Source organism: Brachycentrus maculatus, unplaced genomic scaffold (genome assembly GCF_059751285.1).
Source record: "Brachycentrus maculatus isolate JH-2025_06_01 unplaced genomic scaffold, ASM5975128v1 h1tg000104l, whole genome shotgun sequence".
Classification (NCBI taxonomy): Eukaryota; Metazoa; Arthropoda; class Insecta; order Trichoptera; family Brachycentridae; genus Brachycentrus; species Brachycentrus maculatus.
In genome coordinates, this window is record NW_028280858.1 from 2,930,705 (window position 1) to 3,002,793 (window position 72,089).

The 72,089-nt window shown below is 30.2% G+C and overlaps 2 protein-coding genes across 2 annotated transcripts; both read left to right on the forward strand.

The window, feature by feature from the left end:
• Positions 1-12,901: 12,901 nt before the first annotated feature.
• On the forward strand, positions 12,902-18,552 carry LOC148310247 (UDP-glucosyltransferase 2-like). Its single transcript, XM_088258893.1, has 6 exons — positions 12,902-12,927; positions 14,763-15,226; positions 15,428-15,561; positions 15,637-15,859; positions 16,941-17,154; positions 18,270-18,552. Exons 1-6 carry the CDS (start codon positions 12,902-12,904, stop codon positions 18,550-18,552), a joined length of 1,344 nt encoding a protein of 447 aa, XP_088115019.1.
• Positions 18,553-25,586: 7,034 nt separating this feature from the next.
• Positions 25,587-51,732, forward strand: LOC148310248 (uncharacterized). Its single transcript, XM_088258894.1, has 9 exons — positions 25,587-26,306; positions 27,781-28,003; positions 30,038-30,257; positions 30,817-31,095; positions 37,725-37,867; positions 46,466-47,244; positions 48,640-48,862; positions 49,841-50,060; positions 51,441-51,732. Exons 1-9 carry the CDS (start codon positions 25,587-25,589, stop codon positions 51,730-51,732), a joined length of 3,099 nt encoding a protein of 1,032 aa, XP_088115020.1.
• Positions 51,733-72,089: the final 20,357 nt, after the last annotated feature.

Sequence of the window (72,089 nt, forward strand, 5' to 3'; positions counted from 1 at the left end):
GTAGAAAAAAAATTAACAATACCTTTTCTTCAAAATGCAAAAACAACACTTTCTGCCCTGTAGCGGGTAAATATCAAGTTAAAAATATGCCTCTTTTGCTGGGATATAGTACATTTTCTGGGCATTCCGAAAACATGCACAACTGGAAATTGACGATTTTTTAATCATGACGTTCTTGAAAGGAGTGAGCGATATGTGATATCATGATAGGTCTTATTAGTTCCATCTTTTTTATTAGTTTTATGGTGCAATATAAAATGAATTCCAAGAAGTTTCCGGAGACTTCCGTACGAAGATGCATCTGATTGGTTTATGCATCCAGAAAACTTTAGTATTTCGTTTCTGCTTCTGTTCATTTCCATAATTGCATAATTGCACCATTTCCTAAGTAGATGGCAAGGGAGAAGTTTGTACGCTCAATGCATTTACATAATTGACAAAAAAACTTTTGCTGCCCAACACTGCTTCCCCTACCCAAAGCTAAATCGACGTTTAAATTTTATGTTTTAAGGGAGGCCCTTAATTTACATAACTCGGAAATAAATTTATAATCAATAAATCATTTAATTTAAATACTTATAAGAAAAGCACCGAACACAATTTCAGGCGCCGCGGCGTAGTTGGGTCGACGCTCGACTGCGAAATTGGCGTTGCGGATTCGATTCGGCAAAGTGTAAAATAAATACAAGAAACATTTATTTTTTATTGTTCTGGGTGTTTATGATGTATTTTTCATATTTAACCAATATATCTTTACTTTTCAACCTTCAGAAAAGTCTCTAAAAATATCTATAAAAAAATATTTAAAGAAATTAAACCACGTTGCTCGAGACAATGCACCAATCAGTATTAGGTGTTTCTTTTATTTATTTATTTTTATTTGTTACAGCTACAAACCTCATCTCTTTTAGGAAACCGAAAAGTCCATAGCAAACGTACTTGGTACGTGCAACGTTCTACATTCTTAGTGTATTATATAATGTAATTGTCTACTTCTAGAATGTTTTCACAGATACTTTAAGGCACATTTTATAAACTTTATAAAATAAAACAACTTTGTTTTGACCACTTTTTATTGTTACACTTTTTCATAAATTAAAAAAATTCATTAAAATAAATAAAAATTCTACCGTTTTCAACATACATGTAGAAATCAATTAAAATAGACCTTTTCTCTGAAAAAAAATAATTATCCGAATTATCGATTCTCCCAACGGGGTTAGGTCCCAATTGATTCGGATAATTGGAGTTCAATTGTGTACAAAAAAATATTCTTTGAATGTATCTCACCATCTTGAAACAGGTCTTGACCCGTGGCCGTCTGCTGCAGGGCGATGATGAGGAGGGCCGCTATCGCAGCGCGGGCGATCCTTTCCTTGGGGCACTTCAGCGAGCGCGCAAACATGGCACGACGCTCCATCGTTCCCGACACTCGCGCACGAATCGCCACAAATCAACCAAACAAACACATTACTGATTTCCGATTTACGCGACGCAGCACTTGTACGTTGGTTTAAAAATTCTAAAAAAAAAACAATTATTTTAAATTTAATATGTTTGATTTTTATAGCATTTATGTTACTCTGTGGTTAGTCTTTTTGACTTTTTTTTAACACAAATGTTTGTAAAGTTAGTCAATACATAACCACTCAGCGAGATTTTTGTCTACCAGCTTCTAGACATACCCGTCTCTTCGTCAGGACAATCACTATACCAGCATGCAAATAATACTACACGTCACTACCATATCACTATTCATACACTTAATTCTTCTTCTTCATCTCTAAACGCTTATCCGCACCCCAATGGTGCATAGAGCACTGCATATAAACATAATGTGTTATCTTGATCCTTAATAATCTTGATCGTTAACGATCGTTAGCACTATACACAACAACACAAAATATTGATCGCATGCGTTTTTTGGTTGACCCGGGGACTAAAATGCGCTAAGGATTGCTGAACAATATGCACTAACGGCTGAGGTCTTGGGACTTTAGTGCATGTCGTTACTAATCATCTAAGTGCATGTTAAACGTCAGCCTTTAGCCCATGTTGATCTGCAATCCTTTGTGCATGGTAGTCTCGATGTCGACCGAAAAACGTTTTCGAGTAATATTTTATAAAGTTGTAAGTGTGTGAAAAGTGCTATGGTATTTACATGTAGTATTGTTTGCATGCTGGAATAGTGATCCTCCCAACGAAGAGACGGGTACGCCTCGAAACTAGTAGACAAAAATTTCGGTGAATGGTTAAATACTAAAATTACCAACATTTTGAAAAAAAATATCCGCGTATACATGTATATTTTGAATTAATGGAATAGAATGGGTTACCGTTAATTTTTTTTAGATCCTTGATCAACAAGACAACTAATAATCTAACAATCCAATAAAAGAAGAAGACAAAGATATCTTGAAACATGTTAGCTCTTACTCGAATAACACCTTATCATTTGTATGGGTAATAATCCAAACAAATTGAGAAATATACCTGTGTGAAAAACAAAGATATTTGAAAAAAATCGATATGATTCGGACATTTCTAAATCTGGGCTGATTTTATTATAGAATTCAACACAGGATGCTACAATCATCGAGGAGGAAAGAAGCAATATCCGACCGGAAAACTGAGAATTTTTAATGCTACACACTGAAAAGTGTTCATTTCCGGGTACACAGGTCGGCTTCCTGTCATATTTCCGCTTAAGTATATTTTCTATTCTATTCCATTCATGAATACGTTTTTATTGAAGTCTCACAAAGAAAAATATTTCAATTAAGTAAATGAATCATTTGCATTTATATTCAAGGATATACATATATTTATAATCTTCCGCAGTTTACTATGAATTTACGAATTTTTATTAAATATAATTATTTCATAGTAGATTCTTCAAAATAAATCTATAATAAAAGTACTTAAGCAATATAGATATAAGAATTTAGAAAAAATGAGAGAAGAACTCAACTGGTTACATATAAAAAAGACTAATAGTTTATATGCTTAACTTTAAATGTTTAGTTTTAAATTTAAAAAAACATGAACATAGTACTAGAAATAAGGATAAATAAGACTGCCATTATGAAAAAACAGAGTCGCAAAATTGTATAATGTATGAGGCTTTGAAAATGTATGATGAGATGCCTGAACGCATGAAAATTGAAAAGACTATGAAAGAATATAAAAATAAATGTTTTGTTTATTGTAAGAATATAAAACTTTATAAACAGTTTGTATTGAATGCAATAAGTATAAGTATAACAGCTAACTAAAGAAATAAATAAAAGGCTATTTTTTATATGGCTTATTGACTGTATATTGAGGACAGTTATAAGTCCATTGGTTTATTTATCAATCCCTTGTGGCTATATTTTACCATTTCAATTTGATAAGTGTATACAGAAATCACTTAAGCCTGACAGTGCTAGGTCTTAAGCCCCGTGAATGCTCAGACTGCCATGTTGTCTTATAAAAAGATAATTCGTCTTTTTTATTTGGCAAAGCACTTAAAATTTAGTGATACATATGAAAAATCTTGAAAAATCTTAATTTCAATATGCTGTGTACCTATATGGGGGTAAAAACTAGCTGCAAGCAGCAAACGACCTAAGGAAATGGAAAGATACGGAAGAAGCCTATATCCGGCAGAAGAGGACAGAAGGCTCATGAAGAAGAAGAAGAGAAGAAATAAATTAATATATTTTTAACTTTACTTTCTTTTATTCTATCAGAAAGTTAATAGTACATTTAAGGTTTCTAACAGAATGCTAATTTTAAAATAATCAATTTTGGATAATTACACTGCCAAAATATAGAAAATAATGACTACAAAATCTATTTATCATCAGTGTATAATTAATTTTTTACAGGTAAGACGTGTTTAATTCCTTTCCCTTGCGAGATTATAATTTCTGATAATATAGAAATTACTTACTCTTGGGGGTGTGAAATAATCTTTGTTTCTTGTTTGGGGTTCGAAGTATATTCGCGTGACTCGAGTTAATTCAATAATTATCAAGGCCTTTCCACTCTATAACCTCAACTACTTTTAACTTGAGCTTAGTTCAGCCTATTTCATTTTAATAGCATCCACGTTAAATGCTTAAATACATTTAAAAATTCAAAGTATCACGTCATGTCAAGAAAACGGCGGGTGCTTTAATACGCGCCAAATCCGTTTTTAGGTTAATTTTAAATCATTCTGTTTTACGTTCCTTCTTTTAAAAAGAGGTTTAAAATAAAACATTTGTCAACGCAAAAAAGAAACAAAGATATCGCCATTTATGTGTCAAGACATTGTTTAAAGAAAATTAAACGTTTGTAAGAAGTACATAACTTGAAGTATAAGGATGTAGTATATTTTATCTTCTTATTTTCAAAACTCATAATTAACGTTAATCGAAAGTAGCATCTACTTTTTCAATATTTTTTTGCTGATACTTTTAAGCACATTATGTAAACTTTACTGAAAAATAAAACACAAACTTGTTCTGAACTTTCATTTTTGGCACTTTTATTATTATTATTCCAAATGGTTTCGATAAACACCTTGCTTTCTTCAAGGATGTACGTTTCCATCCATGATGAAGACAACCTCCTTGTAGAAAGTTCTTGGGGTTGGAATAAAAGTACCAAATATAAAAGTGATTTTTTATAGCATACTTTCAATCCTTCAAAACGTATAATTTAGGTTGTTTTGATCAGAGATAATTAAATTTCAGTTATCTGCTTACAATTAACGATAATTTTGTGTAGTCAATTAGTTAATGAAACAGTTTTTTTATATAAAATTTACTATGAAAATACCACTTTTTCTCAAAATATATTGTGACATGTGGTTGGATACATTCTGCGTCATTTTCTTACTGATGTAGAATGCATCAAAATACGTGCCACAAGAGATTTTAAGAAAAAATAGTACATACCAACTAAAACTTAAATTAAAAATGGATAGATATAACCACAATGTGACAATTAGATGGTTATCGATTTATGTATTGACACTGTATTTATACTAAATATGAAGTTTACCTCACTAGTGTAATTGTAACCAGATAAGGTCAGCTAAATCTGGTAATAGTTATTATCTGGGATCCGTTTTCCGTTGATGATCATTAAATAAAGTGTTTTTTAATTAAATAATTAAACATGCTTCCGTTGGCTACATCTTTAATAAAACACCTTGTATTCATGTAAAAACAATGAAAAAACACTGCATTATTTCATACAGCGCCCAGAGCGTCATTGATTACAAATAAAGTGAAATAATGTGATTGATTATTTTGATATTTATAATGTTACCAGTATGCGGCTTTATTCGTGGGAAAATATTCACAATCGAAAACACATGATAATTTTTGAAAATGTAGCAAAGAATTAAAATTGGGTGAATACGTTATACCAGTATTTTCACACGAAAATGAAATATTCAATGATAGTATCAAAAGCTACAAGTGTTCTTTTCGTAAAACTGATGTAACTTTTCCAATATTTCTTTTTATCACTTAAGTAAATCAAAGAGTCGTCCGTCAAAATGTGACCTATTAAATAACCTTTAAACACGCACAGAATGACTCAAGTTTACTCAATATAACATCATACAACAGTCCTCACTTTATCTCTCTGAAATCTTATAAGAGTTAAATGTAATTTGTGTATTATATTGAACTTTAATATTCACGCGAGAAACTTAAAAAAGTACGCAGAAATTATAATTTTATTACTCAGAATAACACCAATCAAATAAAATTCGAATATACTGTATAAAATTTACATTAAATATTTGCTAAATGCCAGCAAAATAAAATTTTTGAATAATTACATTAAAATAATATTTGAAATATTTGGAGGGGCAGTATTAATGTTTTTAAATGGTAAAAGTAGTAAAAGAGCATCAGTAAAACTGAATAGATTATTTCTAAATACTATACTTTTAGCAAGATCAATAATATAACCTTTCAAATTAAGTTTCAAATGATTAAAATAATTTAAAACTTTACACACATCAGTAAATTTGTTAGGTAAGCACTTTTTCACCATTTTTTTAGTGTCATTCAAAAACAGGCAAACTAAATTTGTAATTATATTCAATTTGATCAGAAAAATTGTTCTTGTTCTACGTGACAAACCGTGTAAAACTGTGTTAAAAGAAAACGATGAAAAAAAATGGACAGTTCTACACCTCCGAAAAAAAATATATTGATAAAGAGATTAACGTTGATATCATCGGATTTCAGTTTATGGTAAAAGCTTACTTTTTCACTTAAAAATACATATTTTTAAATTAAATAAAAATACTAAAACACGATTGTCGAAATGAAAATATATAGAAACTGCTCAAAATTTTTAAACTGTTGTAAATTTTATTTAAAACAAAAATTGATGAAATTATCCTTATTTTTAACCATGATATAAACTAGTCAATATTCTTATTTTGACATTTAAAGAACGTAGATTTTTTTAAAGTTTTTATCTACATAAGTATGACAGCCAGAAAAGACCTGGTTTCATCGTTATTGACATCGTCAAACGATGTCTGTATATATAAAACCCGATCGCTGGGAAAATCATTCAGTTAGAAAAGCTTTTTAATTTGTAACACTTAAAAACTTGAAATAATAATTTCTCGATTTTGTAAATGTACTGCTAAAGCTACATTGTTGTACTTATTTCCACATCATATATTTGTAATAAATATATGTGTTTATATTTACATACATATATATATATATATATATATATATATATATATATATATATATATATATATATATATATATATATATATATATATATATATATATATATATATATATATATATATATATATATATATATACATATTTTTATATATTTAAAATAAATCACCTTCTGAAAATTCACTTCTTATAACATACACTTTTCACCGACACTTAAATATAGATATTTATTTTATATTTTTGACACTTATTTCACAAGCACATGTGTTAAAAACACGTTATTATATATCTTTATATAAAAGAATACAATTTCACAACCCGAATCAACCGGTACAAGTTAATTATTTAAAATGACCACTTAACTTAAATTTTTTTAAATAAATAAAAATACGATTTTTGAAATCACTGTTTTTATTTTTATTTTTCAATTATTTTTGTGATTGGTTTGAGATTTCGTTAACGTAGCGGCTTATCTGTGATACGCGTGGCCGTACGTAGGCGATCGTAGAGGCGCTCAGAGCCGGCGAGTCGTAGCGCATACGGGCGTCGCGACGCTTAAAGCAACACTGGACTAAGAGAAGATATCGGCGCTTATTCTCAGCCCGGGACACGACGAAATAACCCTACTACGGGAGCATGCTCCGTCTATACTCAACCCCTATGGCATTCAACTAAAGTTACTTTATTTCCATCTGGATTCTAGATAGTTTTGGTTAAAATAATGATTTTTAAAGAAATCCATCTACATTTTTTTATTCATGTATACTGTAAAGGTAAAATTTTATATAATCTTAACACTGTTCCACTTACTAGATAGCCGAAGAGAATGATTGTGGGAATAAAAGTGAAACAAAAAAATATAAGTGTTTTTTTTATTGGAAATTGGAAGCGTTAAACAAATATTAAATTCTGACAATAGTGTATAGTAAAGTTTATCGTAATTTCACATTTTTAACTTAATTTAAATCTTTGTATAATTAATTTACAATATTTCATACTAAAAAAGGTAATAACATTTTAAAAAGTCCCATAACGTTTATTAAATTATTAAGAAAATCTGTTTTTATGTATCCTCATAAAAAAATATGTTACGGAGTTATTATTCATATTTGTATTTTATTTAATACACGGGTTTGTAATCATTATCATTAATTTAATTTTTATAAAATACTAGTGCAAATATATCTGGCTGTCGTAGTTTTAACTAGCTGTTTATAACTGTAGTTATATCACATAATTTATTCGAACCAGTTATTCAGTGAAGCACTAAAATAAATATTCATTTTCTATTAAATCGATTAAAATAACACTAAAGGTATATAACGTAATGAATAATAACAAGGAATCATATGTAAACTGTCTTAATAAGTCGAAAGTTTACTTTTTTGAAATCATGTATTGTGCACGATTTTAATATTACCAAAAAGGTTAGCATAGACGGTTCAATATTTGAAATCTACAACCACCACCGAAACAGGGTGACCTATTTGTATCTCTTTCGTTCGCACAGCGATAGAGCCTTTTACTATACTTCTCTCTCTAGCTGGGTGTGATTATACCTCTCTCTGTCGGGCACTGTGACGCGTGCGCAGGTATAGCTTATCCCTGTTATGTGGGTATTCCAGTTTGTTGGGGACGCTGAAGGTATGTTGCCTTAAGATGAATACTGATTCAAAACTGTTTGTGAGTCATGGAATATCATCGCCACATCATCTTTGCAAAACTTATATGACTTTTTAATTTGATCTTTATAAGAGAAAACGAAACTTTGTGATTCATATTGAATATAATTTTTATTACACTTCACACTGCTACGTTCTGAGGAACCACTCTAAAAGCGATAAAAGAAATCATTTTAAAGCTTCCTTTACTTAATGATTGTTAAACTATCTGGCATGACAATAATATCACTACAAAATATTTTCATGTACATTATAATTTTCATCCCTACTCAAGTTCATAGTTCACCATATTATGTAGATCGACTTTTTTAACTAACTAACTAACTAACTAACTAACCATCACGCCGCTTTCCCGCAGGGGTAGGCAGAAAGAACGCCACACCACTCTGTCTTTGCAAACATTCTTCTCCTCTTCCACGTTCATGCATCTCCTCATACATACCCGCCGATTGTTACGACTCCTAACCTGACCACTTTCAAGTATTTGGGATACCTGACTTTTTTTATATATTTTTTTTATTTGTAAATAGCATTATTTATTTCTTCGGAAATATTTTGCAGATTTTCCTCTATGTGCAGCTGACAGAGAGTCCCTCAGGACTCTATAACTACTACGGGTGGATGGCGGGCTCATATTCCAACAAAAAAAGCAACATATGTAAAACAAAAAAAAAGATATACATTAAACAAGCCAATTAAAGTTAATCATACAAACATAAAGAATAGTACAAGATTGGTGTGGGAAAGGAAATGCTGGAGGAATAGTAGGCATTTTAGAAGATCAAAGAAGATCATTTAGAAGATCAACCCCGAAAGCTCAAATCTTAGTTTGATTTGAGCATTCGGGGTTGCATACTCGTACTCTTTTTCGTACTAGTAAATATTAAGTCTACTCTGTTAATATCAACGAATCCTTTGAAAATTTCCATAAGAAAAATCAATGTCACAAAAATTATATGTTCGTTTGCTCATATTATAAATTCTAAAGTTTTACACTGATTGCTTTAGATTTTTTTACCTGTCACAGGTATAATTTGTGATATTTTTTTTAACAGTAGAGTTTAACATCTCAATCAATTAAACCAAACAAAAACACACGCAATACTCTCAGTTACTCATAGCGGACAGCTTGCTTCTTGACAGCAGCTAAAATATTGGATACCCACAAGCAGTGTGAAATTACACATTTGAAATGTGTACTTTCTCTTGTCCATCTTTTTCCATTAAACCAGACTGAGCCACAGCGAAGCATAGCCAGGAACGGTTAATAATAATAAAAAAAATTAAATAATGTTTTAAAAGCAAAACAAATTTATGTTTATGTATCCACGATGATAATGATCTATAAATATATTATATTTTTAACCACTTATACTGAATAGACAACAGTCCTCTTTGTTTAAAGATACAAATCAAAATGGTCCACAAAACAAAGATAAGCAGAAAATATTAGGGTACATTTTAAATGTCTTCTTTCCGGAGAACTGCCTCGTTTTTCTTGAAATGAATGATACTTCAACCACCCTTTATCCAACTTTAATCTTCATTCTCTATTATGTACCTACCCTTGCAGGTAGAGGCATCAGTGTTTACATTCTAAAGGTTTTTCCATTCATCCGAATATAATACGATACCCACCCTTGCTAGAAGGCGTATTTTAGCGGATAAAGGTTCCATTGCCACCCTAACCTGTACTGTTATACCGAACAAAATTCTGTAACAGCAATAACTCCTTAAAAACTATATTATTTTAACAATTCAAAGGCGAAGTTTGTAACTAAATTCTATAACGCTCATATTGACGTAACCTTAACTTACCTTTATACCATAGACATTGAATCAAAACTAATGTCACCAAAAATACACAATATATTTACACATTGAGCAATTTATTTTTAGATTTGGCATTTAATTTGTAGAACTCAATCTTAATTTAACCATAAAATATTTTTTTTAAAAGCTGATTTTTAGAGTCTAATAATAATAATAATAACCATATCCGCTCCCTACGTGGAGCATATGGAGTCCATAAACTGTCTCCAGGCTTTTCTGTCGGCTGCCAGCTCCCTTGCATCCTCCCAACTCCTTTTTAGAGTCTACTAAATTTTATTTTATTACACTTTTAATTAATGTTTTGTTTACTTAACCTAACCTAAACTAACCTGTTCTGTAGCTTAACTCAACTTTACCTTAATTAAACCTACAACTTATTACCGTTATTTACAACTAATGGTGTATAGAGCACTGCGTCATGTTATTGTGTTAAATTCCTTGTAGCTAAACCTTTACTTACCCAAACACTAATTTTTAATGTTTTTTTTAAAGAATTATTTTTAAAAAAACGCCGTGGTCTTTCTTTTTTTCTTTTTCCACGTTCGTTCCTTAGGTGGAGCATATGTGCAACACGAGACGTCTCCAAGTCACTCTGTCACGCGCCATCTCCTTGGCTTCCTCCCAGGTCAGTCCGGCATCTCGAAGTTCCGCTGAGGAATTCCGGAATCCTCGGGGCTCGATGAAGAGACATTAGGGGTTAATGTTCTCAGGTGGCATTCTAAGAACATGTCCATACCATGTCCACCTTCTCCTCTTCAGGACTTCCAGTATGAGCGGCTGTTGGGTTTTTCTCCTAACATCCTCATTCCTGACGAAGTCATACTACTTTGCACCTAGTATGCCGTGGCCTTTAGAAATCTCTAAAAAGCCTACATTTTTAAAGCTTCTACATCTACATAAGATTATCGAGACCAAAATTCCGAATCTTGGGCTAGTTTTCCCTACCCACGATACAACGCGATGGCAGGTGACGCATGACGCACTTAGTTGTATCAACTTCTGTTTTCACGCAATGTTTTATTTGCCTTTTTACGTTGAGCTTTAGCCTCGCGTAAATACATACTTTAGACGTACTCGTACACAAACACTTTAGAAACGCAAAGCGATGCGGGCTGCTAACAGAAAATGAAAACAAATTAAAGGTTTAGCGTTTCATTTTTCCTGTCCTGTTGTTTCATTTATCGGATGAGGGTTAACGTACAATTTTAGTGCAAGATTCGAAAAACATTGGATGAATGTCGATAGACAACAAAAAGTATGTTTATTTGTATAAAATGACAATAATTCTACGATCTTTTATTTATTGATATATTGATATTTGATTTCAAGGATTTTTAATTCAAAATAAATAGTACAGAAATTAAATATTTGGCTGACTTAGAATGAGGAAAACCCTAGTTAGTCAGATATTGCATTATAAGAAATATTAATTGAAAATTTTAAAAGATAAATTTTAAATTTATGTTTTATTTAGTAAATATAAGTATTTCTATTTAAAAAGTGGTATTTACCAAGTAAAATTTCAATTTTAAGACAATAGATATTACCAAAAAGTCACTGCCGAACCAATTAATGAAAAAATGGTATATTCAACATATCCAATGTTAATTTTTTTTTTCATTGAATTATCATTTATAGTTAAAGCAATCATTTATCTTTGAAAACAACTGCAGTTTTCGAAACTAGTCATAGTAACGAAATAAAACTCAAAATAAAAATGTTTATATATATATATATATATATATATATATATATATATATATATATATATATATATATATAAATATATATATATAAATATATATATATATATATATATAAATATATATATATATATATATATATATATATATATATATATATATATATATATATATATATATATATATATATATATATATATTATATATATATATATATATATATATATATATATATATATATATATATATATATATATATATATATATATATATATATATTTATATATATATATATTTATATATATATATATATATATATATATATATATATATATATATATATATATATATATATATATATATATATATATATACATATGTATATATATACATATGTATATGAATGTTTTTAATTTGTTTTTCTTTTCTTTTCTTCTTTTTTGCATAATTCCACCACATCACTAAAAAGTTGTGTATACATATATCCTTTAATTAACAATAACTTTCACTTGTGAGTTCTCGGCACCATCTATAGTTGAGTAAGTTTTATTTTATTTAGCAGAAGTCCTGTTAAAAATTAAAAATTTTACCATAAATGATCTTACAACTTATCACCAAAAGCTTGAACCAAGATATTTTAATATTGATTTTTTAATACTGTTTACCTTAAGAGATTATCCAATCATTCAATGTTTTCCCTCTAAGCATACGAATCAAAACTTTCAGACAACTTTATAACTAACGTGGCAGTACTAGCGAGCCGGGAATTTCCAATACATTATTTCATTTTGTTCCGCTACGGGCTAACATAACACAGCCTGTAAGTTTAGGAACGTAATGTATATTGTTGGAGCAGTTGAGTGTGAAGACCGGCTATAAATATCAATATAGTTGAAGAGCTAAGTCCTTCGTCGAGTCGATAAGCGACTCAAAGTTATAAAGATGTTGTTAGTTTGGACATAAACACATAACCTCTTTTCTTATGCTATTTTCTCGAGCCGTTTTGATGTAAGCTGATTTGTCTAAGCGTGATTTGTGCGAAGCTGGCAATGAGTAGGGGAAGTGTGCATAATACCGAACACTTGGTTTTCTTTTTATCTTAAAAATTATTTTTAACAGCAGAGAGAATATGCGTTGAGTATTGAGTAAAGTAAGTTTAATCCGAACACATAATATTCTTTTTTACACTGTAAACGTTTTCAAAATTAGGGGGAGTATGCGTTATACCGAACACTTTGTTTTCTTTATAACATTATACGTATAAACTATTTAAAGAGCGGGTGAGTGTGTGTTATATAGAGAACACTTTTTTTTCTTTCATACATTAAAACGTTTTTAAGAAATACGAAGTGGGCATAATACACATCTTGTTTACTTTTTTACGTTAAAATTGTCTTAAAATATCTATGTCGATAAACTTATATTATCTTACGAATGATACATACAAACGAATTACTTCACTCGCTTTTTTTCAAAATTGAAACCTAGCATCCATATATATGAAGTGAGAAACGCCAACCTGTTACAAAAATCTCGCTACATCTTGAACCATCAGACCAATTGAAAATAAATTTCTTGTTTAAATTTTATGAAAATGATATTTCAGTACATGCTATTTAACTAAAATGTACTGTTTGGTAAATACTAGAAATGTGCTGAAACTACGCGGTTCTGCGGCATAATCTAGTTGAATGGTAAAAAAAACACACATTACTAGTTATTTTATATATTTTTATACATCGTTAGTTTCATAATGGCTTCTTATCAATTAAGAAATAGTAAAAAACAATAATGTTGGAAATCAATAATTTTAATTTATGTAGTTTCAGTTCATTTCAATTTTCAATTGACATGGGAAATGATAATAAATAAACATAAGTGCCAGGTTTAAGAATAAATTCAGTAATTTATTATGCTTATCTTTTAAATGGTCATAAGTAAAAATAAATAACATTTAGAACCTGAGTAAAAAAACGTTGAAATATTTCGCGATTTAAATATGTGTAGTGATATTGAAATTTCCATTATATTATTTTTGTCATTTTTATTTGTGTAAATCATATTTGTATTTTCATCAAAATAAAGATAAAAGATGTGTTTTTAAGTATCATATATATCATTAATAGCAATTTATGTTATCTTTAACAAAATGACATGAGTTTGAGCATGTAGCCCTAGATACATGTAATCGTATATTAGGTTACTAGTTGCAAAATTAGAATTCTGCAGTTTAGTATTTTTAAAGAGTAATTGAGTGATTCTTTTTTAAATTTTTACAGTTTTATATAATAAAATAACAACTACATACAGTGTATTTTTTTTTCCAAAAAAAGTGTTTAGTAACCGAAGTTTATCGTAATCAATATCTCAAACTGGGTCCGGCCAGTCGGTTACGACGAAACCTGGTAACTGGTCAAAAAAAAATATGCGGAAAAACTATAAAGTTGTTATTTTATTATATAAAATGCAGTTCCACCAAGAAATGTCAGAACAAAATTTAAATCTTGTGCTGTTTTACTGAAATTTGAGATTCTTTTCAAAGTTATTTGGAGGTATTTAATTTAATTTTTTGAAATATAATTTTTATTTTGGAATCCATAGTATAGTGTCAACATTATTTGAACTTCGATAAAAAAAATTATATTTTGATGGATAATCTTAAGTTTGCTTCTAGCACCCAAGTGTAGACGATGTTTAGTAATGGAAAATGTTGCATTAACGTTTCGCTGTCACTTTCAAATACACGTGCAAACTAATCAGTGCATAGAGAAAATGATAAAATGAGTAAAAGTTAATGATTGCTTAAGTGTCATCAAAATGTGTTTGAAAATATACGCTCTTAGTGTTTTATTTTTTGTATCACATAGTGATGGAGCCAGAATTCTTGGATTATTTAATGTTCCGTCACTCAGTCACCAAATAGTATATAGAGCACTCACAGAAGAATTGTTGGGAAAAGGTCATCTCCTTACCATCGTCACTACAGATCCCGTTAATTGTACCGAACCAGTATGCAGGAACCTCACTCAAATAGACGTGCATGACATTTCTTACAAAACGGTCTCGGAAAAGCTTAATTTCAATAGCTACAAACAGAAAAACGGCGGCCCGGCTGAAGATTTTATGTGTTTTGCCGACGTTATGATGGAAATTTCCAATAACCAACTTTCGGATCCTAAGATTCAGAACTTGATCCACGACTCTCAAAATGAATTCGATCTCTGCATTACAGAAAGTATCTTCTCAACCTTGATCGGGTTTAAGAATCGTTTTAAGTGTCCACTAATATTGATCAGTCCCATGATGGGTTTTTCGTCAAATTTTGAATCATCACACCCTCTGATTTACACAAATGTTTTATCCCCTCTTGACGTCTTAAATTTAAATATTTTTCAAAAACTTTGGCAGATTCACCAAGAATTAAAATATAGATACTGGTATTATCAACATTATTTGCCCAAATTGGATATGTTGACTGAAAAATACTTCGGTAAAAATATGCCGCCAGCTAAAGAAATGATTAATAATGCTGAGATGATATTTTTTAATTATCATCCAATTTTATCTGGGATACGCCCGATAGTACCTTGTATTATCCAAATGGGCAGTATACACATTAAAAAACCAAAACCCTTGTCAACGGTAAAATATTTAAATATAATTTTTGATTTGTTATTTATTTTTTTCATATTTGAAAAAATGTCAGTCTCGTTTTAGGGTCTAAAAAATACTTTGGATAACGCAAAAGAAGGTGTGATTTACTTCAGTTTAGGAAGTAACATCAAGTCCACACGTCTTTCTGCGGAAATTAGAAACCAATTTCTTGAAGCCTTCATGGAGTTACCCTATACAGTGCTATGGAAATGGGAGAATACTTCTCTCCTCAACAAGCCTGACAACGTTATCATCGAAAAATGGCTACCGCAACAAGGAGTTTTAAGTAAATTTATATTTTTTAATGATAGTAAAACAAAGTATTGTGGAAGTAATAGCAATTAGGTATGTTAGTGTATTGATGTGATTAGAAAATATTTTTCTCAAATGCAAAGCTGGAGTCGCGGGTTCGATTCCCGCTAATAGCAAAATAAATTCAAGCAAATCATCACATCTACCTTGTCTATCCTACCTGCAAGTAACCCTATAAAATAGAGGCATCGCGGGTTACTCCTTTAAAAAAAGCTAATGAAGTAGTTCGACCCGACATTATTCACCTCTTCCACACTCATGCACATCGACCCGGTTGCTTTCAAGTATTTGACATATCTCATCGTGCCAATTTTTCCTCGGTCTTCCTCTGCTTCTTTTCTAACTAAATTTTGTTTTACCTTTTTTTGCTCACTGATATTTTCTGCTTGTCCAAACCATCTCAACACATCCTCCTTAATTTTATCGATACTGCTTATCTTAGAATTGCATTCTTTCCTTATTTCTCTATTCGAGCATCCGTTATACATCGTTTTACGATATATTTTATTCACAATATGTTGAGAGAGTCTGTGTATTTTATATTTTCTTGAATGTTTTCCGCAGATACTTTGTGGCACATTTTATAAACTTTATAAAATTCATTAACTTTTTTTTCACCACTTTTTTTACTAATACAATTTAACCTACCCAATTTTTCCTAAAATTTCTGCACAGTAGGTTTTTGTGTTTTTTGTGTGTTCTCCACTTTACGTATGCGGGCGCAGCTTCATACTGTTTTTTTGGTGATTCCATTAGTTGTTATTTGGGGTTGCTATACAATGAATAATAAAAATAACATTTAGGATTATTATGGATTGTGTGGAAGTTTTTGGTGAGAGTATTTAAATGTTTTTTATTTAAAATAAACCCTGATGATGACAAGGTATTGTCGAAACCGGTAGGTTAAATTGTATACATAAAAAAGTGGTGAAAATAAAGTTAATTAATTTTATACAGATATGTATATTTTGTACTTGTATAACACGTTGATGAAATGTGGTCGGTGCGGTGCTGTGATTCATAGGTCGCACGTGTATATGATGCGATTTTTGCAGATCACCCAAACGTCAAAGTTTTCATCATGCAATGTGGCCAGCAATCGATCGAGGAAGCAATCCACTATGGCACCCCTATGCTAGGAATGCCATTCTTGTCTGACCAAAATCGAAATATGGATATTATTCTAAAACACAAAATTGGAAAGCGACTTACCACATTCTCTAAGGATCAAATTAAAATGGCAATCTACGAACTGATGAATAATCCATCGTAAGTATCTGTATAGATCTATTATGAACACACCTGCACCTTTTTTGTAGGGTATCCTAGCCCCGGTAAAAGGCCACAGAGCAGAGCCAACAGGCGAACCAACCCGCATCTCGGACTTACCCATCAATTAAAAACCCTGAGGAGAAATACCAGGCAGACATAAGCTATTCGAGCAATTCTAAGACACTTACCATTTTTAACACCAAAAATTATTGATTGTAAACGTGATTTTAATTTAAAAATATATATATTTATCAATGTAAACACGACTTGTTTCGAGAAGTACAAATCTTGTATGTTCGGTTTGTATTCACAGTGTGTCTTCAGAGAATATCTGTAGTTCTCGAAACTAGTTGTGTAATATTATTTTTTGACATCTCAACAGTAATGATGAAGAATATGGAAGTCTGGGCATTTACAGGGCTTACCACCGTCATGGTCTGATTTAAGTGATCGCTTTACACACTTGTAACATTTACTAACTCTTCCCATGATTGACAATTACACTACCTACTCAAATTATTGGAATTTCTTTATATGTTTATAGTTCAAATTCGAAACATAGTGCTTGAATCACTATAATTTAACTAGAGACATCTGTGATGAGTATTTGGACAAGCTCAAAATGTTGTAAAGTCGAATTTACACAAGTGTTAATCGTGTTATTCTACAAGTGTTATACAAGTCGCTCACTCCTTTCAAGAACGTCATAAATCAAAAATCGTCAATTTTCAGATGTACATGTTTTTGGAATGTCCAGAAAATGTACTATATCCCAGCAAAAGCGGCATATTTTTAACCCGCTACAGGGCAGGAAGTGTTGTTTTTGCATTTCGAAGAAAAGGTATTGTTTAATTATTTTTTTAAATTATACTTAATATTTTTCAAATGGAAAAAAAACCTTCAAGTTTTACCTAAAAAGATCTGTTGCAGTAAAAATAGGAAACGTTCTCCTGAAAAATCTTTTTTTTTATTTATGACGTTCTTGAAAGGAGTGAGCGAAGTGTTAATCGTCTTATTCTACAAAATTAATGGCAAATCATTAAGAAATGATTATTCTGAATAAAGTCAAGAAGACGGTGATTGTTAAACTTGCATTTTTCATTATTTTTCAGCTACAGGGATAACATCAAGAACCTTCGATTGAAGATGTACGACCAGCCACAGACGTCCCTGGAGCGCGCGGTTTGGTGGACAGAGTACGTGCTACGTCACAAGGGTGCTGGTCATCTTCGGTCTCCTTCTGCAGACGTATCCTACTATGAATACTTCATGCTGGACATTTTAGCAACACTTCTTACCTTTGCTTTCATACTCTTAATTTTAATAGTCAAATTGAGAATAGTATTAAAAACCTTCACTAAATACAACCCTGAAAATAAAATAAAACAAAATTAAATTAATATTGAGTGATCAAATTAATTACGCTATCGGAAGATGTTATAATTTTTGGAAATGGCTTCGTCAATCATATTTGACATTCGTGAATTAAATCAGTCCAGTATACAAACAAATTTAGAGTGGCGCAGAATTAATTATTCCATTCTGTTTTTTATTTATTTTCTTTTGTTTTTTAAATAAAAAAATGAATGATGGAAAACTTTATTTCAACTTTTAAAATTTTTCTGTCAAGTAGAATACTGCAGCTGCCTAATTCACAAATGTCAAATGTGATTGACGTTCCAAGCAATTTGCAAAAATTATACCATCTTTAGGTAGGGTGATATATATAAATATATGTACATATATATATATATATATATATATATATATATATATATATATATATATATATATATATATATATATATATATATATATATATATATATATATATATATATATATATATATATATATATATATATATATATATATATATATATATATATATATATATATATATATATATATATATATATATATATATATATATATATATATATATATATATATATATATATATATATATATATATATATATATATATATATATATATATATATATATATATATATATATATATATATATATATATATATATATATATATATATATATATATATATATACATTACGTATATTTACTACTATTATGTAATGAAAAAATTAATTGTTAAGAAAAAATTCTTAATAAATAATCTTTAGTTTTAACTGTAAAAAAAATATTTATTTTTAAACTAACCGTTGCGTTGGGCCACTTCTCCGCAGGGGTAAGGAAAAACAATAGTTCGCCACATCAATCTGTCCTTGCAAATATGACAATCTCTTCCACATTCATGCATCTCCTTATACATACTCGCCCAGTATTTCGACGCCTGACCTGACCACCTTCAAGTATTTCACTTTTAAGTACAGTGGAACCTCTCATAACGAGCATAGTTAGATCCAGAATCTCATTTGTTAATCGAAATATTTGTTTGACTGACGTAGAAAATTCGCACGTTAAGAGAGCAACTTTTTCATCCCTTTGTTTGCTTGTTATGCGTTACTCGTTATGAGGGGTGCTCATTATGAGAGGTTTCACTGTAGATTTATCTGAATTCTGGTATTATCTGTAACTGTCATATTTCAAGCCTAGGTAATTAAAATACCTTGAGCAAAGGTAAAACACGCAAATAATTCTTGTAAACAAACGACGATGTGACTTTATTAAAGGCAACAAAACTGGAGTTTTCATTTAATGTCCCTTTAACTATTGAAATTTCTATTTGTCAGTATCATAAATGATCTTCCTGTTCGCCTCATATATCCGGTTTAGCGTGATCCAAAGCACAATAGTGGGAACCCGAGATAGTATATATTTCTCTTTAATAAGTACATTACCAAGGTTAGTATTATTATTTTGTACTATTGTAGAATATTTCAAAATTGTGTCTCATTTATCAAAATAAGGAGTCTCTGAGTTAAAGCAAATAAAAACCTATCAGCGGAAGCTAAACTGGCAGTGCACAACGGAGTCCTGGTTCCAACTCTAATGTATGGAAGTGAAACGTGGAGTTGGCAAAAGAAGGATGAAAGTAGACTGAATGCAGTCAAAATGCGATCTCTCAGAAGAATGTGCGACAAAACGATGTATGATAGATGTGCGAATAGTGAAATAAGGAAGGAATGCAAAGCTGAGATAAGCATTATCGATAAAATTAAGAAAGGTGTGTTGAGATGGTTTGGACATGTAGAATGAATGAGTGAGGAAAGAACGGTAAAACAAACTTATGAGGCGAATGTAATTGTGAAAAGAAGCAGAGGAAGACCGAGAAAAACATGGCACGAGTAGGTAGGTATGCCAAATACTTGAAAGTGGTCAGGTTAAGAGTCGTAACAATCGGCGGGTATGTATGAGGAGATGCATGAACGTGGAAGAGGCGAAGAATGTTTGCAAAGACAGAGTGGTGTGGCGTTCTATTCTCTCTGCCTACCCCTGCAGGGAAGCTGCATGATGTTTAGTTAGTTAGTTCTTAGTTATATTAACTAAAAATATATTAGCCAAACTGCGAGAAATCTAAAAAAATAGAATCAGAGAACATAGCCGTGGAGGTATAAGTAATTATTTTTTAAAAATCGCGAATCACTTAATAGAAACTAACCACTCATTTGACTCATATACACTTAAAATATTACTCAGTTACAAAGGTCAAGTCTAGAACAATTTAGAAAATAAAGGAATACATAAAAATTTTAATTCTGATAAAACGTTAATTAATCATATTCTTATTTAGGTTTCCTTTTACAAAAAGTCCCGTTTCTTAACCCCCCCCCCCCCCTCTGTTTATAACCCTATCAACTTTTATATAAACCTGAATATTTTTTGCTCGTTAGTTTTACTTTTCATCTGCAGATGAAAATATCTGTAGTTTTCGAAACTAGTCGTGTGTAATGAAATAAAACTCATTTAGTGGTATTATTATATAAGTGTTTAATTTTTTTTTAAATAATATATTAATTAAAAAGATGGAACATTTTTTGATATGGTTTCAACGAATAGTTGAAACCATATCAAAGCTCTTTCCGCTTAGAAGCTAAAAGGAACAGGTTTCGTTTTCTCCGAAATTTTGCATCGCTGTTCTTCACCACGTAGCGATGCATTCAATCTTCATTTTGTTACATTTTCAATACAAATGAAGAAAAATATAGAAGTCTGGCCATTTACAGGGCATGCAACCATCATAGGGTAAGTAATCAACTTTACACACGTGTCACATTCGCCAATTCTACCCATGATTGACAACCACTCAACTTCATTTTTTGGAACTACTAGATATATTTATCAAACTTGTGACAGTGAAGTACATTTGAGTTCACAATGGCCATCTATGTTACAATAGGACTGGAAAGAATACAATAGATATTAAAAAATATAAAAAGAATAAAAGTGCTAATATACAAATATAATTTATATTTGAAGCTCTAACCTTGTGATTTTCCATTTTATAATTAAAATGTAACTTTAATCACTATAAATATTTTATTATGAGTTATAAATTAACTAAAAATAATTAATTCATTTGATAAAAATGAAGGTCTAAATATATTACACACATGCAGCGGAGGACTTAAATTGAATTACTTAGAAATATTTTTAATTAAAAAGGCAATTAATAATAATTTACAACTTGGAAAAACACAAGTAATTTTTTTTTTTAAAGTACGTTGTTAAATATGTTTCCAATCGCTCAACCTCCCTGATCCCTTTTGACTGTGACTGCTTATCAAAAAAAAAAACCACTTGAGATCTACCCAAGCTCCTTTGCCTACCCTTCAAAATATTTTGAATTTTGTTAAGTAGATAAATGAAATCTTGATAAAGAAGCGGTTAGCTTCGAAACCGGTAGACATTTTAATTAAGTTATTAAAAATATTTTTTGGTTTTAAAACAAAATTACGTTTTAATTATAAAATACAAATATTTGATTTTAACAGAATATTTTATTTTCTTCATAGAGATACATATGCCACAAGCCACCAATTAATTTTCTATCATTACAGAGATTGATTTCGCGAGAAAAAAAAATATTTTCTAGTGGGTATGTGATCTTTGGATTGATCTTAGAAATTATTCCCAGTAAGTGAATTACATTATTATTTATATATGTAAATGGTTTAGGAAAAGATGTATGGAAATAAGATAAAACGTGGTATTTATAAAATTATTTCATTTACTAAGGAAAATATAAATAATAATGCTTTATTGAAATCATGAAGGACTTACGCATATGTATAAACTGACCAAAATTTGAGCGAACATGGTGGGACATTATGGATATTCGACATGGAAACTGTAATGATTCTTGTACATTGTTTCAAAATTGGATCATATATGTATATAAAACATAAAAGAATTTGAGTAGTGTGGTTGTCAATCATGGGTAGAATTGGTGAATGTTACACATGTGTAAAGTGATCACTTTAACGTCCGCTACCGTAGTGTAATGGCCAGCACGCTCGGCTACCGTCCTGGAGGTCCCGGGTTTGATTCCCAGGGGGGGATTTAATTAAAATGGAAGCATACCTTCTGAAAGTAGTTGTCATAAAATAAAATCAAGAGGTAAAAAAAAAGGATTTTTCCTTTACAATTTCATCATATCTTATCACAAAACGAATACCGAAACAATATATAAAAAAACTTCTTCATCTATGTTGAGATGTCAAAAAATAATTTGATAATTAACTCCTATAATTGGAGATAATCCAAATTTGTGAAAAAGTATTTGGACATACTCAAAATGTTGTTAATAATACATAAATTCATTATAATTATTTATTTGTATGACTTTGAAAATATGTTACAAAAAAAGAGTAGCAAATGTTTCGTAAATAAATAATTGATATGAAGGACTGTCCCTCTCAATATTGAACAGTTGGTCACCCAAGCAAAACGACATTGACCAGGTAATTCTAGTAGTTTGCGGACATAATGATATTCCATTAGCTCAATTAATTGGCATGGAATTGCATGTGTTTTGCAAATCCATAGGATCATTATATCTGCTCAGATGGAACTTTTTCCACCATTTAAACAAAACAATTATTTTACTAATTCTACGGCAATTCTCGTATGATTTAACCTATATTTACTTTTGTATTATTTTCAAAATTGTTATTCATATTAGTATTTAACCACTCACCGAGATTTTAATGTCTACCGGTTTCGAGACGTACCCCTCTCTTCGTCAGGACAATCACTACAGCAGTATACAATACTACCGTCACCACCTAGCACTATGTTCATTTTTTGCCCAAAACCTATTGGTCTTAATCAGAGGCCGCTCTTGCCGACCTCTGTTTTAGACCGATAGGTTTTGGGCATACAAAAATATCTGTTTATCGACCCAGCCACAACCGGTTTCAACAGATTTTTTTTATTTAATTTCTTTACGCTGTTACGAATTTCTGATGTATATACATTTCTGCTGTCTCATAGTCACTTCGAATGTTCGTGGATAGATTATTATCTATGTTATATTATAATGCTTAAGTTATAGCATGCCACTCTTAAGACTACTATATTATTATACGATAGAACCAGTGGCGTGCACGGAGAATTAAGTAGGCAGTAGAGGTAGGTAGTAAGGTAATCTAGGTACAACTCACTAGGATAGGCAGTAGAGGTAGGTAGTAAAGAATGCTAGGTACTACTTACTAGGATAGGCAGTAGAGGTAGGTAGTAAAAAATGCTAGGTACTACTTATTAGGATGGGCAGTAGAGGTAGGTAGTCAAGAAAGCTAGGTACTACTTATAAGGATAGGCAGTAAAGGTAGGTAGTAACGAAAGCTAGGTACTACTTAGTAAAGTAAAGTGGATACAGGTTGCGTTTTTATATTTCTAGTTAGGACGGGTACTGCTTTTCTGCCTATATGGAATGCACGCCCCTGGATAGGACATAAGAGTTTATCCACATCATATATACCTATATATAAATGTTTCATTCCACTATATTTACTCTTTGAATGTGTATGTACATAGGAAGTCAAAATAACCCTTTTTAGCAGAGTGTTCGTTAAAAATGATGAAAATAAATAAATAATACCATTTTCTTTTTTAAGCTGCCATTGATCAAACAATAAAATAAATAATTTAAATTTATTTATTTATCGCTTTTTACAATGCAATATTATATTTTTTAAATGAACGCCTCACTAAGCAAAACCCGTGACGAGAGGTTCATTTACATCATAAAACATATTTAATTAGAATTTACTAATGATATAACATAAAATAAAAATTAAAGTAATATTATATTTACATAGATTATTATAGATTAACAAAAATTTACAAAATTTATATAATTATTAGTATATTAACATAAATTATAATAAAAAATATTCTGTTTTACACTAACTTCATAAATTGACTTGAATTGAATTGAAACTTGAGTACCTACAGTGAAAAATTGACAAGTAAGAGTACATAGGTATTATTTTGACAACCACACTTTTCAAATTCTTGAAAGTTCTATATATATATATATATATATATATATATATATATATATATATATATATATATATATATATATATATATATATATATATATATATATATATATATATATATATATATATATATATATATATATATATATATATATATATATATATATATATATATATATATATATATATATATATATATATATATATATATATATATATATATATATATATATATATATATATATATATATATATATATATATATATATATATATATATATATATATATATATATATATATATATATATATATATATATATATATATATATATATATATGATCCAATTTCGGAACATTGTACTTGAATCACTAGAATTTTACTAGAGACATCTATTGATGAGATGAAAGAAGCTTTTTATTGAGCAGAAACTCTTTTATTTGTCTGTGAGTTCCGAATCCTGGATTATAATCACATATATGAAAACGCTAGAAATCATCATTTTATTTTATTATTTTAGCTTATAATATGACCAGATAATTTATGAAAATAATTTTAAAAACAACTCCTATAATTGAAGATAATCCAGATTTCTGAACAAGTATTTGAACACACTCAAAATGTTGTAAATAAATTAATGAGCGTCTACCCAACTACGCCACGAAGCCTGTTAAAATATATTGTTTTTTATGCTACGTGTCAAAAGGGTTAAGTACACATACAGTATGTATGTAGGATCTGTAATAAAAGGTAACTTTTATTGTATTTGTTTCCAGTGAGGAAGTATATGGCGAAGAGTTGGCACTGAGAAACTGTTAAGGTCAAAATAATGAATAAGTGTATTTTAAAAGACATCGCAGATAATATTTTCGCGTAAAATGAAACTTTTGTGTTTAGTTTTTGTGTTAATTTCAACATGTTGGATCCCAGTTCATGGTGCAAAAATTTTAGGAGTGTTTGCGACTCCTTCCATCAGTCATCAGATTGTGTACAAAGTCCTGATGGAAGAATTGGCTAAGAGAGGTCACCAAGTTGTTATGATGACGACAGACCCTGGAAAACACACGGGACCAGAGTTTTCCAACCTCACAGAAATCGACGTGCACGATGTCTCGTACAAGATGTGGAGAGAGAAGCTGAATGTAGCTGCTGACAGGTTTAAGGACGCAGGACCCATGACGATAATCCATAGTTTCTTCACGATAATGCAGGACATCTCTCAGCTACAACTGTCAAACCCGCAAATGTTAGACCTTATAAAACACCCTGATCGACACCATTTTGATTTGTGTTTCGTCGAAGGACTGCTTCCGCTTATGTTCGCGTTCAAAGATCATTTTAACTGTCCTTTGATTTCGATAACCTCTTTGACTGGACTTGCGCAAAACTTTGAATCTCTCGGTAATCCTTCACATCCTCTTTTATATTCGACCTCCTTGTCATCCGCCGAGCCTGGTAACATGGGAATATTCGATAAAATTAACGTCATTATAAACGATTTTAACTTTAAATATTTTTATTACTGGAAGTATATGCAAATTTACGATGAAATGGCTAAAAAAATCTTTGGTCCTCATATAAGACCTCTGAGTGAAATAGAGAATAATGCGGATTTAGTTTTTATAAATTTGCATCCTATGTTAGGGGGAATTCGTCCTCTTGTTCCTGGAATAATACCTATTGGAGGAATCCATATTGCACCTCTTAAACCACTGCCACCTGTAAGTACTCCGAATAAATGTTTACATACTTTTTTTTTAATTCGTATAGTCGTCACGTTGAATAAGATTTAAATTTTGTACGGACATTTCTTGATATAACTGAATTTTATATTATAAAACAAATATTTTTAGCTATTTTCAGTATTATTTAATAAAACCAGTGACTGTGTTTTTACATGTGTTTAAGTGGGTGTGTGTATATATGTATAAACATATTTATTTTATTTTTGTCCTACATTTGACAACAATTTTTTTTTTATTTCTTATTATCCTTATCATAGATACACATATTTAAATAAATCTAACACATACGTTTTTTGGTTAATCTAACATTTAATATTACGCTATAAAATTGTACAACCTGCTTTTATTTCCATAAAATAATCAAATAATGGAACTACATATAAAAGAACATTCACAATTGGATAATGGAAATGGGTAGATCTGAAGAGATCACATCATTCGGTCATCGTTTGCATGACATAAACAATTTACTTTTAATATAATTTTCATAAATAAATAAGTATTGGCAAAGAAAAACGCATTGAAAAACGCAGTAAGAAATAATTATTGCGAATTTCAATTTGTATTTGTGTGTTTGATAAAAAATAAATTATTATGTGAAAAAAAGATATTGCTTTTATTACTTTTTTTTATTAAACACTTATATGGTAACAAAACAATAATTTTTCTTTTCACTTGTAGATGAGAACATCTCTTTGTTTTCGAAACAAGTCGTGTGTAATGAAATAAAAGTCATTAAGTGGTATTACATCTCATCAAAGATGAAGAAGAATATGGAAGTCTGGGCATTTACGGGGCTGACGACCGTCATAGGCTGGTTTAAGTGATCACTTTGCACACGTGTAACATTCACCAATACTACCCATTATTGACAACCACACTACTCAAATTCTTGGAAGTTCTATATATATGAACCAATTTAGAAACCTTGTTCTTAAATCACTAGAACTTCACTAGAGACATCTATTTGTGAGGTGAAAAGAAGCATTTTACTGAGCAGAAACTCTTATATTAGTATGTATGGTCCGAATACTGGATTATAATCACATACATGAGAAACGCCAGAAAATATCATTTTAATTTGAATTATTTTAGCATATAATTTGACCAGTTCTTTCATATTCTTCTTCATCTTTGATGAGAAGTCAAAAAATAATATGAAAAATAACTCCTATGATTGGAGATAATCCAGATTTGTGAACAAGTATTTGGACACACTCAAAATGTTGTTATTACATAAATTTACCACAGTTAAATTTACTACAATTTATTTGTTTGACATGAAAATATGTTACAAAAAAGTGTAGCAAATATTTCGTAAATAAATAATTGATATGTAGGACTGTCCCTTTCAATATTGAACTGTTGGTCACCCAAGCACGGATAACGACCATCGATTTTAAGTTTTTTTTTAAAACTTGGTCTTCATGAATCACTATTCTTTTTTCAGAAAATCAAAAATATATTAGACAAGGCGAAAGAAGGAGTCGTGTACTTCAGTCTGGGAAGCAATGTTAAATCTGAAGCGCTTCCTGAGGAAATTAGGAATATATTTCTCGACGCTTTTAGGCAGCTACCCTACACAGTACTGTGGAAATGGGAGAGAGACACTCTTCCGAACCAACCTAAAAACGTCATCATTTCCAAATGGTTTCCTCAACGAGATGTATTAGGTACGCTTTCTTTTTTGTTTGTTTGTTTCAAAACGTCATATATCAAAAAATGATTTTTCAGAAGATCGTTTATAAAATGTATTAAAAATAAATATCAAGCCACTTTTTGAATTTTTGCTTGTGCAACAGATCTTTTTAGGTAAAAACGGGAGGTTTTTTCTCCATTTGCAAAATACTTCAGCTTCATCTTCAAAATGCAAAAACAACATTTTCTGCCCTGTAGCGGGTAAATATTAAGTTAAAAATATGCCACTTTCGCTGGGATACGGTACATTTTCTGGGCATTCCAAAAATGTGCACAAATGAAAATTGGTGATTTTTGATATATGACGTTGTTGAAAGGAGTGAGCGAAATGTCGCAATAGATTTTAAGAAAAAGTGGTATTTTATAAGTAAAACATAATTTTAAAATGGTTAGTTATTTTTAAATCCTTTTATTTTAGAATGTCTTCAATTATCGTGTCTGTTGATTGACAGTTCTGAAACAATCATAGCCGTATTTTTTTTTTCGTTTAATGACTAAATAATGTGAGGTAATTTACTGACATGTACGTAACGTATATCAATGGCAAATGAAATAAGATGGCAGGTCACGCGAATACGAGCCGTAATCCCAAACATAACGATAATTCAATGTGACGTTCAAAGTCTAAGCAAACCATAATAGTAAAGTAATAACGCAAGTACATATATATAATTCCATACACAATTTTGGCAAACACGCTGACCGGCAAATTCCACATTGAGACGTTTCTTATAATCGTCTCTGGCAAAAATACTAACGAAAACAAAACAAGAATGCTTTTTATTTATTTATTTATTATTTTCTTCAATGATTTCCGCAGATACTTTAAAAAATTAAAAAATTAATTAACTTTGTTCTCACCACTTTTTTATTAATACAATTTAACATACCGGTTTCGACAAGAACCTTGTCATCATCAGGGTTTATTTTAATTCAAAAACATTTCAATACTCTCATCAAAAACTTCCACACACTCCGTAAAAATCCTAAATGTAATTTAGGATTTTTAATTTAGGATGTAAAAATATAAACGCTGTCAAAAGTGCGTTTTTTGTCAATAACGCGGTATCTGGAAAGGAGACAGAAGAGAAAAAGTTTAAATAACATAAAAGCAGTTACTTTGTGATTTTCCATGTAATGAGTTTAAAAAATGAAATTGTTATATAATCACTTTATATATTATTATAACTTTATCATAACCGGTTTCGAAGTAAAAAATTTCTTCGTTGAGACTAAAGAATACCCAGATAATAAGATTTTTTCATACTGGATCAAATCAGTACTGGACTTCCAGCATGCAATCCATTGCGGTAAAGAGTTACACTAATTTTCTGACCGAAATATTTTTGAAGTTGTGTTGTATAAGAATTAATTTTCTGTAGTTAATATGAGAATTAGTTATTTTTTAGAAGATAAATTGAATCATTCTGGTGTTTATAAAGTAAATTGTTCCAATTGTCCAGCCTTTTACGTAGGAAAAACATTGCATAAATTCAATGTCAGAGTAAAAGAACATCTAAGGTGTCATAATAATAATAATTTTTCGGAAATTGCTAATCACCTTATATCTGAAGACCATAATTTTAATAAATTAACTGGTATATAAATAAAACTGGTCTTTGTTTAGATAATCTAGAAAAATTAAAAATAAGTCAAGCAAGCAAAAAAGCCTTACCCATAATAAATAACCAACTAAATTTAACTTCGAGCCCACTTTTGAAAATATTCCCATTGTGATTCATTTGTCGTCTTTCTCTCTTTCAAAAAAAAAAAATATTTTACAAATGTCAAATCGTAATAATTTTATTTTAATTTTAATGACCTGATGATGGAATAATTTTCCGAAACCGGTAGTCACAATTTTTTTTTTTTTATAAAAGTGGTATTACGCAAAGTTAACAATGGATGGTAAGGAGAGTGTTTTCTTTGGTTAAGTTTAAATTTACTCCACTTATAAATTTCAATTGGAATTTAATTAGTTACTAACTTAACTTTGTTTAATTTTGCAGACCACCCAAACATCAAACTTTTTATAACCCAGGGAGGGCTTCAGTCGTGGGACGAAGCTATTTTTAACGAAGTACCATTAATTGGGATTCCGTTCTTGGGAGACCAGTGGACCAATGTTAAGAAAATGATCAAGCTGGGAATAGGAAAAGGTCTAAACATAGATGACATCTCAGTGGAAAAAGTGCGCGATGCAATTACTGAGGTTATCAGTGATAAAAGGTTTGTTTATTCCTTTAATGTTTTTCGCAGATACTTTGTGGCACATTTTATTAACTTTATTAAATAAAACAACTTTGTTTAAACCACTTTTTTTATTATAAGTACACTTTAACCTACCGGTTTCGACAAGAACCTTGTCATCATCAGGGTTTATTAAATTCTAAAACATTGAAATACTCATAATTTATTACATTCACTTACCAAAAACAATGTTCTTAATGCTTTACAATTTAATAAACCCTGATGATGACAAGGTTCTTATCAAAACTGGTAGGTTAAAGTGTACTAATAATAAAAAAGTGGTTTAAACAAAGTTGTTTAATTTTATAAAGTGTATATAATCTGCGAAAAACATTCAAGTAATAATATTGAATAAATATTACAGTGAAAAAATCACTTATTTGACCTTATATAACCCCCTCCTGGGAATCGAACTCGGGACTTATAGAACGGTAGCCGACGGTGCTGACTTTAACACTACCGAGGCGGACATTTAAATACAGGATGTGAAATATCTATATTTTTTTATTATTTATTAATTCCTTTTATGTATTTACAGTTACCTCGACAACATCAGAACCCTTCGCCAGAAGATGTACGACCAGCCACAAACCCCTCTGGAGCGAGCTGTTTGGTGGACAGAGTACGTGTTACGTCACAAGGGTGCTGGTCATCTCCGATCTCCCTCCGCAGACATATCATTCTACGAGTACTTCATGTTGGATATTATCTTCTCAATAGGGTGCATAGTTTTGACAGTCGTCGCAATTACAGCTTCAGCTGTATATTTCTTGCTCCGCAAATTTCTCGTTACGAAGGAAAAGAAATTGAAAAAAACGTAATAGGCTTCCTATACTTAATTTTTTTGGAATGGTGAAGATGACCTTACACATAATTTCCAGTTTTTTGAATTTTTATTTCTTTCTTTGTTAACTATGTATGTATGTATATATATATATATATATATATATATATATATATATATATATATATATATATATATATATATATATATATATATATATATATATATATATATATGTTTATATATTTTATATATATATGTATATTTATATATATATATATATATATATATATATATATATATATATATATATATATATATATATATATATTTATATATGTGTGTGTGTGTGTGTGTGTGTGTGTGTAAACTAATTAACTGATAAATAAATTTAAAAAACACACATAACTAGTTATTGTTTGTATACAACCGCATTATATGTGTAATAAAAATATATTTGTTTGACCTTGGTCGTTTTATTAAAATATCCTTTTAATACCTTCAATACTCATTGCGCCACTCTGTTTAACTAGTAGAAATGTTGTGTGAGCGTATCTAGTCATACATGCCCCCCCCGTCCGACTCGACACCACCAAATTTTAGCATGCAGTTAATTGCATTTTAGTAAGTTGTAATTTTTTTAATATTTCTTCTGTGGGAGTCCGGCACGGTAGTTTTTTTTATAATTAATTATTGGGAAAATTTAAAAACTAGCTTGATATTATAAAATGTTGATTCGGCAGTCACTTTGTGATAAAATCTATATGTTTTAAATTTAAGTTTTACTAAAAAAAGTAAATACCTTTATCAACAATATGACAATGACTAAATCCTCCGTCTTATTGTCTATGTTATAATTGATAATAAAAATTAGAAACAGCTCCTATCCCTTATTCAACCTTCAAGGTCCTAAGGAGACAACTCTAGACTTTAGAATTATCTTCGCATACGATGGTTGAAAATGATGCGGAATGCATCGAAACACGTGTCACAATAGATTTTAAGAAATAGTGATATTTACTAAAAAAAACTTTAATTCAAAATTATTAATTTAAAAATTGGTATTTACTGTGTTAAAATTTAATTTAATTTTATTAATTTAAGGAGACTTTTAATAATGGGCGGACGTTACAAATTAAAATCAAACGGTTCCTCCTGCATCGAGAGTGATCAGCGATTCGGCGATAAAATGGGAGCAAGAACCCCGCACATTTAGTTTTGGGTTTCAGTTAATAGCCAATTGAAGTGGGTTCGGAACTACAAGGCGAATCAATTAAAACAGGATCTACGCTAACCGTGGAACTTTTCAATATGGAACATTTGGTGCAGCCGATGTCGATTGAAACAAACGGCGCCCAAAGTGTGTACCTAGCTACCCGCCCTGTTCGTATTTATTGTTTGGGCGCGCAGAAGCCTCCTCCCCTAACGTGTATAGGTGAAGACTATGACGGGAGGGTAGGTTCTTTCCATTAGCTGAACTGTGCCGATAGAATTTATACATAATTAATTTATCCTTCCAGTGTGCTTCCATTCGTAGTGTAGTAGTCAACGAGTTTGGATACCGTACTGGAGGTACTGAATTCGACTCCCACCGAGGCGAAATTTAAGTTTTAATATATTTATGAATATAAAAAGGAATTATTAACGATTATATTCATTTAATATACATCCTGGACTGGTACCTGAAGTGCTGGGCTGGTCACCTTTCATGCACTTAACGATCAAGATAACACTACTTATATACTATGCATTGCTCTATGCACCATTGGGTTTAAATAAGTATCAAATATTGAGAGAATGCGCGTCGTTACAACGTAATTTTAAAAAAGCCTTTTTAAAGTTCAAATCATAAATATATTACAAATCACAAAAATCTATAATTTTTAATAAAATTTCGTTGATTAAAATTAAACACATTTTTTAAAAATAAATGTTTCACTATAATAATTATACGTAAATGCATACATATGTAGGTGAACATTATTTTACAAATAATTTTGTTTTTAATGTATTTAAAACGGAAATATGTTCAGTATCGAAAACCTAATTATTATTCTTAAAGCTAAATTAAATTAAAACGCACCAAAAAAAACAGAATTTTAATCATTATCACATGTATTTTAAAAGCACATTGTAACGCATTTTATGAAGAAATAAAAATAATACTAATAAAATCGATAATTTTAAAGCATTGTAGGTATATGTAGATTATAACTAACGGCGATATAAGATGCTTTTGTGTATATGACACGATTCTCATAATTGTTTATTAAAATAAAGCAGAAATATTAATATCATATGTTGTAATGTTTTTCGTCACTGTTTTTAACTAACGTTAATTTGGTACAAATGCTTTTCTGTACAAAGTACAAAAAAATAGTACCTTAAATCTATTTTTTGTCATTTTATTTAGATTTTTTACTGTCATGGTACATGACCAACGAGGGCTTCGGCCCAAATATCTTTCTTTTAACTTTACGTAGTACAAAGTACGCGAGAGTCAGCAGACTAGCAGATAAGACTATGATGAAGACTATGATATCAAGGAATAATAACTGATGAAGAGGTAATCGAGGAATATTCCGATAATGCTTGGCTCCTCCGTGTCTCAGTACGTGTTCCACCCACCATGCGGCTTTCTCGACTGAAGAAACTGGTTCATCGTGCATAATTTCCGATAATTCCTCTATTCTCGTTTTGTATCTAAAAAAATAAATAAATAAATAACTCGCAGAAAAACCAATTTATACTTTCGTGTTTTAGAAAAAAAATCAAAGTAGACACAATTATTTTCTTGTTTTTTGTTTCAAACCCTTATCCGCACCCCAATGGTGCATAAGGCACTGCATCATATAAACGCAGTGTTATATTGATCGTTAACACATGAAGGAAAGGTAATCAGCCCTCTGCTTCAGGAACCAGTCCAGGGTAATATTGAATAAATATAACAGTGAAAAAATCACTTGAATGTATTTGAACCCCCCTGGGAATCGAACCCGGGACCTTCAGAACGGTAGCCGAGGGTGCTGACCATTACACTACAGAGGCGGATTTTATTTTTTTATTTTTTTTTTATTTTACTTGACTTATTTTTAACCCTGATCAGTTCTGCGCTCCTGACACTTGAATCTAGAAGTGGAATATATTTTTAAATGTAGATGGCAAAAGTGTTTTTGTTAAGTAATCAAAGTATTTTTTGACCGAATTAGTTACGTGTTGGTACGTTTGGATCTTGTAGCTCTATGTGCATTTCCATAAAGTATGTTAATTGTGATGTGTTTGCTTTGCTTGTATTTTATAATAGTAATTCTTAAATGCATGGGCAAGGGTTATTTTAACATAAAAATTTTTGACTGTCATAAATCTAAATCTGTTGAATATGTATTGTTTGGAAGCCCGTCTCGGAACTATAATTATTATAAATTTTACTTTTTGTTTTTCTGCAACGATAACACTATTTAAAGACTTTTAAAATAAATTTGATTATGTTGGTAGTATTTTTAATACAGATATAAACCCCTAAAAATTTTATCAACCTTCTATCTGTAAATTTCTTCACATTTCTTTCCCAAATCCTACGCCACAACACATATTAAAATTTACAACATTTTGAGTGTGTCCAAATACTTGTTCACAAAATCTGGATTATCTCCAATTACAGGAGTTATTTTCATATTATTTTTTGAAATCTCATCAAAGATGAAGAAGAATATGGAAGTCTGGGCATTTACGGGGCTTACGACCGTCATAGGCTGGTTTAAGTGATCACTTTACACACGTGTAACATTCACCAATTCTACCCATTATTGACAACCACACTACTCAAATTCTTGGAAGTTCTATATATATGAACCAATTTAGAAACCTTGTTCATGAGTCACTAGAACTTCACTAGAGACATCTATTGGTGAGATGTAAAGAAGCTTTTTACTAAGCAGAAACTCTTATATTAGTATGTGAGATCCGAATCCTGGATTATAATCACACACATGAGAAACGCCAGAAAATATCATTTTCATTTTTATTATTAAGCTAATAATTAAAATATACTAAATATTAAAATACATATTAAAATTTACTAAAGTATAAATTTAGAAATAGGGCCAAACGTCTGCTTACGTGTCATTGGTTGTCACTTCATTAATGGCTGCCAAAATACTTTCTTTACTGAGGGTCTCGTAGTCCAATCGAACTCCAACCCCCAGTTGGACAACCCTGTCTACATTAAATATTTGGTCCCCTCCTATTGGCATTCCGATAACAGGGACACTGTATTGAATCGCTTCCTCTATAGATCTCAAACCACCGTGTGTTATAAATGTAACTATGTTAGGATGATCTGCAAAAAATTACGTCTTAAAATAAAACATAGATTAAAACCACTTTTAAATGTCACTTTGTTGGAATGATCTGCAAAAAATGGAGTCTTACAATAAAACATAGATTAAAACCACTTTTAAATGTCACTTTGTTGGAATGATCTGCAAAGAAATAAAGTCTTACAATAAAACATAGATTAATCTAACTTATAAATATCGCTATGTTTTGATGATCTGCAAGAAATAAATTCTTAAAATAAAACATTAATAAAGGTCTACAACATATTTTCATCCGCACTTAATTGTCTGCTTCTATGGTGTATTGGTTATCGCATTTGGCCACAATGCTGGAGGTCCCGGATTCGATATCATAGGCGATCCAAATAAATATTACTGTGTTTTCACTCTGATATTTATTTTATATTACCAAAGACTAGTTTATGAAGTACAGGACTGATCACCTTTCTTTAATATAATTAACGATCAATATGACTGCATCCGTCTGATAACTCGATATTCAATTATTATTAAAAGGAAGGTAAATAAACCTGCACTTTGGGTACTAATCTAAGGTTATGTGAAATGGATATTGATGTAAAAAAAAGATACTTAAATTAATAAATAAGCTCCGGAATTGAACCATTGACTTCAAACTTTATTTAGAGGCTTCACTACGCTTTTCTATGGAGGCAGACACAACAACGGAATAATTATAATAATATTTGCTGTAGTCCTTAAAATAGTTTTTTCTTTAAATTGTGTATCTTATGTTTAGAAATTTACAAAATATCAAAGATTTTATTATCAAATTATATGTAAAAGATTAGTTTTTCTTACTTAATAGGTCTATTTGAGGAGGCCACTTATAAATCAAAACATTAAATGGGTGTCCAATTAAAGTTGTATTCTCCCATTTCCACACAACGTTGTATGGCAGAGTACTAAATGCACTTACAAGAGCATTTATTTTTTCCAAAGGCAAGTCCTTAGATTCCATTGTCCCTCCGAGGCTGAATAGTATGAATCCTTTTTTAGAAGTGACAAACTTCTCTAACCACTAGAAAAAAAAATACTATCAGTTAGATTTGTAAGAAATATTACAGTAAATAAATTAGCATTTAGCTTGTTTCATATACCCAGAGTAAGGTTAATTTGAGGTAATTGATTGAGGAAAAATATCCAACATAGAGCCAGATAATCGTCGATTGAACAAAAAATCTAATTTTTATCAGAAGAATCAGAGAGTTCAGTTCATCCTACAGAATTACACTTACAAAAGGTAAATGGAAATATAGAAGTTTCTTGGAAGCAACGCAGATTGTAAAGCTAGCCATAGTGATTTTAATACAATATGCACTGAATGACTCAAAAATACCTATTTTAAGCCAGTCAATAGTCGATCGAACATAAAATCAAACTTTTATCAAATGAATTAGAGTCCAGTGCATCTAATTAAATCCACTTACAAAAGAAAAGATAAAACGGAGGAGATCTTTAGAAGAGACGCAGATTGTAAAACCAATAGTGATGACGATAAAGTTTGAATTAAATTATTTAAAATACCCAACATTGAGCAAACAACCGTCGATATAATAAAAATATTATTATTTAAAAATTAAATTATTATCAAGGCAAATGAAAGTCTTCAAATGAATGTCACCAATAAAAGAAAGAGATAATAGAGATCACTGGATGAGAAACAGATTGTAAAGCAAATCATAGTGATTGCAATAAAGCCACAATTGAAATTTACCTCAGGTAGAGGATTACTATGTTGCTCGTGCATATTTCCCAGCACAACAAGACCTGGAACAGTTGGTCTGGCACTAAGCAAAATTGGATGAATATTTAGAAGCATTCCATCAACATTTTTCTCAACCACGCCTACAGGAGTGCTGCCATTGCCAAAATGCTTTTCTGCTAATTTCTCAAACTTTGGTAAATATTTATAGTGATAATTCCATTTGTGCTGAAAGCTTCTGTAAGCCAAACTTAGCCTTTGTAAAAATGTCAAGTCTCCATGGTTAGTAGCAAATACGTCAGGGTACAACAATGGATGAGTAGGGCAATCCATCGATTCGAAATTTTCCATGGTTGTATGTGTGGAAGCAATGGCGATTATTGGAACTTTCAATTTATCCGCTAGAGCCAGCCAGGTTGGTGTATAATTTTCTACGATAACGATGTTGAAACTATCTCCACTCTCGATTATTCTCCTGACTTCTGGATGCTGCATTTGCGCATCAGTTATTTTCAGCATCAAATTGTAGTAACCGTCGTGCGTCGAGTGCTTCTTGTAATTTGGAGGGCTGAGTAAATCTTTTACGATATTTTGCGTTGTAGGTCCCAAGTCAATTTGCGTGATGGTCTTGAATTGCCTCCCATCATACTTAGCTGGATGCGTCGTCAGTACTATCAAGTCGTGCCCTCGCCTGTAAAGTTCTTCAGTCAGAGCTCTATATGCGACGTGATGCCCGTAGAAAGGCGTTGGAAAAACACACAATATTTTACCGGCGGAACATTTTTTTGGTACAATTATAAGGAATATTATCAATACAAATTTTGAAACCATTTTGAAAAATAAATATGTATATTTTTTTATTTTAATCTAAGCATCACTCATTAAAAATCAATTTTATTCAAGTCACCTCTGTCACCAGACAACAAATTAATATTGTTTTTAAAATAATTCAAATGCTTTTTTTGTAATTTGAAAACAATTTTTTAATAATACGAGCGAACCGATCGCTATATCTACGTAAACTAGTAAATTTATTTGTGTATTTTTATCATAAAAAACCTATAAATGGTGTTTGAAAAAATTGTTTTCAATTTTATGATTTGATCACGTTTTTAAGGGTATAAAATGTGCAATCGGTAAAATCGTATGTCGAGCAAGAAAAAAAAATTAAAATGCGATATATAAATTGTTATACTTAAATAAAATGTATGTTTTCAAGGTTTTCGCAGTTTTTATCTAGTTTTAGATTGATAAGAAAATTGATGAATTATTGTATTGACGTCCCGGGTTTGATTCTTTGGGGGGTGAAAATAAATATTAGTAATTTTTAAATTTATGTTTATTTAATATTATACTGGACTGATCCCTGAAGAGGACGACTAATCACTTTGTCTGCGTATAATTAATGATCGAAACAATAATGCATCAATATAAAGAAAAGAAGTTGAGTTCTGTGCATCACCGGATTCTGATAATTGTTATGAGAAGTAGTTGACAAGAGTACCATAAAATATTTTGAAACTGAATCCCTTATAAGAAAATTTTTTTTTTTTTAAACATACAGTTTTACTTATAGATCTTTAAAATGTATGAAATATCTTAAATCGAATAAAAAGTGAATAATTATTTGCAAAAACATTTTGAGTGTGTTAACTAAAAAAGCTTCTTCATCTCACCAACAGATGTCTGTAGTGAAAATTCTAGTGATGTACATCGGTAGGATGTTATTCAGTAAATGTTATAAACTTTGTTAAGTTAAGAAATGTGTAAACGTATAAACGAAATATACATACATGTACCATATGTTCAAACGGATGTACATTTCACGTATGTACATATTTATATGTTATATAATAATTGTAATAATCTTTATTATGTTAAGAGACAGTCAAGAAACATACAAAGGTCATATACCTGTTTATTCAAACATATATATAGTTTACGTATTTATATATTAGTATGTAATACTATGTGACGCCTACTTTCAAAATCCGCCAGATCCAATTTTATAAGATTTTAAAAGAAATACTCTATCGGAATGCCAATTGTGGGTTTTATTGTTTAAAATATTTACATACTTGAAAACCCTGCTAAAAATACTTAAAAACAGCGTTGTACTTCAAATTCCGCTATATTCATGGAACTTGCCTTCTGACCTATATCGGCCAATCAGAGAGCGGGGATAGGTCAAAAATTAAGATGACGTCATTATCGGTTTGTGTTTCGTGTTTTTTTTTTTGAATACTGAAAATAAATCTAAAAAAATGTTATTATTCTCTATTTCATAATATTTTATCTAAAGATAGACAAATCTTTCAAATTTATGTTTGTTACCCGGAGAATTTTGTATTTTTTGGAAAATCGACTAACATGGATCTGGCGGATTTTGAAAGTAGGCGACACAAATGTTATAATTTATATTAAGTCATACGACAATAAAGAAACGTTTAAAAAAATATACCTTTATATTCAAACATATAAATAGTGCGCGTAAGCATACAAAAATACGTATTAAATATTATAGACTATATTTTATTATATTTTGCTAACGTAAAAATTTTAACTTGACAAATTTCATCGATATTATCTGCAAGCAACTGATATATTTCGCGTTGAGGGAAATAAAATCCAGACCTGAGGAGCGATCATGATAAATGCATGCCTGAGGGAAAATTCCATATATTCTTTGTAAAGCAGGATGAATCGTGCTGAAATGTAATTTTATCATTTTCGTGTGCACGGTATCGCAGTACCTATGGTACATACTTTTTACTATATGATATACTTTTACACACATATCGTTGATTCGATTTGTAAAGGGTGTAACTCCATCGGGGATTGGTGGACAGAAGAGAATAAAAATATCTCAATTTGACCATAAGGGTACTTTATTGTTTTTCAAATACATTTCGTTGTGTTTCATATGTGTCTTAGAAGATAAAGTGATAAACTTTACTTTACTTTTTTAAATGCCACGATATCTATATATTCACTTAAGGGGATATTCGCAAACACAGAATTCATTCCACCAGAGACCACCGATGAAGTCCATTCACGTCCGATTTTTTTTAAAGAATGTATATTATGTTTTGAATATTGAAAGCATTAACTTTGTGGATCATATTGATATATTATTTCGAGAAATAAAAATACTTTGTATTCTGATCCACTCACATTTTTATTTAACCAACTAGTTTCGGCAACAACCTGTTGCCCTCTTCAGGGTTACATTTATTACTAATGTAATAAATGTAACCCTGAAGAGGGCAACAGGTTGTTGCCGAAACTTGTTGGTTAAATAAAAATGTGAGTGGATCAGAACACAAAGTATTTTTATTTCTCGAAATAATATAATGTATATATATATATATATATTTTTTTTAGAATAATTAAGTTAGAAAAAAATAACTCTTAACCATTCAATAACACTTTTTTTTCAAAATTATAAAATTATTTCGAAAGAAAACTAATTTTTTCAATGCAAAAACGGTGATTCAAGAAAAAAAATGATTAAGTTTAATGTTACTCAGATTTAGAGAAAATTAAGTTTCGAATTAACAAAAGGTCCTTTGCATGTTAGAAATTTGACCGTTTTGGCAATAAAATGAATATGAAAATAGATTAAACGAATCTGCATTCATCCATTTTCGTACAAATCATCATTTTCATACTGCATTTGATTTAAATATAAAAAATAAAACACTTGCATAAGACCACCTTTTTGAGTTCATATTAATACACACGACTAGTTTCGAGAACTACAAATGTTCTCGAAACAAGTCGTGTTAACATTAATACACTCAAAAGAACAGTCTCATGTTTGTTTTTAATTACAAGTGTTTATTTACTTATTTATTTAAACTTCATGTACAGAAAATAAATAAGTACATTGGCGTTCTATATAAAAACGATAAAATCAGGAAATTTGGGCATAATTATTTATATTAAAAAAATAGAAATGACAGATTTGGTATCGTTTATTCATGAATTCAATAACACACGTTTAAACCTAATATTTCTTTGTTGTTTGTAAAATAATAATAATAAAAAGGACTTTAATTCTCGATTAGCCTCGAATATAATGGAAAAAAATTCAAATTAATATATTTCTTCAATGTCAGGAAATAATGTTACGTTTTTCTTCATAACTCAACGTAATCAACTTGTCTAATAAAATAACCGCTGTCAAGTCAAATAAATAATCATGCGATGTATAGAAAATCAAGTTTATGTTTTATTACCTTTTTCGGATAATTCAATTATTTATAAAACGCAATATTATTTTGAAAATACCTATTACAAACTTGGCATGATCAAGTATTTAAATTCTTGTGATCAAAAAGTGATTAGGTTAGGAGTTGGAATAATCGGCGAGTATTTACTATTTTTGAGAGAGAAATATTTGTCTTCTTATTATAAACACAAATATTTCAAGTTCATAGTATTTTGAAAGACCTTAATATCCCCGTTATCAAAATTTTGCACTGAATTACGATAGAGGGATCGAACCCAGAAACTCCGGCTCAAGAGTCCTCAACACTGACCACAGGACCACACCTCGACTATTCATTTAAGAAGAACATGTTTGAAACCGGTTATAATGTAATATTTGACTTTTAATAACAACAAAAAATAAAATGCGCCTATCGGTTGCCTAGAAATTTTTCATATAGCTGTATTCGATATATATTGCATTGTGTAAAATGGCAAAACCTTGCTTATCTATTAACTAAATCATATTCAGTGCCTTAGACGGAGACAGTTGACATGTTGTTATAACCAAGGCCAATACTAATATAACTTTGTCGATAACCGTGGTGCAAACATGTTTCAAGGGTCAAATTACGAACTTATTACTACGTAACTATGTTATGGGTCTATAAACATTGCATGTACACGGCGGGGCATAACAAAGGGCCATTTCAAAGTTATGAAAATAAAACTACCATCGTTTTTTTATTACCTTTTTCTGAATTGTTAGATTCTCTTTCTCTAAACTCCTACTAATACTTCATTATCCAGTTAAATATTTGTCGGGTTCTGATATTTTTTCACAATTTAAGTTTTTTTTAAACTGCATTTGTAAAATGTGTAAGCATAAAAATTGTTTGATCGACAGTTTATTATTATTTTATTATAATTTATCAAACTCATGATTATTTACCTTCTTGATAAATTTAAATATTATAGGTACCGTAAAGTGGGTATACATTGCACCAAAATACTGCATTTTTTCAAAAAATTGTCTATTCAGATCAGGTTTTTTACTTTTTCTGAGGTTTCAACTATTGCAATGTAATAACACATATACCTGTAACATGTCTGATACATTTTTAAATTTTTATCTATTTTGCCTGTATTTTTTTTTTATATTTATATTTTGGTGCAAAGTATCCCGGGGTAAAGTACAACTTTGCACCATGATATTTTCTCTACACTTTTCGTACTAGAATCCAAATTGATGCAGAGTAAAGGCTATCCTACAAGTTTTGTTGCACCTTATGAAGTGTTTTGGATCACAGTTCACAAAATGCAGATTATAATATTGTATAATTATGGAAAAATAAGACACTTGATAGAATTTTTTTTTTAAAAATATTGAAAAATCTAACAAAAATGTTTTTTTTTCAATACTGAAGGTTTAAAATTATATAAAATAAAAGGTGGATATTAAAACATATCGTACTACATAGGTAATAGGAATTAAAATTAAATTAGGTCTAAATATGGTCAAGTTCCGGGACGGTAAAGAAACCTCTTTTGGATTGAATTTTCGGTTCTTTTATGGAACCCGCTACATCCTTCCAAGAATATTGAAGAAAGTCATCCTTCATCGGCCACTTCCACGATTTGAGACTCTCCTGCATGGATTTAACAGCTCTGTCTTTCTTTATTTCCAAAATCTGTCCCGGAAATTTTTCTCCTTCATAACGAAATACGACATATTCTCCCACCTTCTTTATTACTGGTCCTAATGAAACGGAAGAACAAATACGATAACTAGTTTAAGTCATCGTTTTTGTTCTTCTCTCTCTTCCTCAAAGCTTCCATGTGAACTATAATCAGTTAATGCTAGATATGCTGGAAGTTTCGATGCGGAAGGTGGGATCATTGATGTAGTTGGTTCAGGTAGCATTTGTGTCTCGTCAACGTTCATTTCGACATTTGGATCGTGAGCAATGCTCTTACCTGGTTCTATCGGTATCGTTTTCCTGCGTTTTAAGACTGAATTCTTGGGTTGAATCTGTTTTCTTCCAAAAACTGTTGAAAACTCTGGCGCACGTCATCGTCATACGCTTTTAATGGCAACCGATTAAGCAACTGACTAGTTTTAGCAACAGTCAAGGTTTTATGTCTTTGCAAAAATGATCTTATCCATTCAGAGCCTGGTACGTTGTTCTTTAATATTCGTACTCTTCTGCCAAATCTATCCAAATAGGCTATTAGAATGTAGCGAATGTTAAAAACACTCACTGGGAAACTACTCACTCATGTCTACTATGCAGTTTACGAAGGATTGCTCTTCGCCCTTGTCACATATCGGAGGTTTTCCCACTGGTTTTGTGTGCTGACCTTTGAGCTTATAGTTAATCGTCCTTCTGGGGATTTTGAAAATTTCTTCAGCCTTTCTTTGACTGATTGTACCATTTCGAATGGCCTCCAAACACTGCTCCACTCTCTTCGGTGTAAAATCGCAGTATCGTCTGGCATAAGGCCGCTGTTTGTGTGTTCTTGACATTTTTGAAAAAAATATACCATCAGGAATTAAGTAAGTAGACAAAACCTATAGATATTAAGCAAACATGTCAAGTTGTATTAGCTGTTTTAAGACTTTTCATAAAATTAATTAACTATGGCCTTTTGTGAATACTTTGCACTTGGTGCAATGTTACCCCAAATGTGGTCAATACAAGTCAGTTCTTAAAAAAATATTATTTTAACATAAACTTGACAACGTAACTAAAAAATACAGCATTTGAGAAAAGCAGGGCCTACCTACCTACGATTTAGAGACCACTCACTTGTTGTAACTAGTTTCAGTATACTGATTCCACTGGATTTTTTCGGACACAATTTTCAGACAGAAAACTTTCTTTACGTTCGGATAGGAAAAACGCATTGAAGCAATAGCGAACGACTGTTACTTCTGTAAACTAAAAAGTAGATTGAAGTGCCATCTATCAGAAACAATAGAAAGTAGAATGAAAAATGACATGTATCAGAGATGACCAGCTCTTCAATTTCTTTACAGAAGGTGGTGCAAAGTATCACCCATGGTGCAAAGTATACCCACTTTACGGTATCTTAACTTGATATAAAATATCTTTCAAATTAACTGCTAATCTATTTTTTTTATCTACAAAATATAATTTATAATAGCTCACTGAGCTCTAATTGGGTTTTCTCGAGCCGAAGGCACAAAGCATAGTATGTATTTACAACATTTTGAGTGTGTCTAAATACTTGTTCACAAAATCTGAATTATCTCCAATTACAGGAGTTATTTTCACATTATTTCTTGATATCTCATCAAAGATGAAGAAGAATATGAAAGTCTGGTCATTTAAGGGGCTGATCACTCAAACCAGCATATGACGGTTGCCAGCCCCGTAAATGCTTAGACTTCCATATTCTTCTTCATCTTTGATGAGATGTCAAAAAATAATATAATATATATTTATGTATAAAAGTTTATAAAAGAAAACTAATCGATATATTTCAGATCTACCCACTTCCATGATCCATTTATGATTAGCTATTTTTTACTTTTTAACGTTATTTAATGTCTTAATGAATGTCACCTATAGTGACAAAAAAATTGTAATACTATGTGTTGAAAGTTTTTGTTCAACAGTCATATGAATGTGGCCACAATTATGTCCCACCCTGTGTGTATGAAATAATCTAGCTAATCTACACTTAGATGTCACAAGAATACATTTACATTATATAATTATTTGTCGATATACAGCATGGTACAAACATTTAAGCAGCAAATATAAACCCGAAAAACTACGAACGTTAAAAAATATATATTGTTGAAAAATTAAGGCATTCATTGATTGTATTGTAAAAACATAAATAAAAAACTTATTAGTAAAATGCTATTGCCGTCAAATGAGTTGATTTTTAAATATTTATATGACGCGCGAGTTTCAGACATTATGGTGTCATTTAAGGAGTGTGAAATGACAGAAGAATTTACGTAATTTATTTTTAAAAAACCCGAATTTAAAAGTTAATGTAAATGAATAAATAAGTTTTTTTTTCTTTTAACCGCCAGAAATTTATGGAGACCCGAAATAATAATTAATAATAATAAATCAATTGAAAATCAAAATTATTCTATGAGCTTTCTTAGCCTTTGGTGCAATCTTCTTCTTTTTCATATTTATTTTGGTGTAGACCTTGTCGTCTGTTTTTTAGAGGGGTAAGTCTTCTGCGATGTGGATTCCCAGCAGTCAATCCATTTATTTGGTGGTTAGTGCCGGAGTCGTTTATCTTGGGGTTGGCCTTGTCGGATGTCTGGATTATTCTATTCTCTTCATATCCACATACCATTGATGCAATATGATTGAAATTATTGTTTATTTATTTTTATTTTAACCCATTATATTTAATTTTTACAGTTGTGTTATAACATATTCAAGGAATTTTTCGTTTTGCAGAGACCCACCAAGCCACCTGATATGGCTTGTTGGCGATGTTATTTTTTTGTAGGTTTTTTTTCTTACTTTCATCTTATTTATAAAAAAAATACAATAGGAACACATACACACAAAAATGATAGAAAAACTATAATACAATTCTTAAAATATAAACTCTTAATCAGTAATATTTTGCCTTCGTTATAAGTACTCAATTAAGTACATCCTTATATAAAATCGTTTAAAAAATAAACTTTATCGTCTTTGCTTTTTTATAATTATAAATTTATTTATATTTTCGCGTATTTCCGTATTCTCGATCATCTAAAAATGACAAATATTTTCATTCTCTCTTTATTAGTCTGCTTACTTTCTCTTATCTAAACAAGCCCCTATCAGAAGTCATGATAATCACACATGAGAAGAAATGACATCCCAGAATGATCAAAGTTTTTGACTTGATATTGTGCCTTATCTTTAATTTGTCATATAGATAAAAGATTAGTTACAATGTATGAAGATGGTTATTACATTTGTGTCTACAAAGTAACAATATTGTTTTTATAGTAATGTTCGGGTGAGCAACTAACGTGAACAAAATTTTGAGTCCAGTATTTAAATATTCAAGTTTTATAAAATAACGGCAAAAATGATTTCGAAGTTTATAATAATATTTTTTTATTGTGTTTGTGTAGTCAGTGGTGCTAGAATTCTAGGAGTATTCAACGTTCCTTCAATTAGTCATCAAATCGTTTATAGAGCACTAGTCGAAGAATTGGCAAGAAGAGGCCATACTTTGATTGTTTTAACACCAGACCCTGTGAAATACACCGAACCAGAATACGAAAATCTAACACAGATAGATGTTCACGATATATCGTATGGAACTTGGGAAAACAGAGTTAATTTCGCCAACGAAAGAATTACAAACGATGATCCTTTCTCTCTGTTTTCGACCATGTTTGAAACAGTATTAGAGATGGCAGATAAACAGTTCCAGCATCCAGAAATGCAAAAACTGTTGAATAATTCTGAAGAAGGGTTCGATTTGTGCATATTTGAGTTGTTTTTCTATGGCACTCGCCCTTTGAAAGAGAAATTTAAATGTCCTATGATACTAATAGGGTCCATGTCAGGAATGTGGAGAATTCACAGGGATGTTGGAAATCCGACTCATCCTATTTTATACCCAGATTATTTCGACACACATAATCATCTTACTCTTTTGGAGAAATTTTCTATGGTTCAGAATTACATTTTTCATATTAAAATTGATCGTTTTTATCAATTTAAATTGAATGGTTTTATTAAAAAGTACTATGGGGTAACATACGAAGAGTGTAGGAAAATTTGTCAAGAAGTTGATATGGTTTTCCTGAATTATCACCCAAGTCTTATAGGAATAAGACCTCTCGTTCCTAATGCCATCACACTAGGAAGCCTTCACATCAAACCACCTAAACCGTTACCTAATGTAAGTTAATACTATTCACCATTTATAATAAATTTTGTTAGTCTATGAGGTATGTACAATTTAATATGTTTTTGTACTTTACATTAATAATAAATCGTAAATATACTAAATATGGCGTATTATGTATTTACAAAATTAGAAATGGATAGAAATAAGTACCTTTGTTATATCTATCTCACATATTTATTAAATGAGACTCAAAAAATGTTCCAAATAATGTTCAAAGAATATTCAGTTTTTAAACAAATGAAATTTTTAACATATTATTTCGAGAAATAAAAATACTTTGTGTTTTGATCCACTCACATTTTTATTAACCAACTAGTTTCGGCAACAACCTATTGCCCTCTTCCTTGAGGGCAACAGGTTGGGCAAGAGGGCAACAGGTTGTTGCCGAAACTAGTTGGTCAATAAAAAAGTGAGTGGATCAAAACACAAAGTATGTTTATTTCTCGAAATAATATATCAATATGATCCACAAAGTTAATGCTTTCAATTCAAAACACGATATTTTTAACGATTAAATTTTAAGAAAGACGCAATAATTAAAGAAAATATTTCATTCTCTCTTCATTATATTTAAGAAGTATGTATTGATTTTTAAAATGTATAAAGCATATGTAATTTCGACGTACACACCATATGAACCTTTAAGGCATGCACACTTCAAGTTTTAGAATTAAAACAAATCAATTAACACATGTAATTTTTTTTTTGACATCTCATCAAAGATGAAGAAGAATATAAAAGTCTGGGCATTTACGGGGCTGACGACCGTCATAGGCTGGTTTAAGTGATCACTTTACACACGTGTAACATTCACCAATTCTACCTATTATTGACAACCACACTACTCAAATTCTATGCCTATTTAATTCTCTAGCCTATGACGGTCGTCAGCCCCGTAAATGCCCGGACTTCCATATTTTTCATCATCTTTGATGAGATGTCAAAAAAAATAATATGAAAATGACTCCTGTAATTGGAGATAATCCAGATTTTGTGAACAAGTATTTGGACACACTCAAAATGTTGCTTGTAATACTTGTCTATTTTGATATTTAAATTTTATAAGTGTGTCCTATCAAGAAAAAATCCTACAAAAATCGTGTCAGCAGTTTAGCAGGAATTTATGATTTATAAAACAGAATTTAAAATAAACAATAAAACGATCAAAAAATAAAAAAAGCTTTCTTAAACTCCACCGGATAGTGGCCATGTTTTCCGATAAACAATTAATATTTCAATTCAAAATAAGTACAGAGCGATAACCATTTTTTTCTCTTGGTGTTCCAATGATCCTACAATATCAAAAGATTCGTGACGTCAACTCCTATATTCTTTTAAAATTGGCGGACTTCTCACTCTCACCATTCGTCTAACTTAATATTACAGAGTCTTCAGAAGATCCTAGACGACGCTAAACAAGGAGTGATTTACTTCAGTTTCGGGAGTAACGTTAAGTCAGTGCAACTTCCATCTGAAATAAGAACTTTATTCTTGGAAACCTTCAGGGAGATGCCCTATACAGTACTTTGGAAATGGGAGAACAGTTCTCTCCCTGAGAAACCTAGTAATGTTCACACATCCAAATGGCTTCCTCAGCAAGATATTTTAAGTAAGACAACCAAAATTTTTATGATAATTTTAGAGGGCTGAATAGGTTCAAGTGAAATTTCATGGTTTTATAAAAATGATTTTATTTTTATTTTTGAAGTAAAACTATTTTAGGAGAAGTTTTTTAGGGCATAATGGCTTGGATCAGATGAAAACTGAAACGTTTCCTCAACTCTGAATTCAACCGGCAGTTGAAAATAAGGAATGGGATAATCATTTCTACTTTCTCCGGCGCGTACGTCACACTCAGTCTACGCGAATGCGTTGCTTATACTGTGTTAATACGTAGCATAGGGAACCAGAAGACGCTTGCATATTATACTGTACATTAGCTGAAATCCATTCAATGTTTATTAGTTAACATATTCTACTGTTGAAGGTACAGCATTGTTGGGAAAAGAATTGGACAAAATACCAACTGCAACTCAAATAAAACTCAACCATTGATAACATTTTTGGATGAAAATTCTAATTAGAATCAAATACTGATGAATGTCAGTCTACAGCCAGATCAGTCACTACTTTTGAATAAGTATTCTCTAGTTATTTATAAAATTGTGCAAAAATTATAAATTAATGAATAATTTTTGAATAAAAAAATATTTCATTGAATTAGTGAAATTCTCTTGAATAAAGTTACACAAAACCATTTTACAATCGTTAAATGATAAAATCAATTTAGCGTTATAGTAAAAATTTTAAAAAGCAATGAAAAAAAACGAATATTTTTGCATTCTTATAATTTCACTTCTAACGCGCAAGAGTTGTATATTTATTATGTGCTTGAATATTTCAATTTTATGCCTTTTCTGGAGTCTAAGCCGCTAATTTTTTTTTTATAAATAGGTATTTAATTATGACAAAGTGGGTTTGAATCCAGAAAATTTAAGCATATAACATAACCACGGGGCCACAAGTCCACACAATTGTTATTTGTCCACACAAACCCACTTACAAATCAATTACATTTTTTCCACAGATCATCCGAATGTGAAATTATTTATAACGCAAGGTGGCCAGCAGTCTCTGGAAGAATCCATACATAATCTCGTCCCTATGATAGCTATTCCATTCTTTGCTGATCAGGATAGAAATGCCAATTTAGTTGTAAAACACAAAATAGGAAAGCGGCTTGACATCAATACTATGACCAGAGGAACGCTGAAGGAAACTGTATTAGAAATCATACAAGATACCACGTAAGCTCACTTTTAAATATTTGGATATCTCAATAAAGATGAAGAAGAATATAAAAGTCTTATTTACCACCTATCATAGGCTGGTTCGAGTAATCACTTTATACGCATGTTAACATCCACCAACCATACAACTCAAATTTCTGTAGTCATGTTAATCTTTTAATTGACCACCTTATTGGTTAAATTAATACACAATCTATGATTAAATTAAGTAAGTTTTTTATTATGATGTATATGAAAATGTTTGTAAGATTCCTCGATGATTTATACACACACATGCACACACACACACACACACACACACACACACACACTCACACACACACACACACACTCTCTCTCTCTCTCACACACATACACACACACAAACATGCACACACTCTCACTCTCTCTATCTCTCTATCTCTCTCTCTCTCTCTCTCTCTCTCTCTCTCACACACACACACACACACACACACACACACACACACACACACACACACACACACACACACACACACACACACTCACACACACTCACACACATATATGGTATATAGGTCTATGCCAAAGAAAAATCTTACTCAACTCAATCATAGATGGTGCCGAGAGCTCGCATGTGGGAGAAGGTGTCAATTGAAGGATTTGAGCAGTGCGGTTGTTAATCATAGATAAAATGGTGAATGTTACACATGTATAAATTGATCAATCAAACTTGCCTATGACAGGTCGAAAGTACTGTATATTTACACCGTGTATTTACACAGACTTTTAAAATCTTCTTCTACTTTGTTGAGTTATCAATAAATACCATTGAGTCTAATAATTTTATTCTGGAGTATTTTCTATCAACTATTTACTTTTCGATAGGTACTATAAGTATTTCTTTAAACAAAAAATTATGAATACAGAAATTAAAATACAGAAAAATTAAAAAACATTTTTTTTTTTACCAACAGAATTCTATATTTTTCATAGTGTAAGTTGTATATCCGCCTAAGTTTGTCCGCCTCTGTAGTGTAATGGTCAGCACGCTCGGCTACCGTTCTGGAGGTCCCGGGTTCGATTCCCAGGGGGGTCAAATAAATATTACTGTTTTTTTCACTGTAATATTTATTCAATATTACCCTGGACTGGTACCTGAAGCGGAGGGCTGATCACCTTTCCTTCGTGTGTAAACGATCAAGATAACACTGTGTTCATATGAAGCAGTGCCCTATGCACCATTGAGGTGCGGATAAGGGTTTTTATTTTATTTTTATTAAGTTGTATATCAGTCAATCTATTTTATAAAACATGATATATTTTTCTTTACCGCATATCGATTTTCCTAAATTATTACTGCCTTTTTTGCAATTCACCGCTGATAGACCAATTTGAAGTATTTATTATCTTTTTCAGATACAGGGATAACATCAAGAACCTTCGACTGAAGATGTACGACCAGCCACAGACGTCCCTGGAGCGCGCGGTTTGGTGGACAGAGTACGTGCTACGTCACAAGGGTGCTGGTCATCTTCGGTCTCCTTCTGCAGACGTATCCTACTATGAATACTTCATGCTAGACCTTCTATCTATTTTCCTTATTATGACGTTCCTAATAATCATCATCGTCATAATAATATTCAGATTTGCAATAATATTTTGCCGATATTGGTGTAATAATTCATCCGCAAAAATTAAGATATCGTAATTAATACAGATTTTAATCCTTTTAGTTACAATTCAATGTAATATGATGTTGTAAAAAATCAAATATCTCTGCAAAAATCAAATATATCACTTCTCCTTTTTTGATGGACTTATCCGATTTTTATATTATTTTGGTTAAATTGCTAAAAACAATTTAATCAAATATATATGTATATATATATATATATATATATATATATACTTATATATATAAATTAAGCATATATTTTTTAACACATTCAAATGATCTTATTATTGTATTGTTAATAAAAAATCAGGCCTGCTATTATATTTTAATTGATAAATATCGAGAATATGGCTCAAATAAAGCTTAGAATATTTATTAATTAAAATTTTAAACCAGCTCTGAGAAATATTTAACAAATATGATATTCGAGTGAAATATTTCTGATATTAGTTTATTTTATTTATACAGGTGTCCTATAATGCAACATATTCCTTTTAAAAAGGTGTTAGGCCAGCTTATGACTCACCAAAAAATGAAAATATGACCTTGGTAAAAGTGCCTTAGTTTTCGAGATATTTCCACTTTTATGAATTTTCCGAACATCTATGCCTTAGATCAGTTTTTTGAGTGCCACATTCTCAAATTTTCATATTTTGGGATTCTAATTTATGTTTCACAATACTGAATAACTATTCTGTTGATCGCAGCTCAAAATATTACCAATACTGGCTTGCCTGGCTTACAATATTAATTCTCGGTCAATGATTTTAAAATAAATCTTTGGATAACCTTAACTAAGGCACTTTTACTGAGGTCATATTTTTATTTTTTGGTGATTCATAAGCTGGCCTAACATCCCTTAAAATGAAAACGTTGGATTATGGGACATTCTGTATATATATTTTGTTTGAGTACTTAAATGCAACTCCTTTGTTCCATATAATCTTCCTGGATAAAAATGCTTTATTACACCACACCCGATACATGATTTTGCTCTATGCCAGACAGAGCTACAATGATAGTATTCAGTATTGAGTTCATTAAATATCTCGCCAAGGGAGCTCTCTAGTTTCCTATTGATTCCCTGTAAAAATAAAGAAATAAACATCCCTCCTCAACCGACCAAGACTTTACTGTCTCTATTATTGTAGCGTTAGCTGCACATTAGAGCACCACATCTCTGTGTTATCCTTTCAGGAACTATAGACTAACAGAAACTAAAGGACCAAAGCGCAAAGCAATCCTTTCTTCTTTTTTTAATGGTAGATTTACGAGGAATTTATCAAATAATTCTACCGGTTAAACATAAATAAATTAAATAAAAATAATAAATATATTCAAATCAAAGCGTACCTTAAATGGTGAAAGAAAATGAATATTTCTGGTGTACATGACAATTTATACTTATCCTAAACAATTAAATTATTGAAAGTATTTTACGCTTCTTATTATTTATATGTAATTCTTAATTAAAATAACACATTTAGTCCTCTGAAATCACCGGTGATTTTCTTATTTATTGATTACCGAATATTGTCGGCCGTAATCTATTATTATTATAACATAAAAATAATTTAATTTTTATTCTACTTTCTGAAATAAAACTGTATCAAATAAGGTATTGCGATTTCAATTAAGTAATAATTTCACAACACTTGGAATAAATGCAGTTAATTTTTTTACTTATATAAAAAAAAATCAAATAATCATAGCAAAACGTAAATTGTTATCAGGAAAAGGTGGAAAATATTTTGGAATATTTTATGCTGGACACTCACCACGAGGAAAATAGTAGATTTTGTTACATTTTCTCTGGTTTAGTAACGTTCAAGTACGAATTTTATATGATTTAAGCAATATATGGAAGTAAATATTTATTTTTGTATGAAACCAACATTTTATTAATTAATATCGTTGTTGTTTTATTTATTATTTATTTATTTATTATACAAACTAACTAAAACAACAACAACACGGTGACAGGTGCCGTGACGTAGTTGGATAGACGCTCGACTGCGAAACTCAATGTCGTGGGGTTCGATCCCCGTCGATTGCAGAATAAATTCAAGGATGATTTTTTTTCAATTGGTCTGGGTGTTTGGTATGTCTTTTTCAGAATCACCTTTCCTATCCTTACTATCCTACCTGCAGACAAATCTTTAAAATAGAGGTTTTGTTATTTATTCCTTTTAAAATATATTTTTTAAAATAGAAAAAAAGTATTGCTATTTGAATTAATAAGAATTTCTATTCAATACAGCCTTTGCCTGGAGAGCCGAATACACATTATTATGATATACATAATTTACCATTTAAATAAATAATAAAATAAAAAGTATTAAACAATTAGATAATCGGATAGTGATGGCATTTTCTGAATCATTACGCCGCGTGTTATTACCGTCGCGTTGTCTTTCAATATTAACCTAATAAATTTATTTAGGTCTTTCTCTCAATTTAAAAACCTTGAAATCATATCAATTTTGAAAAAATACCCAAATTCTGTAAATACATATTTCTTTTTAATTTCATAAATTATTTCGGGCAGTCAATGTAATCAGAAAAAATATCTTTATGGTGCCTGCCAAAAACGTTGATATTAAATTTATATGAGAAAAAAAGTACCTTAATTCGATATATGAATTTTTCAAATAACGAATTTTGGTCAGTCAATGTGATCATATAAAATATCTCGAAGGTGCGTGTGCAATACGTTCAAATTAAATTAATTTGAGGAAAAAGTAGCTAAATTTGACATTTTATTTTTTTTTAATATTGAATATTGGGTTGTCCATGTGGTAAGACAAAAAAAATCTGAAGTTTGTTTAAATTAATTTTAGAAAAAAGTACCTAAATTCAAAACGATTTTTTTAGATAAAAGACCTTTAGAGTGCGTGTCATTATACGTGAATTATAATTTTTTTAATACCTAAATTCGATACTCGATTTTTTCAAATTATAAATTTTCAGGTAGTTAATGTTGTTAGATAAAATATCTGTAGAGTGCGTGTCAAGTACGTTAAAATTATACGTAAATTAATTTAAGAAAAAAATACCAAAGTTCCATATTTGAATTTTAATAAATAACAAATTTTCATGCAGTTAATGTGGTTTGATAAAATATCTCTAGAGTGTATGTCAAGTACGTTAAAATTATACGTTAATTAATTTAAGAAAAAAATTCTTAAATTCCATATTTGAATTTTAACAAATAAGGAATTTTCATGTAGTTAATGTGGTTAGATAAAACATCTCTAGAAAGCGTGTCAAGTACGTTGAAATATACGTAAATTAATTTTAGAAAAAAAGTATCTCAATTCGATACTTGACTTATTTTTTAAATTTTTTAAATAACGAATTTCAGGCAGTCAATGTGGTCATATAAAATATCTCCAGGGTGCGTGTTACGAGGATGTATGTATGTAGGTGTTGAGAGCAAATGGGTATATGCATTTTAACTAATGAAAAACTCCTACAGCGATGAATGGTAGCGAGCGTAGCCACCCCTTCCCATACAGGGTGTACTCTTCATACGTATGTTGATCAGATGTGGTCAAGCTACGGCCCGCGTATTTCAATGGGACCCTTATTTCTTACCACTTCTCACACATCAAAATGTTTCATTCTGTTTAATTCAATTCAATTAAAGTTTTCAATTCAATTCAATTTGTTTATTTATAAATAACATATCCACACATTACAAAGTAAAATTTAAAGCGTATACATTAACAAAACAAAGTGAGCTGTGAACAAAGTGAATGGTGCACTGAAATCAGTTATAGCAATCGGAGTCCTGGTTCCAACTCTAATGTATGGACGTGAAACATGAAGTTGGCAAAAGAAGGATGAAAGTAGACTGAATGCAGTCGAAATGCGATCTCTCAGAAGGATTTGCGACAAAACGATGTATGATAGATGTACGAATAGTGAAATAAGGAAGGAATGCAAAGCTGAGAAAGGCATTATCGATAAAATTAAGAAAGGTGTGTTGAGATGGTTTGGACATGTAGAACGAATGAGTGAGGAAAGAACGGTAAAAAAAAATTATGAGGCGAATGTTAGTGGGAAAAGAAGCAGAGGAAGACCGAGAAAAACATGGCACGATCAGGTATGCCAAATACTTGAAAGTGGTCAGGTTAGGAGTCGTAACAATCGGCGGGTATGTATGAGGAGATGCATGAACGTGGAAGAGGCGAAGAATGTTTGCAAGGACAGAGTGGTGTGGCGCTCTATTCTCTCTGCCTACTCCTGAGGAGAAGCGGCGTGATGGTGAGTTAGTTAGTTAGTTTTACATTAACAAAAATCGAAAATAAGCAAGAATGCTCTTGTAAAGATGTAGAAGAATCATGTTTCGGAATACCCCTTCAGACACACGGAACAAATCAAAATCCAGCAAAGCGGTAGCTCTTTCTACAGGCATAACCATAAGCAGGTTGGTCCTGTGTGTAGGAATGTGAAACAATCTATGCCGACGCTTTCTTAGGTAAATATCGGAAACATACAGACCAATGCTCCGGATAATTTCAGGATTATCGATCATACCGCATACATCATACTTCCCTGTTATTAATTTGACTAGTCATTTTTACTCATAACATTTTAGGTGTGTCCAAATCCTTGTTCACAAAAATCTAGGTTTCTCCACTTAGTAGTTTTTTTTGTACATTTTGACATATGAACATACATGAAGAAGAATATGGAAGTCTGGATATTTACAGTTTGTAAAACAATTCGGTAAGGATGTTGCATGCATTTTAAAGGGTCTCTGCTAAATAAAGCTTACTCAAATCAACCATAGATACTGCCACAAACTCGCACATGATGCACCGTTGGAATCATGTATATATGAGTTCTAAAATTGAGTAGTCTGGTTGTCAATCACGAGTAGAACGGTGAATGTTACAGTATATAAAGATATCACTTAAACCAGCCTCCGACAGGTTGTAAGCATTGTAAACAACCAGACCTCCATATTCTTTTTCATCTTTGTTGAGATATTTGTAGGTTTTTTTGTCTGATGTGTTATTTGTTTGACCATTAGATATCAATCTTGGATATGCAAAAGGTATTTGTTTTCAATCCATTTCCGTTCATCAAATCGATGTGAATTATCGACTATTTGTGTATTTTTGCTTGAAATTTCTTTCTAAACTAAAAATGTTATGTTAGATGACATTCAATTATATTTATCATTCATTCATCGCAAAATGGTAGAACCCAGTTGGTATTGAATTACCGAAAAGCACATTTCCATGAATTTTCAATGCGAACGTCCGCTAAACAAAATTGGCCAAAATAAATATTGGCTTAAATAATAAAAATGAAAATGATATTTTCTGGCGTTTTTCATGTGTGTGATTATAATCCAGGATTCGGACCTCACATACTAATATAAGAGTTTCTGCTCAGTAAAAAGCTTCTTTTCATCTCACTAATAGATGGTTCTAGTGAAGTTCTAGTGATTCAAGAATAATGTTGCAAAATTGGTTCATATATATATATATATATATATATATATATATATATATATATATATATATATATATATATATATATATATATATATATATATATATGTATATATATATATATATATATATATATATATATATATATATATATATATATATATATATATATATATATATATATATATATATATATATATATATATATATATATATATATATATATATATATATATATATATATATATATATATATATATATATATATATATATATATATATATATATATATATATATTTATATATATATATAGAACTTCCAAGAATTTGAGTAGTGTGGTTGACAATAATGGGTATAATTGGTGAATGTTACACGTGTGTAAAGTGATCACTTAAACCAGCCTATGACGGTCGTCAGCCCCGTAAATGCCCAGACTTCCATATTCTTCTTCATCTTTGGTGAGATGTCAGAAAAAAATATGAAAATTGGCCAGGCCTGTTATAGATGAACCGTATGCCCGTATGTCCCGCAGCTATCCCAGGGGAAGAATAAACATCAACAGGACGACCTTAAGCGGCATTCGGAACGAGATGATTCGAAATTACGCGCTTCCATGACTCTTTGTAAATCTTTAACGAGGTGGACCGAGCGTAATTGACAAACAGCGACCCGCAAATGGAGGCTGCTGATGATCAAAAGTAATTCATCTGCTGTTTTAATTCCTGTAAACACGTTTCATGTTCGCATTTGGAAAATTTGATTCGGAAATATAATGAATTAACACTTGGTCCAGTTTTTAACTATTCCCTTTCCCAAAGACAATCCCAGCTTTTAAACAATTTTAACTTTTTAAAAATAAAACAATAACTTTATAGTTTTTTTTCAATTTCATTTTTTCTTATCAGTGATGATACTTTGTGATGGTATTTACCTCTTTTATTGCAATGACATGTAACTTTAACGAGAAATATGTATTTTTTGGACTGTTTTATTGATTGACTTGTACGTATTTTTTACTTTGTGGAATAACATAATGATTTAAATATAAATATTTGACACTTGTATAACACCATTTTGAAGTTTATTAATTTAGACATAATTTGTTGTGAATATGTCAAAAATTGTTTAAAAAAATGGATGAAAAAATATTTCTTGAATGTTTTTCGCAGATACTTTGTGGCACATTTTATAAACCTTATAAAATAAAACAACTTTCTTTTACCACTTTTTATTGTTACACTTTATCCAACCGGTTTCGACAGGAATCTTGTCATCCTCTGGATTTAGGAGTTTTTTCCCGTTTTTTAATTCATATTTTTTAAAATCATATTTTCATATGGTGTACGGAGTGCGTGGAAGTTTTTGTTATCGTAAGGGAAGGGTTATTAACTATATCTTAACTATAAGTATTTCAATGTATTAGAATTATTACATAAACCCAGAGGATGACAAGGTTCTTGTCGAAACCGGTTTGATAAAGTGTACCAATAAAAATTGTTTAAAACAAAGTTGATTTATTTTATACAAATATTATTTATTGCGCTTTCAAGATTTTTTTATAAAAGATTATACTTTTAAATGGCAGATACTGGAGATATATCAGGATATATTTTACAGGTGTCTCAACTGATACAAAGCATTTATTATTTTCGTAAGATGGAAAGATGAAAGCTTAAGGATTCAATAAGTAAACTGGCATTTAGCTGGCTTAAGTGATCAATTAATTCACTTGTGTAATGTTCATTATTCTGCCTGTTACTAAACTACCATATTGCATTTATTTCTGAAACTTGTATATATGCAATGGTCTTGGACCCCTTTAACATGTGGATATTAATTCGATACATTTGAAAATACAAATGATTGTAGCGCCATCAGTTGAAAGTTTAGGGAATAAGATTTAGCTCACACCAATTATATTTGAGATTTATTCCGAATTACAATAGTTCACATTTATTCGTAAAGAAAAAGAGCCTAAAATAACATTTGAGTATGTAGAAACTTCTATTTTTGACATGTAATGAATTTTAATTGAGATATATATATTATTTTTTGACATCTCATCAAAGATGAAGAAGAATATGGAAGTCTGGGCATTTACGGGGCTTACGACCGTCATAGGCTGGTTTAAGTGATCACTTTACACAGTGTAACATTCACCAATTCTACCCATTATTGACAACCACACTACTCAAATTCTTGGAAGTTCTATATATATGAACCAATTTAGAAACCTTGTTCATGAATCACTAGAACTTCACTAGAGACATCTATTGGTGAGATGTAAAGAAGCTTTTTATTAAGCAGAAACTCTTATATTAGTATGTGAAATCCAAATCATCACATCACATTTATATATACAATTATTGACAACCACACTACTCAAATTCTTGGAAGTTCTATATATATGAACCAATTTAGAAACCTTGTTCATGAATCACTAGAACTTCTCTAGAGACGTCTATTGGTGAGATGTAAAGAAGCTTTTTACTAAGCAGAAACTCTTATATTAGTATTTGAGATCCAAATCCTGGATTATAATCACACAGATGAGAAACGCCAGAAAATACCATTTTCATTTTTATTATTAAGCTTATAATTCGACCAGACAATTTATTTACAACATTTTTACACATACTAATATAAGAGTTTCTGCTTAATAAAAAGCTTCTTTACATCTCACCAATAGATGTCTCTAGTGAAGTTCTAGTGATTCATGAACAAGGTTTCTAAATTGGTTCATATATATAGAACTTCCAAGAATTTGAGTAGTGTGGTTGTCAATAATGGGTAGAATTGGTGAATGTTACACGTGTGTAAAGTGATCACTTAAACCAGCCTATGACGGTCGTAAGCCCCGTAAATGCCCAGACTTCCATATTCTTCTTCATCTTTGATGAGATGTCAAAAAATAATATGAAGGTAACTCCTGTAATTGGAGATAATCCAGATTTTGTGAACAAGTATTTGGACACACTCAAAATGTTGTAAATAAATTGTCTGGTCGAATTATAAGCTTAATAATAAAAATGAAAATGGTATTTTCTGGCGTTTCTCATGTGTGTGATTATAATCCAGGATTTGGATCTCACATACTAATATAAGAGTTTCTGCTTAGTAAAAAGCTTCTTTACATCTCACCAATAGATGTCTCTAGTGAAGTTCTAGTGATTCATGAACAAGGTTTCTAAATTGGTTCATATATATAGAACTTCCAAGAATTTGAGTAGTGTGGTTGTCAATAATGGGTAGAATTGGTGAATGTTACACGTGTGTAAAGTGATCACTTAAACCAGCCTATGACGGTCGTAAGCCCCGTAAATGCCCAGACTTCCATATTCTTCTTCATCTTTGATGAGATGTCAAAAAATAATATGAAAATAACTCCTGTAATTGGAGATAATCCAGATTTTGTGAACAAGTATTTGGACACACTCAAAATGTTGAGATATATATATATATATATTTATATATATATATATATATATATATATATATATATATATATATATATATATATATATATATATATATATATATATATATATATATATATATATATATATATATATATATATATTTATGTATAAATATTAATATATATATATACATATATATATATATATAACGTGGTAATATTTTCTTTTTGAAAATTAAGTGTAAATAATATGTAAAGTGGGTGTATAATAATAAAATAAACAATGTGTTGCTTTGTAATTAAAGTTTATTCTAAATTTATCTTTATAATAATTTTTATATCTATCTATCTATCTATCTATCTGATTCTGACAGTTAACAATATTATTGGAAGTCTTTTGTTTTATTCTGAGCGACGCATGCGGCATCTGGTGGTAGAACTGTTTTATGTAGGTACTTTTTGTAAGTACTTAATAAAATGTATAGGTAGGTACCTAGTTATTTTATTACATCTCCCCCCTTGGGGATGAAAATTCATAGTAAAATTTTCACTCGTCTTCCGGATCATCTTCTTGTAGTGAAGGGACTGGTATAAGTTTAGTGATATGATAAAGTTTTTTTTTTTCTTTCTTTCTTTTTTTTCTTTTTTCCGTTCTTTTTTTCTTTCTTTTTTTTGTATTTTTTTTTTCTTCTTCTTGACCCTTTTAAAGTAGACACAGTTTTTTTTCAATCCATTTGTTTTTTTCTTTTGAATTCCTTCATTTTTATTCTGATCTCTTAAAGTATCTTCTAATTTAACCAAATTTACAACTTTTAATTGTTCATCTGCATTTTCATTCGAGTTTAATACTGGATTCCTGCTTAGACAATCTACTTCTAAATGCTTCTTTCCTGGAGAATATTTTATTTTATCTTTCGTAGAAGTTTTTTCTACTTTATTTTTATTTTCATTTTTCAAGCACTGTTTCTGTGTTATTTGTATGTCTTCATTTTTATTCTTATCTTTTAAAATATCTTCTAATTTAACCAAATTTACAACTTTTAATTGTTCATTTGCATTTTCCTTCGATTCTAATACTGGATTCCTGCCCACACAATCTGCTTCGAAATTCTTCTTTTCTGGAGTATATTTAATTTTATATTTTGTAGAAATTTTTTTCACATGATTTTTATTTTTAATTTTATCACTAGTTCTTAAATTTCCACGTCTTCTTTGATTATCTTCTAATCGTTTTCTTTGATCATCTTCTAATTTTTCTCTCTCACTCCGAACATATTGTAGTAATTGTTTTAATACATCTAATGTTTCATAATCCATTTCCAATTAACAAAATTGTCGTTTTATAACGTGGTAATATTTTCCTTTTGAAAATTAAGTGTAAATAATATGTAAAGTGGGTGTATAATAATAAAATAAACAATGTGTTGCTTTGTAATTAAAGTTTATTCTAAATTTATCTTTATAATAATTTTTATATCTATCTATCTATCTATGTATCTGATTATGACAGTTAACAATATTATTGGAAGTCTTTTGTTTTATTCTGAGCGACGCATGCGGCATCTGGTGGTAGAACTGTTTTATGTAGGTACTTTTTGTAAGTACTTAATAAAATGTATAGGTAGGTACCTAGTTATTTTATTACATATATATATATATATATATATATATATATATATATATATATATATATATATATATATATATATATATATATATATATATATAATAATTATTACTTACACTTGATATTTTCTTACAAGAAAATAATTTTGATTGTCTCACAGCTTTTATTTTTGAAAAATAATATATTGAAATAGAAAAAATACAGTTTATTAATGATATAGCAAATAATAATCTACTTTTTCATTTATGTACTCATTTGAAAAAAAAATCTAAACATGATGTTTTTTACCATCGTACACCTTATTATAATAGTCTGAACAAATATTGAGGATCGTGATTTGGACAGTACATTATTTGGGCTGTTGAAAAATTCATAGTATTTATGAAGTAATTACGAGGGTAGTGTACGTGTACTGTGTAATCATGCAACATTCCGGCCCAGGTCAACCCAAATCCCGCCCACTAATTGACATTAATGTGACGTGAAGTCCTGTCAGCGAGTCGTCCTGTCAATACTGCTCACTAACCACCGGCGATAAGACAGGTACTTCATTTCCATATCAAGATACAATTTGAAGAGTACCTACTTACTCTGGTAAATGAAAAATGGAATTATCTCTGATGACGCCAAGCATTTAAACGCATATTTAAATGCTGTATTTACGATATTTAAATAAATTATCTGGTCAAATTATAAGCTTAAAATTAAAATTAAAATGTACATTTTCTTGCGTTTCTCGAGTAAGTGAATATCATTCAGGATTCAGACCTCTCATACCAATTAAAGAGTTTCTGATTAATAAAAACCTTATCTCATCTCATCACAGATGCCCCCAGTAAAATTCTAGTTAATTCAAACAGTTTGTTTCGAAATCAATCAATATAATTAGGAGTTCCAAGAATTCGAGTTGCATGAGTAGGGTGAATTTTACACGTGTGTAAAGCGATCACTGAAACCAGCCTTTGACGGTCGTAATTCCCATAAATTTCCTGACCTTCATATTCCTCTTTATGTATGTTGAGAGGTCAAAAAATCGTTGAATGAATAATTGTAATTTCCATCCCTTTTTCCCACATAATATAAACGTACCAAGCTTTTACATTTGGTTAAATAAATAATTCGCTTCAAAACAATTATAGTTAAACTATATTTTTAATCCATTTTTAATCCTTAAGAATAAAAAATAATGAACAAAAAAATAATAAAATAAAAAACAAAGAATAAGGGACATTTTATGTGAGAAACGGAGAGCGAGAGAGAGAGACAAAGCATCTCAAAAGAAGCGTCCCGAGATGACTAGTAACTTTTCATCTCACATAACGAAATATGCCTAATAAACGTGACGCATCTTTGAAATATCACTCTCCATTCTCGTCCAATTATCGATTATCGAACCACTTCAAAAATATAAAATATTTATTAACACATGATACTTAATTCTCTATGAATAATATATTCCAAAATACAAAACGTAAATTCAAACAGTTATTACACTTTCAGGTTTCAATAATTGTTCTCTTGAAAACCGAGCAAACGTTTCATTTGTTTCAGAATAGAATACCCCGAGTTTTACTTGGGAAAATGTAAGGAAGCATCTTTATTCTTGGGGTTTCTTCCCCTGTAATTATAACACCACAGCTCATGAATAATGCCGCAAGTATTAAAGCTTCACGAAGCTACTATTACGGGCACTTTCTCCTGAAAATGGGCCACTACATTCCGCGTTGATACCTTTATAACGTTTTCTGTTAATAATAAACGAGCTGACCACTTAACTATTGAAGGGACTAGCTTCGTCCCTCTCTAACCAGACCCTTCGCACAACACATGAAAAGGAGAGAAGTACGGCAAGATTTTCAGAATTTGACCATTCCGAAGTGTGTTTTCAGAATTCCAGAAGAAAATAAATAAATATTTATGTAGAACACCAATTTTCATACGATCCTTTTTTAGGTTTGATACGATCTACCCTTTAATAATAACTAAATAACCAGCTTACTATCGAGCCGCTTCACCGCAGAGGTAGGCAGAAGGAATAGAGCACCAGATCTTTGCAAATATTATTCGCCTCTTCCACATTCTGAAAAAAAGTCCAAAAGTAATTTTTAGATTATCTTCACTACGTTATTACTTCGGTAGAATTTGTATATAATCGATGCTCTCATTATTATAAGTATAAATATTATTAACATATATATTTATCTCTTTTTTTGCAAAATAAATTCAAGATTTGTTTTCAATTGGTTTGTGTTTGTGATGTATTTATCTCATTTACCTTCCCTATCCTTACCATTATATCTGTAGATAAGCCATTTGATTTCAATATCTTAATAGTAATTGAATCTAAAGGATAATTCTACATATTATTCATACAATGTCTGTCTGTCTACATTGCTCTAACTAGGAATTTGTTAATCCGCGTAAAGATATGTGTCAGAATCGTAGATCAAAACTGAGATGTATTTAAAAATCAATTATATGCAAATATGTATGTGTTTGTGTCTTAATTTTACAAAATATAAATATAAATATATTTTTTATGTGTTTTTTGTTAATGAAATACAGCTTAAAAAAATAAACTCAAAAAATCTGTGTTTGATTTAAAATTAATACATAAATTAATTTTAAGCATTGACAAATTAAGGGTTATGTGTAGATTTATTACGTCTATAATAGTACATCTAGTCTGTTTCAATAGTGTAGTGATTTGAAAGCTTGATTAACGTGCTGGATGTCTCGGGTTTGATTCCCAGAATAGTCAAAATAAATATATTATAACGCTCACTCCTTTCAAGAACGTCATAAATCAAAAAACTTGATTTTTCAGGAGAACGTTTTTAAAGTTTAAAAATATAATACAATGTTTTAAAAATAAATATCAAGCCACTTATTGAATTTTTTACCGTGCAAGAGATCTTTTTGGGTAAAACCTGAAGGTTTTTTCTACATTTGAAAAATATTTAGTATGTTTAAAAAAAAATAATTAAACAATACATTTTTTTCAAAATGCAAAAAGAACACTTTCTGCCCTGTAAATGGTAAATATTAAGACAAAAATATGCCTCTTTTGCTGGGATAAAGTACATTTTCTGGGCATTCTGAAAACATGCACAACTCAAAATTGACGATTTTTGATTTATGACGTTCTTGAAAGGAGTGAGCGATAAGTGAATTTTCATTCAAATATTTGTTTAATATTCATAAGAGTACTAATACTTGAAACTTAGAGTTAATCACCTTTCCTTCATTGTTTTAACAATCAAAGTTATATACGAATTAATGTCATACACTGCTTATAAACGATGAAGTTCACTTTGCTTCATTGAGTACAGATAAGGGTTGAATAAAAAATAATAATAAAATAATAAAACCCTTATCCGCACCCCAATGATGCATAGGGCACTGTGTCATATAAACGCAGTGTTATCTTGATCGTTTACACATGAATGAAAGGTGATCAGCCCTCCGCTTCAGGTACCAGTCCATGGTAATATTGACTAAATATTACGGTGAAAAAATCACTTATATTTTATTTTACCCCCCTTGGGAATCGAACCCGGGACCTCCAGAACGGTAGCCGAGCGTGCTGACCATTACACTACGGAGGCGGACAAATGAAAAATAAATGAATGAATGAAAAATAAGCTACATTTATCCATAAATATGTATCTGTATAAAATAAAAATTATCATAAAAGAAAGCTGATATGAATATGTTTAAATAATTCAATGGTCTTAAGGACGGAAAAGAAAAACATGTCATGTAACATTTTCCTAGGAAGGTGATGTTGTAGGTAGAAGAAAGATCAAATAACATACATGCACATACCTTACATAAATATTTTTTGCGTTGAACAAAAGCAAACCATTTCTGAATTTCAATATTTTATAAGGGACATAAAAATTATTCAAGTATTTAGAGATGTTTTGAAATACATTTTGTTTTAAATCACATTATTGCATATTTTTAAACCAAAATTGTAAGGGTACATGACATGTATATATATTTATATATACATATGATTTCAATTTAAACATTAATAAAATAACCACTTTTATAATTAAAAAGGAATAAGTTAAATACTAAAATAGAACATGAAAAATAAGATTAAAAAGACGTGAACGTCATTACGTTATTAATATTTGATTTAATATTAATCTTTATTTTTATGGAATAAAATAAAAACAATGTAATTTTTGTCCACTTGAATTTTATTTGACCAGTAACCGGGTTTCATCGTAACCGACATCATCATACTGGTGTGAGGCTAGACAAAATTTTATGTTATATACACAAGAAGGCAGGAGTTGAAAATCATGATTTTATACAAAATTTGGTTTGAGATACAAGTAAAAATAAACAATATCATTGTTTATTGCTTTGTAGGTTTTTCAATCTATTTTTTTTCTGAGTTACGTTTTTTTTCTTCGTAAATGTTAGACATAAAATTGGATAGTTTTATTCATTTTAGTACAACATTTGAAGATGTATTAACCCCTTCTCCGTATACTTTCTGGGCCACGAAACGACGATTCTTGTGTTTTATATGTATTTCATTATGTATTTCGTTCCAACTAACATAAAAATATATATTTACATTTTTTCTTGGACGCAAAAAGGTCAGTACAAATATTCCAAACAAATTTTAGAAATATTTTTGTTGTATTACGATAGTTTTAGGGTCGATATATATAATACATATACAAATGTCTTTTTTTTTTGCCCAACAATTCTGGAGAAATGTTTATGTTCAAATATCAATAAGAAATTTACAATATTAAAATAAAATACATTTTATAAAGACCATTGTTTGAAATATTAATGTTACGAATTGTCAACAATACCTCCTTTTTTTAAAGAATTAGCTTTTTTATAAGTCAATCATATTTAAGAAATGTTAGTAAAAATTAATAGCTGTAATTTTTAGAGTATACCCCAACCTCATCCAAATAGTAGGTTCTTTTTACAATATTAAAATTTTTAAGGAAATATAAAATCCATTATAATTTTTCAATGTCAAAGTATTTTTATTCTTAATTCAGTTTTTTTTAATTTAATTGGGAGATTTTAAGTGTAACATCAGTGAATATATACACACAAACAAACACACACACACACACATTTATATATATATATATATATATATATATATATATATATATATATATATATATATATATATATATATATATATATATATATATATATATATATATATATATATATATATATATATATATATATATATATATAAAACCCTTATCCGTACCCCAATGGTGCATAGGGCACTGCGTCATATAAACGCAGTGTTATCTTGATCGTTTACACATGAAGGAAAGGTGAAAGGTGAAGCCCTCCGCTTCAGGTACCAGTCCAGGGTAATATTGAATAAATATTACAGTGAAAAAATCACTCATATGTATTTTCACCCCCCCTGGGAATCGAACCCGGGTCCTCCAGAACGGTAGCCGAGCGTGCTGACCATTACACTACGGAGGCGGACAATATATTCATATATATATATATATATATATATATATATTTATATATATATATATATATATATATATATATATATATATATATATATATATATATATATATATATATATATATATATATATATATATATATATATATATATATATATATATATATTTATAAATATATATATACATATATATATATATATATATATATATATACATATATATGTATATATATATATACATATATATATATATATATATATATATATATATATATATATATATATATATATATATATATATATATATATATATATATATATATATATATATATATATATATATATATATATATATATATATATATATATGTATATATATATATATATATATAAAACATCAATTCAGAACTTTGAAGGCCATCCTTACGATGAAGGCCTTGTATTTCTTCACACTTGCAAACAAACATTTTTCAAGCTAAAAACGCACATTTCTACTAAATGCCTTTAAACCCAAACTATTTCTTACCCTTATTCTGGCTTTTAGCGTCGATGTCGCCGATTTAAAAAAAAACACGTAAATAAAAAGTAAGTCGTAAGTCTAATTGATCGTATATAATTTTAATGGCGCATTTTGTGAACCCAATAATAACCATTACGTCAATCATAATGGACGTTAGTAACTTACACACGTCAGATGTTGTCCCTTAGCTTGTGTTCTTGACGTTTATGAATGCATGATAATTTACAATATTACGTATGCCTATACTTTATAATAAATTACGTTAGAACACGGCGTCTTGCAAGCAATAGATGAACAAAGCTATTAAAAAATAAGTCGGCATTTTATTACATTTTTTTGACATCTAAACACAGATGAAGAAGAACATGGATGTCTGGGTATTTACAGGGCTTACGAACGTCATAGGCTGGTTTAAGTAATGACACGGTACACATGATGTCATGAGATTATCATAGCACTGTGCGGTGAGATTGATCATATATCTAGGAGTGACAAAAACTTGAGCAGTGTAGATGTCAATCATGGATAAAATTCGTAAATGTAACACGTGTGTAAAGTGATCACTTAAACTACCCTTAAACGGTCGGTAGCCCTGTAAATGCCCAGACTTTCATATTCCTTTTTCATAAACCCTATCCATTGAAATTTGGATTAATGCCAATTACACATGGTACACGCGACGTTTCGACCTCTATTGCTGGGTCGATCTTCAAGGTGAACCGTGAATGATGACGTCATGGGTCGTTTCTTCACGGTCATCGCAAAAACAATAAATTGCAAAGCTAGTCATTAAAAATAAATAAACACAGGATGTCTCAATAAATGTACGCCGTGTGCTACATATTTATTTTAGATTTTATCATTAGAAATATTTTTTGCCTTCGTGTCGAGTCACATTTAAGAAAACAGGGGTGGAAGAGGTCACGTTTATCATAATGTTTAAATGTTCATATAGTTATCTGCTTATAGTATTAACTCTTATATAAGTATATAAAACATTAATGCAGATTAGCTCATAAAAACAATATTGTGAAAACTCAATTTTCCCGATAAAAATGAGTTTTAAACATCTAAATCTAACTACAACCTTTTAAGTGTGTCCAAATACTTGAGCGTGTCAAAAATTATTTTAAGTATTTATTTTCAAAATTAAAAGATTTTTTCATATTTCTCGAAAAAAATACACTTTAAAAAAAGTAATATAAAACGACTTTTAAGTTTTTTGTATGCAACTTAAATAATAGTGAAAAAAGTTACACAAAATTTTTAAATTATGTAAATCAACCTGATATATTAAGATATTTTGTTGCCTTTTGACAAAAAAATAATCTAATTTATTTATTCTAAGCCTAAAACTGAAAAAAAGTTAACCCCATCAAAATAATTCTATGAAAACTCCATTTTCCCGTAAATAAAATGAGTTGAATGCTGGGAACAAAGTGAATGGTGCACTGAAATCAGTTATAGCAAATAAAAACCTATCAGCGGAAGCTAAACTGGCAGTGCACAACGGAGTCCTGGTTCCAACTCTAATGTATGGAAGTGAAACGTGGAGTTGGCAAAAGAAGGATGAAAGTAGACTGAATGCAGTCGAAATGCGATCTCTCAGAAGAATGTGCGACAAAACGATGTATGATAGATGTGCGAATAGTGAAATAAGGAAGGAATGCAAGGCTGAGATAAGCATTATCGATAAAATTAAGAAAGGTGTGTTGAGATGGTTTGGACATGTAGAACGAATGAGTGAGGAAAGAACGGTAAAACAAATTTATGAGGCGAATGTTATTGGGAAAAGAAGCAGAGGAAGACCGAGAAAAACATGGCACGATCAGGTATGCCAAATACTTGAAAGTGGTCAGGTTAGGAGTCGTAACAATCGGCGGGTATGTATGAGGAGATGCATGAACGTGGAAGAGGCGAAGAATGTTTGCAAGGACAGAGTGGTGTGGCGCTCTATTCTCTCTGCCTACCCCTGCGGAGAAGCGGCGTGATGGTTAGTTTGTTAGTATGTGAAAATGAGTTTTAAGCATCTAAATCTATCTGTAATTATCCGTGGAAAATATCTGTAAGTGTGAGTAGTAAGTATCTCCGTATGTACATGATATGATCGTTTACTGTATGGTACATATACCATATGTGTTAGGGTAACCCTCGTCGGAAAACAATTAACACGACTGGAAGCGGGTGTCAATGTGCAAAACGAAAAACATGTTTCACGTGTATTTTCCGAATATGGTGGTCAGAAGCGTGAATGCCAAACTGTTTGCTGGCGGCGGGTGACGCGGATAGGGTGGGGTGTAGAGGCCCGTATGGAAAAACAATTCTACAGCCTGTTCCGGATGCTAAATACCGATTCGATAGGAATACGAGCTTTTATTAAACATTTTTATTTTCTCTTCTATACAGTCGACATCTGTAGTAAAGTGGTTATGTTTTAGTTTCTAGTAAGACAAACGAGAAAACAAGTGTGATCTAAATATCAAAATAAAATTGAAATTGTGTGACAGACGAATTTTATTCTGTTTGGTATTTCTGTTTAAAATACTTAATAAATTATTAAGTATTTATATTAATATATTAATATTATTATTACTATCACTCAATTCAATTTTAAAATACCGACCTGGCACATTTCTTCTTCTTCTTATTTTTAATATCTTTTCACTCATCTTGGGTGTTATAGCCAGTGTCGAGTTATTTTATATTTACACATTTTATATTTTACTTTCAAGTGTTAGTATTACTGTTAGTGGGGTTAGTTATATTAGTAATGTTTGTTTGTTTAGTGAGTTATCATACACCTTTACAAATTTTTACAATTAATTTTAAGATATTTACAAATTATTTTATATACAAGTTTGTTAGGGGAGGTTAATAAGGTTAAGATGTTAGTGGGAAATGGAGCGTTTATGCTGGAGAGGTCTGAAAGGAAGCTCGGGTAGCCGTCATTCAACGAGCACCCAAAGAACATGTGATCTAGATCCTCCTCTTCAAGACGACGATCCGGCACACACGACAACATATTATTTTTCAGTGTGGCTATTCGAAAACTAACTACCATATGTTCTCTCCTATTCCGAGAATTCTAAGATATGGCAATGAATACGGGCCATTGGTTGATATTTTTCGTACATCAATTAATATCTTTAAGTCAAAATTTATATAGCAGGTTTTGGATCTCTTGATATGAATTTTATGGTGATTATAAGCTTTCCTAATTTGTAGCAATTTTTTAATCTTTCTTTTACCAAGTTTTATATTTTTTTATTACTTCTACTTATTTTTTCATTATTTTTGTTTAATTATATATCATTATGTTTATCATCATGTATATATACATTTATATATGTATATATATATATATATAATATATATATATATATATATATATATATATATATATATATATATATATATATATATATAAATATATATATATATATATATATATATATATATATATATATATATATATATATATATATATATATATATATATATATATATTTTTTTTTAAAACCCTTATCCGCACCCCAATGGTGCATAAGGCACTGCGTAATACAAACGTACCTAGTGTTATCTTGATCGTTAACCATGAAGGAAAGGTGATCAGCCCTCCGCTACAGGTACCAGTCCAGGGTAATATCGAATGAATAGTACAGTGAAAAAAATCACTTATATTTATTTTACCCCCCCTAGGAATCTAACCCGGGACCTCCAGAACGGTAGCCGAGCGTGCTGACCATTACACTACGGAGGCGAACTATATATATATATATATATATATATATATATATATATATATATATATATATATATATATATATATATATATATATATATATATATATATATATGTATATAT

Coding starts and splice junctions, on each gene's coding strand:
- LOC148310248 (XM_088258894.1), top strand. CDS start 25,587: ATGGAAGAATTGGCTAAGAGAGGTCACCAAGTTGTTATGATGACGACA. Junction 30,258..30,816: donor GAGGTTATCAGTGATAAAAG/GTTTGTTTATTC, acceptor ATGTATTTACAG/TTACCTCGACAACATCAGAA. Junction 31,096..37,724: donor GAAAAGAAATTGAAAAAAAC/GTAATAGGCTTC, acceptor TTTGCGTTGTAG/GTCCCAAGTCAATTTGCGTG.
- LOC148310247 (XM_088258893.1), top strand. CDS start 12,902: ATGCTATTTTCTCGAGCCGTTTTGAT. Junction 12,928..14,762: donor TTTTCTCGAGCCGTTTTGAT/GTAAGCTGATTT, acceptor ATACGCTCTTAG/TGTTTTATTTTTTGTATCAC. Junction 17,155..18,269: donor GAACTGATGAATAATCCATC/GTAAGTATCTGT, acceptor ATTATTTTTCAG/CTACAGGGATAACATCAAGA.